The sequence below is a fragment of the Lactuca sativa genome, chromosome 4, assembly GCF_002870075.4.
Source record: "Lactuca sativa cultivar Salinas chromosome 4, Lsat_Salinas_v11, whole genome shotgun sequence".
Taxonomy (NCBI): Eukaryota; Viridiplantae; Streptophyta; class Magnoliopsida; order Asterales; family Asteraceae; genus Lactuca; species Lactuca sativa.
The window spans coordinates 19,016,341-19,077,288 of NC_056626.2; the positions used below are offsets into that span (position 1 = coordinate 19,016,341).

The window sequence follows — 60,948 nt, forward strand, 5'->3', positions numbered from 1 at the left end:
GAATAATGAGTAATCAATATGTGAATAAATAAAGGTGTCTCATTTATACTCAAAAGTTTGGGGCCATATGGGATTAGTATTATTCTTTTGTTTCACTTTGCATGTTTTGACTTCCCGAATAATAAGATTATTCAAACCATCCACAGTCGCTCATACTTTGGGAGTAAGTATGAAAGAAGATTGTCATGAATCTGATTGTAGATTGTCTAAAGTGTTTTAGACATATCAAAAGTTTGTTGCAGGGTTCATGAGTGCTCCTATAAGATTAGAGTATTGGATTAAACCCATGCTCATTTGGATCGCTTCATGGATTTTTATCACGAGTGATTGGTGAGACGATAATATCTTATATTCTTGAAACCGATACGTGTGAGTTGTATTCTGCAAGTTGGTTGCATAGTGATAATACGTAAACGCACCAGTAACTTGGTGTTATAAAACATATTGTTGTTTTTGATTTGATGAACAGGTACAAACGAGCATTTGAGTCAAAGTTTATCCGTTTCTTTTACCCAAAGTGGGATAAAAGCGATATATGTGGGCCCTTCGATGATTTAGTGATGACACCCTAAGCGCTTAGCCAAGCCGAGACTAAGTTGATGTGTTCAATTGTAGTCTATTTTCAGTCGTCAAAAATCGAAAATCGAGAAACAACACATGAACAGAGAGTATGATTAAAATCCATGTCTCAGTTCAAACAATATCTAGAAGGAGGAATATATGATCCCTTATCTAAAGTACACGTTTCTGATAAGATCAGAGTTTGACAGCAGCTTTTGAAAGCTACGATTGTTGATCAGGTTTCGAAGTCATATGCAGGATAGTTATTAGACTTATCCAAGTGCGAGACTGTTGTATTAGGTGTCTAAGACGATGACTATTTTGGTATGTACTTGACCCGATTATGAGCATGGTCCTTTTGGGTTGCCTTCACCATAGCAACTGATATGATGAATCAAGGAGAAAAAGATTAATTATGATTTATTAATATATTATATGAATAATATATTAAAAGAGAAATCATATTGGTTAATTAATATTAGTCAAGAATTAATAAGAATTAATTTTGTGGCTAAAAGGGATTAATTAAGTAAAGGGGACCGATATTACAATTATATGATAGTTGCAATTGGGCTATGGATTCCTAATAAAAAGGGGATTGGACGAAATCTATGGGAAGCCCATATGGATTTCGTCCAAGGGTTTTCTAGGGAACTCCATGGGTTGCTTAAGGCCTAAGCAAAGAATTAGGGTTTCACCTGAAACCCTAGCAGCCCACACAAGTATATAAAGACCCCTAAGGCTCCAAAAAACGTGGCTAAGTGATCTCTAAGGGTTCTTGGACGTTTTTGGTGTTCCTCCTCCTTCTCCTAAATCATCTTGTTACTCATGGTGTTTGTGACTCCATTAGAGGTGCAACATTTGAGGCAGTAGGCTTTCAAAAGTCATGATCAAGAGGAATTGAGATTGTTATTGCTACATAAAAATCAAGGTAAGATCCAAACCCTTTTATTATAATAATATCGATTACTATATGCTAGATCTAGGGTTTATGAGCTTTGGATGATTATTGCATGTTCATTAGACAAACTAAATCCAAAGCTTTAGGGTTTGCATGTATACCTTATGATTGATGTAGTGCTCAAAACCCATCAGGAAGAAACCCTAAGGCTCGTCCCATGAGTATATGATGGGTTGGAATATACCCTAGGACTAGGCCCAATTGTATTTTTGGTATGTGGTACTTTGGGGAACTCATTAAACTTTGTGGTTACAGTTTACGTTTATGGTTTCGGGTCATTCTGGTACGAAAGGGAATGGACTGGCGTGACGGCACAACATCCTCCCCTCATGATTTCCGTACTATTTGAATCTTTGTACTCTGATGTTTTTGATATTGGATCTTGTGTTTAACTTGGAGATATACGATGAATGAAATTAATGGTTTTAAAAACAAAAATTTATCACTGTTTTTGGATCGTTACATTAACCTATATACATCTCCTAGCCATCTCCACTGATCATTTTGATAAAAAAGATTTATTTGATGTTATACTTCATTACCTCTCTCATTTTCTCTATGCACTCTTAGCAACACCTTACTCTTTATCATTTTCATTTTCACCTAACTTTCGACTATCATTTTTGTATTTAACTTTTAAAAAATAAATACAAGATTAATTACTAAGTAATTATACAATTAACTTTCAAATACAAATTAAATTAAAATCAAGATTATTAAAAATTAAAATTTTATGTTAATTTAAATTTAAATTTTCAATTTTTACATAATCATAAAAATTAAAAACTACATCATAGTGGCATATCGTCAATAGTGGTTAGAGTTATTAAATGTGTTCTATCAAATTTATACGAAGATTCTTATACGTCTCCTTATTATGTATATTTTTATTTTATTTGCGACATATTGTGGCGCATTATAGTCATCCATATGAAGGTAGATTTTTATTCTCATCATAGTGGCATATTGTCCTTATTTTACATAAATTACATATCTTAAAAAAGTTGTAGAAAAAAACTAAATTTGAGTGAATACATAACAAAGTCTTAAAGTCTTACCAAATTTATAATAAAATTTAAAATCTATGTCAAAATACAAATTTTGAAAGACATTAACATTTTCAAAGTGTGATAACATGTAATCGTATGGATGAGTTCATTACCTTTTTAAAACATAAGATTGATTATTTGGCAAACATAAAAAAGAATGATAACTCTAATTTAAACAAGATAAACAATATTAGTGAGTTCCCAAGATACCGCATACCAAAACATATAACACATAATGGGCCCCGCCCAAGGAGTATAACGGGCCCCACCCTAACTCGTACAACGGGCCCCACCCAATGAGTATAACAAGCCCCGCCTTAACTCACATAACGGACCCCACCCACATATAATTCATACTACATAACAAGTAATAGCATTTAGAATAATCATAGGGCCTCGACCAGTAAGCATACAAGCACATTCACATACTAGTATCACACAAACAACGAGTATTCTAGCATAACAGATCATGGGTCGACATTGGTGCCTTCAACCCGCTACACATGGTGAGGAAACTCACCTCGGATTGTTGAATCAAACTGATAATCCCTGGCTGCTGGTCCGACGAATCCCCGAGCTATCAATATCATATAACACCCAAATGAACAATTGGTGTCAAATTTATATCCTTCAATCCATACTTAGGGTAAAAAGATCATTTTACCCCTTACCTAGCTTAGTCCAAAACTAAAGCTTAAACTTTCATTCTAAAAGGCCCAAAAACCAATTATCCATCCAAGGCCCACATATAGCCTAGTTTTCCAAATTGGGCCCAAATACCTACATGGGCCTTACCTTAAGGCCCAACAACTTTTCCTAGTCCAAACACTTGCATTTAGGTGACCCAACAAGGCCCCCATCAACTAGGCCTAAAGAATAGCCCAAACATGTGAAGTCCATCAGACTGAGTATGCGGGGTGTACTCATCTCGTACACGCATCGTACTTACTTGAAGGCTTGTACGCTAAGCGTACCTACTTGTATGCCCAATGTACTCACCTATTCAGCCAAAACTTGATTTCAACTCTTAATCCCTTAAGACATAGCCCCAAAACATATATCTGACTCCCTTGAGCTAGAATATCATGTAAAGTTGCTAACTTTACGTTCATTCATGGCTAAATGAAGCTCTTAAGCTTAAAAGGACTTAATAAGTGACTTAATGCATGCATGTGACCAAAACTCCCATAAAGCGTGCACTTTTATGCTAAAAGAACTCCTAAAAAGCTCAGATCTAAAAGCATGAGTCCTTAAAACGTCTTAGCTCTTCAATCAACCCAAAATGGGACCAAAGCATAACAAAAAAAACTATGAGGATATCTAAACATTTACAAGCCAAGATTTAAACTTGACACCTCAAAGAGGTTGCAACAAGTGAGGGGATTTTGGATCTATGACCTTCCTTCCAAGCAAAGCACCTTCAATCTTCAAAGCTTCCTTCACAATGAGTAAAACAATCACTAAAATCCTCTCAAGGCTCAAGAGCACCTCTAAGAAAGCTTTAAAGGACGATCTAGGGTTTTAATGGCAATGGAGGCTGGTAAAGAGGCCAGCCATGAGGACTTGAGGCCTTTATATATGACACAACACCCTAAATTAGGGTTTTAATATGTCTTACGTACGCCCGACATACATAAATGTATGCCCAGTGTACGTGTCCAGAGTCCCGTTCCCACCTCGCATCAGTACGCCAAGCGTACCATGTGGTAGGCCTCGCGTACTGCCCAAGGACCTAAAATGCAACTTTCATAATAACAAGGGAAATAAAGAAACATACCAAGATTTAAGTATTACACAATCCCATGACCTTTTAGGGTTTCCTTCGTATTTAAACCCCATTAGCTATATTTTAGGGTTAATTATCAGCCTCTATCACCCTCAAACCTCAGGAAAACCCTAACCCTAATCCCTTTGGGTGGTTCTTGGCCTTTTGGTGCATTTTGGTAGCTTGAAGAAAGAGAAAAAGGTGTTCTAGTTGTTGATCTAGCAAGGAAGCCTCATCATCATCATCTTGTGCTTATTCTGGACCTTTATAAGTGTCCAAGACCCAAACTTTATTGCTTAATGTTGCTAAATCTAAGTTTTTGTCCCATGTTCTTCATGTTTGAGCAATATTGAATGGAATAAATTCATAAAGTTGGAAACTTTATGGATTCTAAGGGTCCCTTGAGTATCATAAGATTTAGATCTAGAAGTTGGTTGAGTATTGGGTACATGCATGTGAGTTTTGGTCTTATCTCTTCACTTTTGACCTAAAATGGATTGAGGACATGTATAAAGCATGCATGTCCATAAAGTAATCATTTTTATGGACCTTTGGAGTCCCCTTAATCTTGTGGAAAAGTGGAAGTTGGAGACTTAATGGATTGAAGACTCAAATCTTTGGATTGTTGCTTCATACTGAAGTCATGGTGTGACACTGAGGGTGTCATGACGTGACCAAGGAAGAATCTCACAACTAGGTTGTTTTGTTATGCTCACGGTGTGACCGAGAAGGGTTCACGTTATGATTCCTGCTGAGTGGGTTGTCTGTGACCGAGTGGGCTGAGTTGGAACAAGTCGAGTTGGAATCAAGCTGAGTGAGTTCTTACGACATGACCAAGGGTTGGTCACAACGTGAGGCTCATTGGTTGACAGTGTTGGTTGTTCACTTTGACTTTGACCGTTGACTTTTGGCATGGGTTGACGTTTGGTAAAATTTCTATTTTTAGAAGGTAGACTCAAGGTTTACCTTGTGTGGGTTATTAGGAGGTGTTTATCACCCATTCGCTGGCTGGGGGAGAACTGTTAGATGTGTACGGCGTGGCATTGAGCTGAGTTTTTAGCCGACTTTGTAAGTCAGGCGAGTCTTCTCACTATACCATGTAGGAAGACTATGTGGTGGCTCGTGACAATTGTATGAAAGACCTGGATATGGGTCCTAGCAATTTGAATGAAAGACTAGGGTTTGAACCCTGACAGTTATATGTAGGATGCTAGTTGTCTTTGTAATACTTTCTTGGAACACTGGGAGGTGGCTCTTGGAATTTTTTTGTAAGACTTGAGTTTTGGCCCCCAACATGACAAGGAAAGACCATGATGTGACTCATAACATGATAGTGATTGTAAGACTATCACATAACATTCCTTATTCTATGTATGGTATGTTGTATTTTGGGGAACTCACTAGGTTTTGTGCTTATAGTTTTGTGGTTTAAACATTTTTTTATGTACTTCCAGTTCCAAATGGAAGAGGCTGACTTGACTGTACAACATCCCCTGATGACTTTTACCCATCGATTTTTATTGTGTTAATCTGATGTTTGAAAAATACAATTACTTTGATTGGTTTTGAAACAAGTGGTTATATGAAATTAATGATTTAAAATGAAAATTTTTATTGGTATTTCCGGGACGTTACATGAGGGTTGAGGGTTCCTTTTTTTCCATCTTTGTCGAGCTACATGTCACCTTCAACCTCACCTTTGTCAGGTTCTTTTTTCCCACTCCCTACAACCTAAAGGTTGAGGGTTCAGCGAGTGTATATTAGCCATTAAAGAGAAATGAATACTTAAAAAAATAGGATATATTAATTGTATATTAACCATTAAAGAGAAATAATAAAAAAACACAAATTGCCTGAGTATATTTTAAAATTTTCGAAAAGTTTTGTTGAAGATAATAGGAAAATCTCCAGAAAAGTCCTAAAATTTTAGTCCAATTTATGATAAAGTCCCAAACTAAATTTTGTTTACAGAAAAACACATAATACTGGTTAAACTTCGAAAAAACGCTTTTCGGCCGGTTTTGAAGATTTAGCCGGTATTCCGTCTTTTTTCGTTAGTTTGCTTAAAATTTTGGGACTTTTTCGGAAATTACCTTATAACCAAAATATTGGGACTTTTTTTTTTGAAAATTACCATGAAATTAATGGATATTATTATTAACAAATCATTAACGTAACAAATATTTTTATTATAAATAAGAAAATACAATTTTTGCTAATTTCTAAGAATAAATTGGTGGTCTAAGTACTCCTCTATTGCTTATTAACCACATCAAACTCTCTACGTTCCTCCTATGCATCGTTGTGGGTATGATGGTGAGATGTACTCACTGAGTGTTCTTCTAATGTTGGTGTTCCTCTTATGTTGTTTAACCTAATTACCACCCAAAATCCATACCTCACACAGTAACAACCATAGGCTAAAACACATTTATCAAATGTGAAAAGTGAATCGTGAATGTTAGTTTATATGGAAGAAAGTGTAGGGTGATTATCTATTTAAATTGTCATTCAAAGTTTATTTTTCACTATGTTTGTAATTTGATGGTTGTTACTAAATAATGTATGGAGGTTAGGTGGTATTTACGTTAAAGAACATAATGAAAGATCTATATATTCAAGAATTATTATTTAGTGATATTTTCTAATAACATGTGATCCTATAGCGTCACACTTAATAAAAAGTAGACACTTATTGATTGTGTATTAATAAATATTATCAACTCTCGTACAACGATATATAGGAGGAACATAAGGAGTTTGAAGTGATCAACAAACAATAGACAATGTCGACCATTCTATTCCTTAGAAATTAGAAACAATGTATTTCCTTTGTTTATAATAAAAAATATTTGTTATGTTTACAAATGATTTGTTAATAATAATATCCATTAATTTCATAATAATTTTCAGAAAAGTCATAATATTTTGGTTATTGGGTAATTTTCAAAAAAGTTCTAATATTTTGAGCAAACTAACGAAAAAGGACAGAATACTGGCTAAATCTACGAAACCGGCCCAAAAGGGTTTTTTCGAAGTTTTAGCCGGTAGTTTGTGCTTTTTCTATAAACAAAATTTAGTTTGAGACTTTTTCATAAATTGGACTAAAATTTTAGGACTTTTCTAGAGATTTTCCAAGATAATATTATACCTGATTGTAATTGTTTACATTTTTTTTGAACAACAAGCAATCAATATTATTAAAAAAGAAAAGACCAAAGCGAGGAGATTAGACAATTACAAAAACAAGTTCATAACAGGCAACATACATCAATCGGACCAAACATTTTTGCTACTATTCGATCTACTATTGATCCAACTAAAAGTGAAGACAATAATATCATGAGCCATAAGCATGATTGTTCGTCCCTCAATCTTAAAGATAATGAAATTTCTTGCATTCCAAAGGTTCCATAAGGATGTATGGACAAGAGATAACCTCGATTTGTTCATCAATTCTCTATCAGTACTTGAATTCACCATATCACACAAAACCGAACAAGACGTTGGCTTTGACAGAAGTATAGACGACCAATCTAGCTACCAACTCCATAATTTCACAGCAACCCCACAAGAGAAGAAATTGAGGTGGAGGGTTTGATTTTACATTTAGTTATGTTTGATTTTGTGCAGATGATATCAACCCAAATGAATAATATAATAAAATAAGAAAATAAATGCTGTACACAGTAATAATTGAGTAAATTAATTTCATCTACGCAATTATACCCAATATACAAATTTGGTCCACTACAATTACAAATTTCGTACGTTACAGAAAGAAATGCAACAGCTTTTATCATATATCATCCATAATCAAATATATAATATATATCTCCAAATCATTTAAGCTATACAAAAAGGCTTAGCGGCGTATCTTGTTGTCCGTTTGTCATCTCACTTGTTGTACGATGATAATTAAATCTTCTAAACGTTTGTATTATTATCACAAAAATCATTTTATTTTGTACACCAACTTATTAAAAAAATTAAGTGAATAACGTCAACCTTTTTTCAGAATAAAAATATACAGTATTATATAATTTATGTAGTCTGAATTCTGAATACATTAAAAGCGCGCATTAATTAAATAAACATAAAAAATGGAAATATAAACGGCGAGAGGAGTAAAGTATTATATAATCTATGTCAGTTCCGTTAAGTCGTAGTCGAATGCAGGAAAAGGACCAAAGATGTTCCTTTTGCTCTGTAGAAACGTCCCATCACTCTTTTGGTAAGCCAAAATCCTGTGCGGTTGTTCTCATAGTCCGGAGAACCAAAAGCCTGTCCAGCCGTTGGACCACAAACTTCTGAACGGTTCAGATAAATGCCTTGAAATCTTCACTGTTTGATGGAACACGATAGCCCACCCCCACATAGCCTTTCCGGCCATAAGATTCCTGCCTGCGGGGTATTTTGGCCTAACTCATGATGACGTCAAAAGTAGTTTTCTGTAGACCCCACTTCAACAACCATGCTTACGTGTAAATATCGTGGTACTAATATTAATTACTTTAGAAAAAGAAAAATAAAATGTAAACATTTTTTACAGGGTGTAAACAAGTGGATTCAAAGTTTAAAGGTGGTAAATGGGTTGGGTTATTTGAGATTTCAATTGATTCATCGAGTAAATTGTGGTATTGGTCAATTGATGGTCACAAAGGGTGTGTGACTAACCTTAAAAAAAAAAAATGAGTTTTTCGATTTATTATTGGTTTTATTTCGGTATATAAGTTAAAATGAAATAGAAGATAAGTTATTTTTGATAAATTACTAATTCCTAATTAATCAAAACTTCTTATAACTTATAGCTTTCCAACATCTTTAGCAAGTTTTTTTTTTTTTTTTTTTCATACACTAAAAAGAAATATCAACTTATAGTGATTTGATACTGAATAAACTAATCCAAACATTTTTTAAAAAATATTATTTTGACACGAAAAAACATCATAAATGGTCCCTGTGGTTTCCCAAAATTTGAACTTTAGTCCCCGTGGTTTAAAAACATCATAGATGGTCTCTGTGCTTTCAAAACTTTTGACGATTGGTCTTTATTGCTAACTCCGTTAACTTTCGTCCGTTAACTGAAATGCATTTTCGTCATTTCACTACCACAAGGATCATTTATAATGCTTTTTCTTATTTAAAAAAAAGATAAGTTATTTTTGATAAATTACTAATTCCTAATTAATCAAAACTCCTTATAACTTATAGTTTTCCAACATCTTTAAGAAGTTTTTTTTGTCGTTTTGTCATACATTAAAACGAGCTTATTTATCAACTTATAGTGATTTGATACTCAATAAACTAATCCAAACATTTTTTAAAAAATATCATTTTGACACAGATTTAAGCTAATAAATTATAAATTAAAAAGTGATAAGTGTTTTTAAATAAGCTTAGCCTAAATAAAGCTATAAGTATATCCTTTTAATTAATAATTTAGAGGGTCTTATTGGTCTATTAACAATTTTTAATCTAAAACTGTATTTTTTAATAATTAAAGGCTGTATTTTTTAGTTATTTACAAATACACAGGTTATATATTTTCTTAATGGTGGAAATTAGAAGGGTATATATTTTGACATGACTATTCTTTTTTTTTTTTAAAGAAAACATGCAGCAAATCTGTGAAAAAACCATCTTTTAAATTTATTTATTTTTGACAAAATAAAACCGATAGACATAAACAAGGATCCAGTATTTCATGATGTTTTATTTGCTTTTATATTCTCATGCAAATATTACGACAAAAGCACTCTTTATTGGAATCCTAAAGTCGTGGGATCCAAACATTTATTGAACAAGTAAATTGGTTTATGGTAAGTTGGTCTAAACTAAAGTTTCCTAATTCAATTATAAAAGTCGGTATCAATTTTCTTTTTTTTTTTTTTTTTTTTTTGAACCGGCAACTTAATTTATAAATAACAGAACAAAACTGGTCAGAGGCTGGATAGGATATATTGTTTTAATTACAAAGGAGGGGGTTTGCATTCCATAGTCTCCACTCTAAGTTATTACTACCTCCTCTATGTTTCATCCAAACAAAAGTTTGGGCCTTTACAATAGAAATTATTTTCACCGGTTCAGTTTCAATTTTATTGAAAATTCTATCGTTTCTGGCTCTCCATAAACTCGAGAAAACCTCAAATAAAATCGTAATTAGCGTTTTTCTCCTTTTGGGACAGTTCCCCCATTTGATAGCGAAATCAATGATGTTTTGGACTCCTTGGAAATCAGTCATGGGGATATTGCACCAATGAAGAATTGTAGATAATACTTCCTTTGCAACTGGGCATTCTACAAAAGTTTTGAATTATTTTACTTTTAATCAAAGTGCTTGTTTGAGTAATTGTGTTTCATTTCATATAATTTGATCTTGAATTGGTATTAGAGCTTGAGTCAAGAAGTTGTGAGATCAATTGTCTTACATAATCTATGTTCTCCATATGATTTGCAACAAACAATTGAATATCAAGAACTCTAAAAGTATGTTGCTATTTTTGAAAATAAGAAAGGGATATTATAAATTACATACCATAGTTTATTATAGCAAATAAACTAGTATTCCTTCTTGATTAGTCTTTAGAAAGCAAGCCCCAGAAGTCGCGTGCCTCTAATGACTCACACCTAAAACCCTAACAATTAGAAACTAAAGAGGAGAAAGGATAAAAGGGAAGGATTTTGGTTCTAAGACTCTTAGAGAGATAGTGAAAACAGAAATCTAAACCCTTAAGGGTATATATAGTTGTTACGAAGGTTGTATGTAAGGCATGTTCCTATTAGAAAACCTTTATCCCATTGCTTCCTCCCAAAGACATTCTAAGCTTCCATAGAGCCCAAGAATACATCTAGAAACCTCATCTAGAACCATCCCCCTCTTGGGATATTTTAGAATTAGTCAATGCCCAACTTTTAAACATTGTCACATTTAGTCCTTCTACTTTTAATTAATCCAATTAATCCCAGAATTAATTTCAATTAATTTTTGATTAATTCTTAATTAAACAATACTATTTCTAATTAATATATTATTCCCATAATATATTAATAAATCATTTATTTTGATTTATAAATAATTTTTTAATCATATAATAAATTAATAAACCAGTCTGTCTCTCCAAAAAGCATTCTGGTTAACTACTAGGTTTGAGGGCAACCCAAAATGACTTCGTTAATAATTCAAGATTATATTAATTTAGTTATTGACTTAGACACCTAATAGTAAACAATAAAACTGTAATGCCCGATTCCCAGTACGTATTCTTATTAAAAGTTTTTGCACATTTATATAGGGATTCGACGAGTTGGAGGCCCAACTCGTCGAGTAGATGTGAAGGATTTGACGCAAGTGGAAGAGTTTACTCGCCGAGTCGGAACCCCCGACTCGACGAGTAGACCTATCTGGATGAAACCCAACATTTTAGGGTTTGCATCCTATTTAAACACATTAACCAGCCTTTCATGCAACCCCCATCGTCCCCCTTCATCCAGAAAACCGTAACACGTGACCCTTGTGAGTCATTTTTGAGAGTATTTGTGTGATCTTGAAGCTAGAGGAGGAAGAAGAAATAGCTAGAAAGTTCAAGGAAGCAATAGATCCAGGGTTCAAGCTCCATTTCCAGTCCCTTTAAGGTATAAAGTTGCTTCCTTGACTTCTTTATTACTAGATCTCTCTATATTTGAGTTTAAGGCCATCTTTTAGCAATTTTGTGAATCTTTTTGAGTATGGAGTGTAATCTGAAGTTGTAACTTCAGATCCAGATCCCTTTCAGCCCCTTTAGCCATAAAGTTTACGAAATTATCATGCTTTAGCCCTTCCCTTTGGCCTAGACTTCATTTTAGACTTGGAAATAGTGTTCTTAACTCATAACACCTTGCATGCACGTAAAGTTTGCAACTTTACGTGCAATATCAACCCTAGGAGGTCAGATCTATGTTCTGGATGCATTAAGCCCGACTGAAATTGACTTAGTAGACTTGGACTTTGGGGGACTCGACGAATCGGGTTATGGTTCCCCTAACCTTTTCTGTTCTGATCGATTTGGTTGAATCTAGAAGAGGACTCAACAAGATGGACGTAAATATGGACTTGAAGATCAAAAGAGCTCGGTGAGTGCAAGGCAATGTCCCAACGTATATAAAGCATAACTCAGTGAGTCAAGGACTAAACGCTTCAACTTGTATGAAGAAGGACTCGACGAGTTCATGGACGAGATCGGTGAGTCAAGAGCAAAAAGGTCCTGATTCTATATTAAGGAGAACTCGACAAGTTTTAGAAAGACTCGACGAGTAGGATTGAAGTTCCAGGATTTTGGTGGATTATGGAACTCGATGAGTTGGTGGACCAAATTGGCGAGTTGAGTCAACCAGATGTTGACGTAGACCAAAAGTTGACTTTGACCAGGTTGTTGACCTTGACCTTGACTTTGACTTGAGTTGACCCTTGAAAGGGTTATGAGTATGAAATGGTAATTAAGGAAGGTTGTTATACGTAGGAGTTTGAGAGGAGTCAGTTCCAGTGCTGAGGGCAGTCCAATTACTGCACAACATTGATGTGAGTTACCTTCCAGTAGAAGTGGGTCTAAGGCCATAATGACGGCCCACTAGTAGGAGATCTTTGTTAGATGATTGTCTTTGTCATAATTATATGGTATGTTATGTTATGTATTGGTATGCTATGATGATATGTGATAATGGTAGGAAGGGTAGGATAGACCCTAGTACCAATCGGTAGGGCCGAAGCGGTATGCCAACACCCAAATAAGCTAGGCAGTATATGATTTATATGTTATACACTAGGATGCTATGTGGTAGAAGTAGGGGGTGAAAATAGTCCTCGATATCGGTCGAGGGGACCGAAGGGGTAGGTCATCACCCTAATATGCTAGGCCTGGTACCGATCGACATGACCGAAGGGGTAGGCCAGCACCCTGATATGCTAGGAATGTTAACGGTTGAAAGAGACCGAAGGGGTAGTTAGTACCTAGATGTGTTAGACAATATGTGTTATGTATGCTATGTGGTGTGATGGGGGAACTCACTAAGCTTTATGCTTACAGTTTTTAGTTTTGTTCTCAGGTACTTCTTCTTCGAAGGGGAAGGAGCCGACACGGTAGCAGCGCATTACACACACATGATTTCTGCATTATGAGATTCTTGGGATTGTACTCTAACATTATTATTATTTTATGACATGGTTTTAAGACACGTGAATATGGTTTTATGAAATGATATGAATCAATGATGTTTTTAAGTAAACTGTTTTATAAGTTACTTAATTAAAAACAAAATTTTTGGTCTTGAAAATTAGGATGTTACAAACACAATGTTTGATAACTTTCTATTTCATTTATGATATTTTATACTACCTCCGTCCCAAATTCATAGTCTACTTTTGACTTTTGAAGTCTTTTTTCTTCAACTTTGACCTTAAATATTTTTGTTTTTGGTAGATAATACTTGATGCAAAATATATGAATGGATTGTATTTTAAATGTTTTTTTATTGTTATAAGTTTTATCAAGTAAATATGTAACACAAATAAAAATATTTAAGGTCAAAGTTGAAGAAAAAAGACTTCAAAACTCAAAAGTGGACTATCAATTTGGGACGGAGGGAGTAGTTTTTTTAGAGGATATAAGTGTGGTACTTAAGTTTCAGAATCAACTTACTGGATTGGGGATTGGCTTGATGAAGATTGAGAAGAACATTTTGGATAAATTTTTTATGAAGATGTTATTGAAAAGTTTATTTCAATAAATATTTGAATAATTATTGTTTCAAGTATAAACAAATTCCTTTTTCTATGTATTATTTTGAATGAAATTATAAGTTTTGAATTTTGCAATGGAAAACGAATGAATATGATTGTTTTGCTTAAATTTTTGACATTTCAAGTTTGAAAGCCTGTTTTGCTTATATTTTTGAGCTTTCAAGTTTTAGGGCCAAATTTTTATTAAAGTGTACAGGGCCTACGAAATCTCACGGCCCGCCCTGGTAATAATGTCAAATCAACATACCGATGGTAAGAATTTCATGATACCCTACATCCTAATACTTCAACTGATTAATGCAAGGAACAAGCGATAATAATCAGAAAAGGAAATCAAATGATTACCCTTCCTGCCTTAATTGGTAACGACTCTAGAACGAGACGATCCTGCCCAAGCTAAAAGTCGTAACCTAAAACATAGAATAGTCAATGACTAAAACCTAATACTATGATATTGATTTTTATATTAGTTAAGAACGAGGTGAAAATCGTGAGATGAGAAATATTATAAATAGGCCCTCATGCGTACCCATATATTTATATAAGACCCATAACCATTCTCTATTAGTATATATCTTTTTGGCATGATATTTGAATAATGATATTAATTCAAATATAAACTCTTATTCTCATCTCTTATTAACTTGGTAACTAATTTAATTTATTAGATAAGCATATATTGTCCTGGGCGAAAGGGGACACCATTTTCTTTCTTTCTTCAATCGTTTCGATCAAAACAAGCTACTATTTTTGCTTAAGAAAGATGGCCATAAAACGAGATCTTTCATCAGCTCTCCTATCTTTTGATTAGGAAAGCGACACATACCAGGGGGTAGCGACTGTTTATTAAAAACACAATTCAAATTAGTTACATGTTAGTATTGCAATTTTACTAGCTTCCACTTAAATTCACCAAATCATCAATGGGCCTATGGATATCGCCTCTCAAAATATAGTAAAAGGAAAAACAATAAACATTAACTGCATGGATCTCACACACTTGTCGTGTTATACCTGAGCATTCCTTGTATGATTAATAGTTACAACCAATGTTGGAGAATGCTAAAGTATACCATAAAACATATTAAGATCTTATGCATCTTTGCTTTGAAGACACAAGATGTTATTATCTTAGAATTACTCATGACATGATCCGTGAAGTAATTTCTAAGTGTTAGTTACTTTAATACTCTATCTCTATCAAGTATATGTAAGTTCAATCACCTATGCCAAATAGGATATACAACCTTTTTCTACACAACTCCAATATATTTATTACCAAAATGATTCACGTGCTAAGCCTTCATTTGTTTCTTTAGACCACTATCATATCACCATCATCTTATTGAACACTAACCATCTTCTTACCATAAACTATTTTGAATTGATTAACACTCAACCAATTCGTACCTAACACTATATTGAGCATGTTGATAATCATTAATAGAAGTTTAACCATAAACACTTTACCACCAAGAACGATGGAGAATTTTTATACTCATCACAAATAGACATAAGTTTGTCATATGTTATTTCAATTGCTAAGGGAACATTTAACTAAAGTAAAGTCACAATAAATTCTTTATAAAATTCAAGCGACGAAAAGGAGTAGTTAGCTACTTAGTCAAAAAAATACACTTCTAGTGCATAATTAATAAGGAATGTACATATCATACCTCACCCGAGTGGTTAGATTTTGAGTTAAAATACACATCTGCATGTACATAGTTAATTATAATGTAGTTGTTACCATGTCGTTTTCTTTTCTGGCCTCTTCAACTATCATTCAGAATTCTCTTCCCTTTGCTCTAGGTGGGTCATCTCTTTTGTTACCTTTCTTCAAATAATTAGTACTTATGTGTCCCATTTCATTGCATCTAAAGCAATTTGTTCCTACACTACGATACTCTTTGACATAGTGCCCTACTTTCTTACATTTGAAGCAATATTTCTCTTTAAACTTTCCTTGGCGTTTCTTACATTTATCACTCTACTTAGCCTCTAACATGGATACGATACATTTTTCATTCATTACAAATGAATCTTCTTATAGGATATATATGATCCCTCCTATTTTTAACCTGAAACCCTATCTCTCTTCTTACATTTATCATTGTATAACATGACATATGTTCATCTTTTTAACCTTGAATTTTCTATCTTCTTTAATTTCTTATGATGCACAAAGCAGAAAATCAAATTGGAAAAGAGATCACAAACACATTCATGGGCATCGGTTAAAAGAGGCAATAAGATGAAGAAGACTTGAGATTCTTTACTGACTCTGATTATATAGAGGAGAATGACATAGAAGAGAAAATTAAGAAAAAGGCCACTCTTTGTTCTTATATTAAAAGTGTTGAGTTTTTATTCAAAATTTGTTTCAAAAACATAAAGATGGCAATGAAAGGCTTTGATTTTGAACAAAGTAAAACTAGTTTTATTCCCATAAAAAGATCATTTTGCAAGACTTAGAAATATTAAACATAACCTAAGGAAAAAGAAAGTGAAACAACCTTTGAAGACTTTGTTTCCTTTTGCCAATTAGGAAGTTGATAAATATGGCTTGAAGCTCCAATGAAGAAGCTCTCTGGAAGTATCTGTTGGATTAGTGTCTAAGTCCATAACTATTATTGGTATGTACTTGACCCGAGAGTAGCATGGTTCATTTGGGTTGCATATCACCAGGACAATTTGATAGGATAGACTTTTGAGAAGAGGTTATTTATGATTTGTTAATATATTATATGTTTTAATATATTAATATGAAATCATATTATTTAATTAGTATTGATCAAAAATTAATTTGGAATTAATTCTGTGATCAAAAAGAGACTAATTAAATATAAGGGGTTGATTGGTAAATCATTCATTCTTATGGTGTGGGCCAATGATCCATGTTTCCTTAGGTTGGGCTAAACCTGTGCCAACCCATGGATGATCCATGGAAGTTTAAACCTATGGATCCTAAAGCATATGGAAGGTCATGGCCATTAAGGTTTACATGGTGTAACCCTAATCTTGCCACACTATATAAGAAACCCCTTAGCATCCAAAAACGTGCACTAGTGGTCATTGGAATCCATGAGCCGTTTTTTGGACATAAGAAACCCTCTCAAAAGTTATCCTTTGTTCTAGGTGTGTTGTGATTCCATTTGAGGCATTCATACTATTGGTGCTAAGTTCTTAAAGACCAAATACAACAAGGTTTCCAACTACAACAAAATGTATGTCATCCAACTAGAACCTTGTAGTAAAGATACTCTATTGTATGCTGGTTAGGATGATGCTTTGGAAAAATTAAATTTTGCATGTATATTAGAGAAAACATAGATCCAAAGCATCTATGGTTTCATGTACATCATAGGAGTGTTAGAATGCTCAAAACCCTTCAGTATCCACCAATATTTAGCAACTCGATAAGATGCTTGTCTTCTTCTTGTAATAATAACACTCTTAAGTCTTTAAGAACAAAAAAAAAACTTTTGTTCTAAAGCAGAGTTCAAGTAAAGTAACAACATCTTCCTACTTTGATCTTAACACTTTAAGAGACAAAACTAGAGAGAGTATGGAGATGAGAAGCATTAAATTTTCGTGGTTTTTAACTTATGAAAGAAGAGTTACATGCAATCCTTTTAAACACCTTAATCCTAGTCCTTACCCATTGAGTCTTGATGCTTTAATACGCCATGCATCTAGCAACAAAAGGCTATAATTGTAAGAACATGGATTTATGATTATATAAATGCAAGCATATCTTTTTTCCCTTTATGGTCTCCTTGAATATTTTATAAAAAGAAGAAGCTAGTTTTTCTATAAAAACTCTTCTAATTTTTATAACTTATAAAACATATAAATCCATATAAGAAAAAAACCCCTTTTGGTCCTAAAATATATGCATGACATAACAAATCATACCTTATGATATATTTTGATACTTATCATTGAAAATTGATATTTCCATGAAATAAATAATTTCCAATTAACTACAAGAATTATATTTATTTATCAAGGATTAGATTTTTATAAATAATATATTTGCATCAAGTTTTTGTTAGTGTGAACCTTTAGGATCATATATTATAAAGAAATATCATTCTATAATAACTCTTGAACATATATATATCTTTCAAACTCCCACCTGCACAAGACTCATTATAGATTGATGCAGATAGTGGTGAATGTCTAGCAATATTTTACTGCCCCAAGTAATATATGACTTAGTGCCATTTTATCAACATCCAATTCACAAAAGCTCCAAACTTCAATTGATATATTAATGTACATTTATCAGTTATCCTTTTGTTACAGACATCCTGTTGGACAAGAGACTTCGATTGCATCAATCTCATTTGGAGTTCAACTTTGAGTAATGCGTTAGATGTCTAACTCTTAACATATAAGAGGAAAAAATTTCATCTTGACTACATAAGCCTCTTGCATAGTTCACACTATACCTAAAAATGGGTTTTATAACTTCCCCGTTAAGGATTAACATTTGACCATATCAAAGCATAACACTCCCTACACTTAAGTCTAATTATGTATCTAAGGTGTTAAGGATAAAAAGATAGTACCTTTTAATCAAATATCACTCATGATAGTGATCTATGAGGTGATCTTCATGCGGGTCTGTTCAATACTAGTTCTCTGAAAAGTTGTAAAATTCCAAATTTCAAAACAAGTTTTAGTCATTTAAAAATAAAAGTAGTTATTCAAATTAAAACTTCAAGATCTAGATAAAACCATTTGATTCAAAAAATTTATAAGAGTATCGTCAAAAGTTATAATGTGCAGAAACCTCCAATGGATGCGATGCAATGGAGTCGTGCCCCTCTTTTGATGTAGGAAAACTTGAAAACATTTAAACCACAATATGTAAGCACAAAGCTTGGTGAGTTCCCAAAATACCACATACAACATATATATAACATCACGTAGATGTATCAGTTTCGTAACAACATGGGGTTTGTATCAACCTTGAGTCCATATTGACTCTGAGCTCAGATTGGCTCCATCGAGTTTTTATCAACCCCGATTCCGTTGTGACTCTGAGCCCATATCAGCTCCATTGGGTTTGTATTAACCCTGAGTCTGTAATAACTCCAAGCGCAGATCAGATCCATGTATACAATGTACAAGCATACCAACAATAGTCACATAGACACATACATCCTACATACACCATTTAGTGGGTTGGAATTGGTACCTTCGACCTAAGAGTATAATGAGAAGACTCACCTCAACTACTCAACAAAAGCTCAACAACTACCTCAACAACAAAACGACAAACCCAAGCTTCCTAAAACCGAACCAAAATCTGTCCTTAGTCAAATACTCAATTTTACCTAAGTTTGACCAAAAGTCAAACTAGTCTAAAGTCAACTCAGATGAACCCCAAGTCATGGCAATTCCTTTGCCACGTCATGGTTATGTCCAAACAAATTAGACGCGATAAGTCCCACCACCATGTCGTGGCCTTCCTTGGCCACACCATGCTCTTTAGTCTAAAAGGATTTTCTTTAATAAGAGCTTAATCCATAAGGAACAGAGCTAAAAACATAAGATCTGATTCCTAATAACTTCATAGTGGATAAAGTTTCCAACTTTATCCATTAGGATGGTCCAAATAAACAAGATCTAGTCCTTAAGTCTCAAAGGGTCCAAAAATACATGTTTCTTAACTTAATCAATTAAGTCCAAGTATCCAACCTTCATATTTGAATCAATATGATGTTTGGATGGATAAATTTTCCAACTTTATCCATAATAATGTCTCAAGCTTTCAAGATCTAAACTTTAATACACCAAAATGACCTAAAGGACCAAGATAACGTGCATGGTTATAAGGGAAGGCAAAAGATCACATCTTTCCTAGTCCATGAGGTCCAAGAAGCATTCCAAACTGATCAAACGATGAAAGAGTCCAATCAAATCTAAGATCACCCACAAAATGGACCAAAAGTGTCAAAACCCCAAATGACAAGATCTAAAAAACTAGATAGAAAGTTTGGAACTTTATACTTACAATAATCCATAGATGTAATGTCATCGATGGATCCAAACTTGGAGCATCATTCCTTGAAAACAAAAGAACTTTCTTAATGTTTAAACTTCATCAAAATATCATAAAAAGCATCCAAAAGAGGAGAGAGGAGAGAGGAGAAGCTCAAATCTTGACAGTGGAGGCTAGGGTTTCTCCTAAGCGTTTCTAGAGGTGATGGAGGCTGATAAAATGGCCAAAAATTCAAAACCTTATACTTAAATACAATGAAAACCCTGAAAACCATGGGCTTGGGCTTGACAAATTGTCGTGCCGTGTGACGGTTTTCACCTACCCTCAACTTCAAACAACTATAACTTCTTCGTTTCAACTTTGTTTTCGGCGATCTTTATATCTACGGAAAAGTATTGACGAGCCCCAAACCCTTATGTAACTACTTTTGATTTAAAACATACCAAACTAAAATCATTAATTCATGCAATAAGGATGAAACATCACTTTTCCCATTTTACCCTTGGCTCTAATGCACAAATCAAGGGCTAACATCACATAACCATTGTTATTAACATCCAACAAAGTCTAAATGTTATTTCCTTAAGACCCAAGGCCTTCTCATTATCAAATTATGCTCCACAATCCCGATACAAGAAACATCCCAAACCTCGATGTTACACACGTACCTATGAAACTTGGTCACAACCACTTGACTACTTTCATTTGGTGAGCGTCAACCAATCAAATTCATATTAGTCTTACTTCGTAATCGCTCCCATAGTTGTAACCAACTATGGACTTTTAGAATAGTTAGATTATTCATAGATTAAACATGTTAATATAGAACACAACAAGTATTGATGTGATGATCATATCCTAATATATCAAAACAATATAATAGTTGTTGTCTTGATGTTTCAATATCCAAATACTAAATTCAAATCAAAATCTCATTTCTAGAATAATAAAGTCCTATAGATGAAGTATGACTCATCATACTTAGCTTAAAAGAAGGACTTTATTAAAGGGTCCGACTAAATTTAATTTGTGTGAATTCTGTGAATACTATCATCTCCATATTTGACTTTACTCTAATTATAGTTAAGTACCTTGGAGAATATGAATGGTTCTCTTATGTGACATAGAGATTCTTAGCTTGATTAAGTATATTCTCGAAATCACAAAGATTTTATATGATCCTTGAATGACAGAAATTAACATAGTTTTTCAATGAACTCATTCATCCAATCACATTTGATTTCAACTTCTAAAGTAGTAGTGTATTCTTAGTTAGTAGATTGTGTTATTATATTTTGCTTGTACCTCATTCCAACAAAACTTACACTTTATTCCATAATGAAGACATAATCCAATTATAATTCATAATTATGTTTATCTGGTTTGAGGTTTGCATATTATGTAGCTCTTTACATAAAGATCTTATTCTAAATTGATTATCTCATATATATTCTCATAGTTCTTCTTAAGTACTCTTAGAATGCTCTCATAATCATCCAATGACTTACCCATGTACTCAATTGGTATCTCATGATATGTTAATAACATAATCATATACCTAGTCTTATGCATAATATGACATAAATGATAGATTCATTTGCCAAGAAAATAGAATATAAATCATTTCATCTAGCTCAAACCTATGTGCTAGGTCCTTTTGAGACAAACTCAAAATGGTGTCATTTGACAATGCCAAGAATCCTCCAAAGGAATCTTGTATCTTTCCCTCTTTCAAGATATTTTTAATTCATGCAAAAGAATTTAAAACTTTTAACATTCATCTCTATATATCTTTATAGATTTTACATTCCAAGAATGTATCTTGTCATTCCTAAGTCTTTCGTTTTAGAAACACTTTTCGAGTCAAGGTGAAAAGACCTTTCATAGTCGGAATGTAATTTCCAATGATTAAGTATGTCTCATTCATACAAGATTAGGAATATCACTATCCTCCTACTAAGCACACATGTTATCTTCATTTTTGATATAAAAGCACACATTGTGTTTTTATATTAAAATGATGATTCCAACTTTAAGATGTTTTCTTTATATCCACAAGTGGATCTTAAGCCTTACACATTTTATTAGGATTCAGTGGATTAAGAAAACATGCAGGCTAAGCTATATAGATATATTCTAGTAGATGTCTATTAAGGAAAACAATTTTTCTTGAAATCTATTTTCCATATTTCATATTAAGAATATGTGGTTATGATAAATAATATCATTTTTGATCTAATCATAGCTACTTGTGAAAAGGTTTGACCATAGTCAATGTCATGAGTATGATAAGGACCATAGTAAATAACACAAGTATGAGAAAATCCTTTTATGATAAGTATTGTTGAAGTTTTTAGATCTCCATGTATGTATTCTTTCTAGAAGAATCTCTTACTCCTTCTGGACTTTCTATACAAAGGAAGATCAATCATGCCTATACTTGATTAATAGACATTGATTACATCTCAATGTTTATGACTCTAAGTCATTTATAGCATTTTGGTGGTTGATGGATTTTCCAAAAACCATGAAGAACTCATCAATGAGAGATTCCAAATTTCTCAAGTCAAATATGATTTCTACCATTAATACGAACAATTGTGTTTGCGAATAGCTATTATTCAAGTTCAACAATTCCTTGTTGAAACTAGTTCCAATAATTGTTACATCAGGCTATGGTTCCTGAGCTACTTCAAGTTCCATGTGCCTCCCACTTGCCTTGTCATTAGAATCTTGCTTTCTGCTAACTCAACCTTTAGAGGAATAAGAGAACTTATTCTTGGTGTGTTTGTATAATCTAAATTCACTTTTAGAATATTCTCTCTCTCTCTCTCTCTCTATATATATATATATATATATATATATATATATATATATATATATATATATATATATATGTAATTAGTTGTTGTTTGTATTCTAGATATAATTAATAGTGACTAAATTAAACCCAAAAATGTTAAAGGAGGAAATTTCTATCGATTAAAAAGTACACTACATCAAGTAAAGTTTAATTCATCCTTTATTATCTCTAAGGATTTAGATGGTTCTATTGGTTTCTATCTTGTGCTTAATCTTGGACATTCATTAGAAAGGAAGTCATACAATAAAGTGTATAGTTCCTTAAAAATTATTTTCTCTACATTTTAGTAAAAATATCATTAGGAATCTTATATATATATATATATATATATATATATATATATATATATATATATATATATATATATATATATATATATATATATATATATATGTCAAATAAAATACATTATTTTCCTTCAAATATCCCTTTCTTGAAGTTGGAATATGTGTATTTCATTTATATAATAAATATAACAATTTCATAGATAAGTTTGACATAAAACAAGTTTAATTCAAAAGTGCTTGTATGTAGAGCTTGTTATTTATAAAATATTGATATTTACTTTATATAATTCTATTAAAAGATCTAGTCTCATAAATAACAGTTAATCATTTCAAAATATGAATATTATCGTTATGAAAAAACGGTCAAGTAAACAATCAAACATTTAAATAAAATAACTGAGACATATATATTTAGATATTCCCAATTTAAAACATACATTGTTCCCAAAAAAACATTGTTTTATATTATAAGTAATTTATGTTCTAAGCATAAATAATAAAATGACTCTAGAGTGTAGTTCCAACTTGCTTGTGCTCAGTTGGTTACTCTTCTGTAAATATCTGCAAGCGATTTACAAATATTATATTTAACATTTAAGCACCAAGTACTTGTGTGTTATATGAAAAGTATAAGTGTATCTAGTAGATACCTGAAGTACTATTCTCTTCCAGACTTTCTTTTCAGATAAAATGAGCTTTTCCACTTCTAGTTTCTAGTTTCTCCTCAAAAGAAACAAGATCCATCTATGTGGGCCTTCCTGGATTTTTTGGGGCTTAAAGGTGCTCAGTCCATAAAACATAGGCCTCATATATCAAGACTTCCTAGAAGTCAAGAATACATATTCCTAGTCTGATGTTAGAAGCATCGTGAGCATCATAGTGATGCATTTACTAGGTATCATGTTCAGGTCCATTGCTCAAAGCAAGTTGTTTAGGACTAAGTCCTTTAAGTGTATACAATTTCACATCTCTCACGAGATTGTCTATCAAGACATAAACCAATTCACTGAAGTTTTATCTATTGAATGTTATTGTTTTATCAAGTCAGTAAAGAAAATGATAATTCATAGCTATAAGAGTGGATTATTTATATCTACAAAATTTTAACAAAATTCATTTAGTATTTTCAATATTTAATCAATAATACTTAATACCCTTTTGGTTTCCAAAAACATTAATTATAAAAGTCTAGGACCCAATTTGTAAAAAAAATAAATGGTTAGGTGACCTTTATCTCATTCATTTGAATCAAATCTGGTAGAAAACGATTATCAATTATATTCTACTATATAATTCATAGGTTAATGAGATCGCTAATAACAAATTTAATTAAACATGTTTGATTCCATATATACCTCAGATCTCTCTTACTTAGGTGACCTTTATCACAAAATATTACGATCAAATCATCCAATTTCAAAAGCGTGTGTAATCAGCCTATAACTTGGTTATGAAAATTGCAAAAACACCCTGACCATCAAAAGATAACACTAAGCGGTTAGGTTATTTATCCTACTAATGCATACAAGAGACGTACGAGTGTTCTTCAAAATGAATTGCATAGATTATAGGTTTGTAATGAGTCTTTGATGTTTCTTATAATTCTTGTTTAAAAAAACATATTATGTCATAGTTATTTCATGCATCCTAGAAATCATGGTATACTTTAAAAAATCTTATTTTATGTAAAATCACATTTTAATAATGTTATTTTAAACAATCCGGTTTCATAAAATTAGCGCGATCAAATTTTAATAGCTAGTATTAAGTTCAACGTTTGAGCGCTTTAGAACATTTGTAAAGCTTTTAATAAAACCTCCTTTTATAAATAAGGTTTGGAGTTTAATAAGTTTACAAATCTCTATTTTAAATTTATATAATTTTAATCCCGAAATATTACCGGTTACTAGTTTTAACGATAAAATTTCCTTTATTTTAAAACTATTTTTACTATCTTATGTTAAAAGGTAAATTTCATTAAAATCAAACTCCTTTGTGATGTTTCTTTATGTTCAAATATTATTTTGCATTTGAAAAACTAATTTATCAACCATAACACAAGGATAACAATTTAAATATAAAACAAAACAAACAAATTAAAAACCCATGTACACAAACCACCAAACTATTGACATTTTGTGAGCTACCATAAAATATCAAGTCCAATCCTAAAGGGACAAAAAATCTTCTAGTAATGTTGTTGTAGAAGTTCACAGTTAAGAAAACACTCATTGGTTGCAAGCAATTAAGAAACTTCTTGAAAGTAATAATTCAGCAACATGCAACACTTTTAGGAAGTGTTGCAGAAAGTGTCAGAAAAGCTTGAACAACCTTTAAGGGAGTTTCCATTTGTGACAAATTTAGTGACAATTTTAGGAAATGTTATTATTTTCCCTGCACACTTACATATTGCAAAAGTTGTCTTTTGATCTTCAAAAAATGCCCCATCTTCATCTCTTGTTACAATGTGTACAAACAAATTGTTTTCTAAAAACTGATGTACTACTCACAAAAATAAACAAAGAAAACTAATCTATTTAATTATTACATACCATATGAATAAATAAATATTACAATAATTTTTTCAACAAATCAACACAAACAACAACACAAATGTCATTGGCTAATTTAAGGAAATCATAGACATTTATATACTCAAAATTATATAAAACAACTCTTTGTTTTTTTAAGACAACTTTTATGACTAAAAATATGCATGTAAACTTCTAGACATAAAATAAAAATTATAAACATTTTAAAAGTTGTCATAGAAAATATATATGAATTTTTGTTGCAAAGAGTTCATCAACTTAACATATAATCTCTAATCTTGCAAAAATGGTTATGCTACCAATTGTTGGGTTTTTATTCAAAATTTGTTTCAAAAACATAAAGATGGCAATGTATGACTTTGATTTTGAACAAAAAAAATAGTTTTATTCCCAACAAAAGCTTATTTTGCAAGACCTAGAAACATTAAACATAACCAAGGAAGAAGAAAGTGAACAACCTTTGAAGACTTTGGTTCCTTTTGACAATTAGGAAGTTTATGAAGATGACTTTATGCTCCAAGAAAGAAGCTCTATGGAAGTATCCACCAATATTTAGCCAACTTGATAAGCATTATCTTATTAAAAAACTCATTTTATACCATACGTACAACAATTCAATGCACACTTTACGCATTGTATACTTATACATTCATACAACCACTAACCAAATAGCATCAAAACTTCAAGGCTACTAATAAATATTGTTTTATCTATCAAATACAACACAATTACCCAATAACATACAATATAGTTTGTTTTTTAAAAAAAAAACTATTAGAATAAATCCTAAACAAACAAAATTTACACTTGATAAATATTGATTAAAACACAAAATGAGTTAAGATCTTATCATGTTTTCCGGATTGTTGAAGAAGTCGTCCATGATTGCTCTAAGGAAATAGTAGAGAGAGAGAGAGAGAGTTTCTCCAAGAAAGAGAGTGAAAAATAAAGAAAAAAAAACGTTTTTATAGTGAACAACACTGTCATAGATAGACAACTCAAAATCGCAGATGGACTTTTCTATCTGCAAACGTACAAGTGCCTAAAACATAATGTTCGCAGATGGATAGGACAAAATCGCATTGGACTTTTCCGTCTGCGATTTTAGTGGCTAATTTTGTAATTTTGATTTTTTTTTTGCTATTTTGTACAAAGCAATTAGTATATTCAGGTAAATTTGTAATTTTCTCTAAATAATATATTTACGGGTTAACTAATCAAGATCAATAAGCTATATGCACACCATATGCACACAGGAAAGAACCAAAAAAATAGAGAAGAGTATATGTGATCCTTGTATGCAATGCGTGCCAAAATAAGAACATGAGAGGTTTTGGACACACAGAGATCGATAATCAGAGAAAAATGGAAATGAGAAAGTCACAGAACGGGAAAGAAGGGCAGCATCGTAGTTCTTGCTGTTATCGGCGTTTGCTGATGCAACCACCCACCACCGATAAGCGACGGTGTTAATCACTCCTTCTACCTGTGGCGTGAATTTTCATTGAACAATTAAATTACCTCCGATTTTTGCATGGTAGATAGATTCCTGAAGGTATTTTTCTTATAAACTTCCCAATCGATTTATCTGAGCTCTAATTTTTTCCGAATGCTTTCCCTCTTCAATCTGCCATAACTTATTCAATCTGTTTTTTTTTTTTTTTTGTGTGTGTGTTTTGTAGAGATCTGAGCAGATTTGGATTTATGCAAATAACTTGAGTTTGGTTGGCCTTTTTTTTTGTTAAATCGGGTATAAGATTTGGGTTAATTTTCTCAAAAGTTTAGCGTGGATGGTTTTGTTGATTGTGCTTTGAGCGACGAACCATAAGTTTTCCTGTTGAGGGATTATTTGATCATCTTTTATTCTGATTGTCATTGTCAGTTTTTTCACCAGATTTATTCCCTACTAGGTATGAGACCCATGTATTACATGAGTTTATTTAAAATAAAAATTAAATATAAAATTTTAAACATTTAAGAAGTTTGAATCTATAAGAAAAATGAAAAAAAAATATTCAATTATAAAAATTCAAGTGTTTTTTTTTCTCTTTTAAATTTATAGAAATAATCTAGATAAATAATTAAAAGAAATTAATAAAACTTTAACTTGGTAATTTTGAAATTAGAAGGAAAGTTAATAAATGAAATTGATATGCAATTATTATTACATTTAATATTATGTGAAATTTAATAAAATGGAAAAACAATAAAATGACATGTGGAATAAAAATTAACTTAAAATTCTCACAAAATTACATGTGACAAAATGAATGAGAATGTGACAAGTGTCAATTCATATAAGAAACAACCCATTTTGGTCAAAAAATATGCATCACATAACAAATCATACCTTATGATATATTTTGATACTTAAAATTGAAAATTGGCATTTCCATGAAATAAATAATTTCTAATTAACTACAAAACTTATATTTATTTATCAAGGATTAAGTTCTTATAAATAATATGTTTGCATCAAGTTGTTGTTAGTGTGACCCTTTAGGATTATATATTATCTACCAATATTATTCTATAATGACTCTTGGACATATATATCTATCAAAGAGTTATACACATTAAGAATGGAATTGGTAAGTTGTTTATATTTATCTAGGGATGACAAAATTGTACCATAAAAAACCAATCAACATGTTACCAACCGAATCAAGAAACTTGGTAGCCAATATGTTTGGATGATAGTACCATACAAATTGATCAATTTGGTACGGTAATGATACAAACGTTTGAATACCATGATAATACCGTACCAACCAATTCAATTATATATATATATATATATATATATATATATATATATATATATATATATATATATATATATATATATATATATATATATATATATATATATGAAATCATATATTGCGACTCTTAATTGGATTTAGTGTTTACAGTTTGAATAACATTATATTAATCATTTGGTCGTATTGGTCAGTAGTTATTACCATGTTAAATCACAATATTAAAATGTTACTTAAGCGTTAGTTCAATAGAATTATTTTGTAAACCAAAACAACTACGTAACTAATTTCTATATACTAAACATCAAGATCCCGATGTTTTTACTTATTTTTAAATCTTACAATAGAAAATTAAAAGAAATTGGTATATATCATTACCAATTTGTAACAACGAAACTTGTTGGTAGCAAAATAAATTGGTATCAAGTATATTTGGTATGGTACCGATAACAATTTTTTTGACCAATTATAGTTTGTACGGTATACGGTTTAGAGAAAAATAAATTGGTACCGTATCAATTCCACCCCTACATTTATCTTAAACTTAGGAGAGAGAGAGAGAGAGAGAGAGAGAGAGAGAGAGAGAGAGAGAGAGAGAGAGAGATGTTTTTTATTTTTTTTCGTTTTTTAACAAAGATTACAAAATATATAAAATAGTCTAAAATAAAATAAAAATAGAAAAGTTAATATATTTTTTGGAGAGTTAATTCGTACACAATAATTTTTCTCCATATATATAACTTATGATTTAAATGTTGTATTGTATAATTTTATAAATTATAAATTATTATGTATGAAGAAAAGTTATGTACAAATCACCTCTTTTTTTTTTTTTTTCTTTTTTCTTCCCATTTTTTCTCAATACAATAAGGACAAACTACACAAACGAAACTATAAAGAACAAAACCAAACAAATCAAACTATAAACCAAACACATTACGATTTTTTAACATTGTCCTTAACACGTTAAATCTGATAAACCAAAGTGACCAATCACATAATTATGTCAAAATTCAGTTCAGACAAAAGACAGTTGCAAATTATTGATATTTGAAAGACTAAAGTATAACCTACAAAATTTTCAAATTATATCTAAAATATATACATTATTTTTCTTAATAATAACTCGCTGACAAAGTGGATTATCAATCATCTAGTGCATGTTTGGTATGTGGATTATTAATCGTTTAGTGCATGTTTGGCATACTGTAATCATATATATAAGGAAAGGAACGGTGTATCAAGAAGAAATGAAAGATTACGTGTTTCGTTTGATAGTTGTATTCAAAGATTCCCATTCCATCAAGCGGACGTTTTCATTCTTGGCAACCCCTCATTCGTGTTTCATTCCTTTCCCTCGATAAATCAAAATTTTAAAGTTTTCCCTCGGCAAAGTTGTCATCAACCCATGAAGATGTATTTGACGCAAATACATCTTAATTTCATCCATATCCTAACTAAATCAACATCATAAATAAGATGTCGATAACATTATACGTGACACTTGTTTTTATGATTTTTGATATTTATTTATTACAATACAAATTATAGTTTTTAGTTGAATAATATTATAAAGAGTCATAAATTATATGCATTTTATGTTTGGAATATTACAGTTATTATTAATTAATTTCATTTCAACTCAACATATCTATTTATTACCTATAAAATAACATGTGTTAATGATTTATTTAATAACCAAACAAAAGTGATGCGGGCCCTAGTGTGGAGGATCGGGCCCTTGCGTTCCTAGAGGCCCACGATCGTGTGACTAAAGGGGCTTCACGAAAATGACCATAACTTTGGCTACGAATCTCCGTTTCGGGCCTACGACCAGTCAAATCGAAGCTTGGAGCAAGGAGCACGTCTAGATAAGTACCCGAAGGGGACTTACCCATTTTTGAGTCTAGAAATCGCTTTCTAAATGGAGTTATGAGCAATTTTGTTATTTTTCCTTTATTTTTGGGTTTTGTTTTTGGGTTTGTATTTGGCCCATGGACTTTTAGGGTTTCATTTTAATTTCTGCTTCTTATTTAACTGTTTTTGATGTAATTTGGATGGTCAATCATCAATTTTATGAACTTTCGATTTTCTCCCAAATTCTGTATGTTAACCCAGATTTTGAAGCCAATCCCACGGTATTTGTAGAATCAACGTGGTTTTGAAGAGATTGTCCTGGCTATTCTTTTAGAATCAACAGGTTCATTCTTGGTTATCTTTGTGTTGTTTTTTTGGCGCTGCATTAAAAAGCTTATCCGATAATTATTTGGAATTTCTATCTTTATTTTATCATTATTGAGAAATAACCATATCGACGTTTGGTAGTTCAAATCCTGTAAAAACCATCTTAGAATAATGTGCTTTGGGTAGCTAATAGCACTAACTATAAGAAAAGAATATGTTTTTATCAGGAGCCTGAGAAATTAAATATCTCTAAAGGCTGATGACCATCAGCAAAAAATATCATTATCGTTGTTATAAAATTTTATTTTTAAATAAGAAAGTATATGATACATAATAAAAAAAAAATGAACTCTATCCAATTGTCTACTTTGCTTCCCCTCAACACCCCATGTTTTTATCAATAAGATGTCAATATTTTATATTGTATTTTATATGGTTAATGTGATAAAATAACAGTTAATAATACACAGTATGTTCTTTAGGCCATTTATTTTTTAATCGTATTCGACGTCAAAACTTATTTCAGGTTCTTGTTTTTTCGAAAGAGTCTTTTTTAAGTTCTTATTACATCATAAAATTACATTAAAATAAGATAATTAATATATATATATATATATATATATATATATATATATATATATATATATATATATATATATATATATATATATATATATATATATATATATATATATATATATATGTATATACACTGAGAACACCTAAAAGGTTGAGAACACGAGAACAAACATATTCATTTGTGATTCCATGTATTCATTTGTGGAGAAATGAAAATTTTTACACACAATCAACATGAATATGTTTTTTTATCTTCAATTGAAATTAAATGCGTAAAAATTTATCATTCATTCACAAATGAATATACTTTGTTCTCGCGTTCTCAACCTTTTTAGTGTTCTAATTTGATTCTACTCCTATATATATATATATATGTATATATATATATATATATATATATATATATATATATATATATATATATATATATATATATATAGACTTATGTTATTTTGTTTTTACTAAGTATTGTGTGTCAGAATGCACAGATCTGGACCAACGGATGAAATTAATCAATAGACATGATTTGAGAGTGTATGATATTACAATGGGGTAACATGTACCATATAATCAAACAATTTTTAGCAAAAGGGTATTTTGGACAATTAACTACATTTATAAAAGGAAATTTTCGGATTTTTAGGGATGATTAATTCTCCTAATTTAAAAAAATATGAATTTTTTAATTAATTCAATTTCAATTTTTACCGATTTTATTCTGTCAGAATATTTTTTGTTAGAATGATACTCTTTCAAAATTTTATTCTAATTGAATATTATTGAAGAAAAACAAAATTCTTGAACCAAATGTTGAAAATTAACAAACATTCTGATATATTCTTATACATCCAAACTTCAATACAAATTTATACATATTTTTACAGACTAAAAGTCTTATACATTTTAATATAGTTATAAATATTCTAAAAGAATATCAACAAAAATGAATAACATTCTTAAAAATTAACAACATTCTACTAGAATACTCTCGTTCTCCATGTTTTCTTCATTTTCCACATCAATGGCAACCCCTTCAAAACCTAAATCCAAAAATAAACATAATCAACTTTAAAATAGTATAACTTTCAGTATATTCTAACAGAATAAAATTATAATTCTAACAGAATGTGTTAGACATTAAAGACTTTTAATTTATTCTAATAGAATGTACTTGAGTCACTTGATAAAAAGTGATTGGGTTCCTGATTTTTACTTTGAGCCAAATGATTGCATACATACCCATCATTTAACCTTGCAGTGATCGTATTTGCAATTCCAAGTGGGAGATAAAGCAAGGAGTGCAAATTAACAACATAAATCAAGTTATTAAAATTTAGCAGATTTGTTGAAATTATATACAATTAAAAAGAATTTACCATGCACATGCTGGTTTTCAATCCATTGGGTTCATCACACAAGTGAGCCAATATCATCCTTCCCTGCCAACAAAAATACAAATAAAAATTCTTATTTTTATTCAGAAATCAGAAGTTGATTAAAAGAAAAATGAGTTCCATCATACTATACTTATAAATGAAACATTTTTTCTATCACCACAATCATTTGAAACTTCCATTTCATTTCATATTTCTTTATAATAATGATTCCATAATATCTACTTAAACCTACATAACTTTTTACTAGTTTAGTAATAATCACCACAAGGAATCCAAAAGCTAGTCCAGTTCCCATCACCACCATATGTGGGTAGTTGTCGATTAAATTCGATGGAGACATACAATCCCTGAAAACATTAAATTAATAATAATAATAATAATAATAATAATAATAATAATAATAATAATAATAATAATAATAACCCAAACCCGAGACTTTAAAGAAAAAAGAAAGTAAGATATAAAGAGGAGGTGAATAATTACTACAAATAGCACAAAGAATGGGACAAGCTGACATAAAAAATAAAAATAAAAATAAAAAAGCAATAAGCCTCTTAATAAAAATTAACAAAAATAATAGAATGCACGAAAGCAAATGATTACCATATCCAAGGCATTTATCATGCTTCCTTTTCTAGACTCCACAACCTTATAAACATTCTAAACACTGTAAAACATAGAGCAAGTAATATCAAAATTAGGGTATTTTCCTGTGTTAATTTTTATATATTGATATTACTTTGGACTTTACATATCAAAATAAACTATTTTTCTATGATGAAATGAAGAGATTTAATTACTTGAATGTGACAGTGGGTATAACAACAAAACAATCATAAACAGCAAAACAGCTCCATAGGTAGGGATTCCTATATAATACAATAAAATGATCAAACTAAAAAGGCAGCAAAATTTATACTTTATGATGTTGCTTTCGAGATCAAAATTTATTTTACCATTTATATATGGAACCCAACTTAAAGCCGATTCCAGAATCTCTCATAGATCGAAGAACACATCCATGGCTATCGCCAAAGTCATACGTGAAGAACAGGCCGGTCGATTTCATGAATTTGGGGTTTCTGATGAAGACGATTTTAGATTCTCGTTGGATTTAAGTGAAGGAGTTTCAGCAAAAGAGATCGATTCGCGAGGTTGGACTGTTTTTCCTCTTTTCAATCACGATCTTCTCATCAAGGATGAAGTTAAATCAAAGGATAATGAGATTCATGCTTCTGATTCTATCACCAGTTCATTACGGAAGTTGTTAATCGATGAACCAGAAGAATCTTCTTCGTGTTCATCAACAGAAGCCGACGAATTGGAAGTGGGTACTGTATGAGATGAAGAGGGAGCGTAAAACCCTAATATGGTGGGGGTGAGGTTTTAAAACTGATATCCTAATTTAAAAGGGGATATTATTTGATTTTATCAATTTACCATAATTAATTATAGTATAGATTACTATTATACCCTTATATTTATTTTTAATGATTTATTTTTTCCTAAATTCCTATTGGTGTATTCATGCATACAATAGTTGCTGAAAACATTTGAACCTAGCTCTCTCTCTCTCTCTCTCTCTCTCTATATATATATATATATATATATATATATATATATATATATATATATATATATATATATTAAAAATGGACAACTGTTAGGAATAGCAAACCATTTGTCTTTTTTTTTTCTTTCAGAAATGGACCTTTGTTTATACATGTCTCATATGTTCGCTTGATTTTTGTTATGGGTTGTATTTGACGTTTTCTAAATAGTTTTTGTCCACGTGTTTGTCGTATGTTTTCTTCGCCGTTTTCATAGCCAATTGTGGTTGGATTGTTGTACTTCTTTTCTATTTTTTTTAAATTTAACGTTGTTACTTTTTGTCTCTCTGTTTCGATCTATCTTTGTTTTTCTTTTGTTTCTTCCGTTCCTTTCTGTAACCACAAGTAAAATCTTCCAATTGTCTTCTATCTTTTTAGTTATTGGCTTCTTCCACTTCTTTTTTTTTTGTTTCTTGTGTTATGTATGATCAACGTAAGCGAGGGTATGTTGATGTTGGGTCGTCATCTGCTGGGGCTGAGGTTGGTTCTTCTTCAGGTGTCCCTGTTGCACCTGTTTTTTGTTGTACTTGGCGGTCCTCACGAATGCGGTCTTCTGGTGTTCTTCCCGACTATTTTGATTTTGGTGACTGTGATTGTGTGTGCGAATGTTGTGACACCTATTTTTGGTTTGCTGAAAGGAGCCTCAAACTATCTACAACTCATCATCCCATATATAGTCGTTGTTCCAAATCTGGTGATGTTATCCTTCCCTATCCTTCTAGGTTTCCAGCTGAATATGTTTCACTTTTTCATAATGATCGTTTTTAGGGATATTAAAGCTTATAATAGCATGTTCTCTATGACTTCCTTTGGAGATAATGTGGATGACGAAATAAATGACAGTCATGACCCTTACGTTTTTAAGGTTTCATGGCAGATTAGTCATAAAATCGGTTCGCTCTTTCCTGATGGTATCATGGGGCCTAGGTTTCTTCAGTTGTATCTGCTTGACACCGATAATGAGGTTAGCAACAGGTTTAGAGCCTTTCAAAATCCTAGAAAAATTAATTTGGATGAGAGTATATTTAGGTTTCTTGTAACCTTTTCAAGGACAACAATGAATACGTACGTACGTTTAAGACTGCCAAACAGCTTGCTGATGAGATGAACATACCATCATATTCAGTTCGTTTGTTTAATGATGTTCCTGACCATAGGCATGATTTACCTTCACATGGATCCTTGGGTTGCATTGTAACTGGTGATGATACTATTAGTACATGTTATGATATTGTAGTTCACTCCAATTCTAGTCGTCCCCAACGTATTAGTAAGCTTCATCCTACATATATGCCCATACAGTATCCTATTTTGTTTCCATATGGTGAGCCAAGTTGGTCTCCATGTTTGAAATTGGGTAATCGGACTAGTGCGTAAGCAAGTAATCTTACTATTAATATGTATTATGCATATCATATTTATTGTCGTCGACACATATGGTCCACCATTTTGAATTCGTCTCGGCTCTTTCAGCAGTATTTAGTAGATACATATACTTGTATTGAGGAGGGACGTCTGGAACTTATTGCGACACATCAAGACAACCTTCGTTCCGAATATATTGGGGGTCTACATGATTCTCTTTCAAAGGGTGATAGGTAATCTCGGTCTGTCGGGAAACGCATTTTCCTACCAACATCTTTCACAGGCGGTCCTTGTTATATCAGTATATGTATAGTCACTATCAGGATGCCCTCACCATTTGTAGAGTATATAACAATCCACAATATTTCATTATGTTTACGTGCAATGTTAAATGGATAGAAATTACACGTTACATGGATGCGCATGGTCAGATAGACTCGCACAGTAGAGCAGATATCATTGCGAGAGTCTTTAGGCTAAAGGTTCAATCATTCATAAAATTTCAAAAGGGAGACAAGCCTTTTGGAGAAATTGATGCATGTATGTTGCTTTTTCGTTATCAGATGATTTGTTATTGTTGTTTTTAATTATTTCTACCCTTTTTCTATATTCCAGGTTTTTCATTTGTGTTTGTGGTTAGTGTTTTTGAATATCTGTTGGCATTAGATCTGTTATGCATCATTAGTTTTTTTGGGTATGTTGATAATAGTTAACCTGTGTTATGTCCTTTCCGTCTAATATGTTCTTAATATTAACATTTCTCCTATTTCCAGCTTCATTTCTGGATTTTTTTTTAAAAATTTGTTCCCATTAAAATTGTTATGCATCAGCAGTTTTGGCTATGTTCCCCTTCAATATGATGTTTTCTTGATTTTCTAAAATCATACACAATAATATCAGATTTAATTCACGTAACCTGATACATGTATGGAAAAAATAGCATGTTTTGTGTGCTTTCTGTCTAAGATGTCCTTAATTTATGCTTTTATTTTTTATTATATTATGATAATATATGGAAAAAATAACCTGCTTCGTTTTCTTTCTGACTAATATGTCTTTAATTTCTGCTTTTGTTTTTAATGTTTTCTTTTTTTCTTTCTTTTATTGTTTCCTTTTTTACTTTATCTTTTTTTTATTGTCTTTACTCTTATCCATTTACCTTATTGTCCCCTTTTTCTCATTATATGCTTACATTTTTCTTCTCTTTCTTATATAACATATTTATTTCTTCCTGCAGATTTGTACACAATAGAATTCCCAGAAAGAGGTCTCCCCCATTGTACAACATTGATTTGGGTAAAAAGTACCTACAAGATCAAGAACACGGAAGATGTGGATACATATATTAATGCTGAACTTCTAGATCCATTGATGGAACGTCGACTGTACGCAATTATAACATGCATGATTCATGGTCCGTGCGGTCCACTAAATGAAAAAGCTCTTTGCATGAAAGATGGAAAATGTAACAAACATTTCCCGAAGCCATTCCTTGATTCTACCCTCTTCGATACCGAGGGTTATATGCGCTACAAACGCGGATCGTCTGCCCGTCACATAACACCACGTGGAGTCGTCATAGACAATAGATACGTTGTCCGCTATAACAAAAGACTTTGTTCCCGATTTGAAGCTCACATTATTGTTGAATACTGTGGTTGGAACATGATGATCAAATACATGTTCAAGTATATTTCAAAAGGGGAAGATCGTGTGAGGTATGTGATTCAAAAGAGTGAACAGACTGATAAGGCTGGACTGAGTGATGATATGAATGGACGAGTGACTGCTACACAAGAAGATGGTCACTGTATTAATGAGATTCAAAAAATTTTAGATGGCAAGTATATTGTTCCTCATGAGGTAGCGTGGCGAATTTTTGACTTTCACATACATCACCGATATCCACCAGTCCAGATTCTAGCGGTCCATGAAGAGAACACACAACAGATTGTGTTCAAAGAGAACATCACAATAGAAGAAGTCTCCATAATCCATTCGATACTAAAAAAAACTCTTCTTGTATGGTTCTGGAGCAATGCAAGAGACCCAACAGGCCACGAACCGACATACATTGATTATCCAAAATACTACAAGTAGGATGTCTCTTCCAAATCGTGGGATCGAAGAGCGGACGATTCATGTCACACCCCAAAACCAAGAATGGCAGAAACGTTCTGGGGCGGAGGACGTCATGTATAATATCAACAACAATGTAAAGTAGTAAACAAGCAACAACATCATCCATTGCATTAATAAAATAATTATTATACAATTGTATTCTGTCAAATTTTGATAAACACTAAAGCATAAATCAAAACGGAAGATAAGTCTTGAAAAGCTCCATCTTCCTTTCTCCTTGCATCGGTACCTGTCTATGATGACCTGAGGATACAAGTAATTTTGAAAGCGAGCATTAGCTTTGAAGCTGGTGAGATCATAAGTATTTAGTGTCTTAATTTGTATGTAAGAATTTGTAAGTCTATGTATTGTAAGAATTTGTAAGTCTATGTATTGTAAGAATTTGTAAGTGTATATGAAATGTAAGTGTTTGAAAAACCCTAGAATCCCTATGATTCCTTCTAGTATGTGAAGGTGTCTTCTACCAACACCTAATTTTTCTGTGTGTGTGTCTCTTGTAAGAGTATGTATTTTTCCAAAGTATAACTATCATTATCCAAAAATATAGTTTGTACATTTATGTTTAAGTGAGGTTATCACTAAAATATGTAATGGAAAAATTAACGTAGTACTAAAACGTAGCTCTAAAAGGACTACTACCGTACTAACTACCTTAAACCGGATTTTAGGCTAAGGCATTATGTGATAAATTGCACCATACTATCGACTGTAACAACGACATACGAATGGTCGTAATAACGGAATGACGTTTGGCACCCGCAGACCTGCAGGTCCGACTGTAGCTAGCAGCAAGGTGTAGGATTGTCAATCCAGCATAGATCTATACGCAAACTCAACGCTCTCCCTCCAAGAGAATTCTGGCTACAACTCGGGACATGACATTTAAGGCATGCACCGATACAGTGGATCACAATAATTAACGTATTCTCGTATATGTAATATAACGAACTGTTCTAGCTGTAATGTACGTGCTCTCTACCTAGCAAGTATAGTAATGTAAGCGTTCTAGTATAGTTGTATATGTTCTCGTCCTAGTATAGTTGTATATGTAATGTACAGTAATGTTCTAGAAAGTATTGACTCATGACTGAACTGACTCATTGTATGATATCGCGTTCTAGTAATGGTTCTAGTATCTTCCTGAACTACCCATATGGTAGCTTACTAGTAATCTAAGTGGTACGTATGGACATGGATGTATACCCTTGCTAACCAAGGGCATGGGATGAACTGGAAGGACCTTTTATGACTATATATGTACACATGATATATAACTAATATTTAAACGACTTTCGGACGAATACCCAATATCCCACCAGACCACATCTCAAGGCGCGAAAAGGAAATAGGGTAGATAGCCTTCCTAAGTCTTTTAAACATTTCTTATATAACTATACATATAGAGGCATGCAATTTATAATATAAAAGCATAAATAAGTTTTGTAAGACATTTGAAATATAAGTATTATTTTTAAGAAAAGATCGACTTGATTTCAATCTATAAAACAATTTGAAGGCATAAGTATGATAAAACAGTTTTGAGTATAAAGAAACATTTGTTTGAAACACAGTTGTAAATAAGTTTGAAAGGAAATGTACAGAGTAAGATGCACAATGTAATAAGTAGTTTAAAACATATAAAATGTTTATAAAAATCATTTGAAGGAAACCTTTTAGGTAAAACGGCTAATGAGTAGCCAAATCTTTTGAATGCTGTATATTAATCACATGTGATTGATGTAATAACTAGCGTAATTCTACTTATTAATCGCATGTGATTGATATAATACTAGCATGATTCTACTTGTACCCCCCCATAAAACATTTAAAATAGTTTAAAACATTAGTGAAGGGGTATGAACTCACCTGCAGTAAGTGACTGGAATTGAACGGGCTGTTATCGTACGGAAGGATCGGACAAGTGCTTGGTGTCAAGTGAAGACTTAGACACACACAATGATCCTAATTACATATGAAGACATATGTATATAAATAATTAGAGATTTAATCACTAATTATACAAGTATAAACATTTAACGCGAGGACAACACTTTTGGTCAAGTGTTAGGAGGCTAATGGGTTGCAACAAAGGAGTGCAATGCCCCTAATGGAAGTTTAAGGTCAAATGACCATACTCATTGGAGTTTACGGCCCAGGGGAGTAAACTCCTGTCCGTAAACTCTCAACCAATGCTCTAAATGGTGCTTAGAATTACTACAACTCTAGTGGGGAATTGTTTCTAGGCTTAAACAAGTTTTTGGGCACCATATTGACTTTTTTGGGGAGTTTATGGCCCAAAGACCCTATTCCCTTGGAGTTTATGGACGTACACTCCCTTGGGAGGGTTCTTATGGTCCTTTCAAGTCTCAAACATTTCTAGGAACAAGTCTAGGCTTTAGTACTTGGCTTTAGGAGGGTTTATGGCACTAAATGGTACCATTTTCTGGAGTTTACGGCCATGGAACCTTTTGGGTCGTAAACTCCCTCACAAATGGGGTTTTTAGAATTTTAACTAGTCCAAAACTCATCTAGGTACTTGCCCTAATAGTCTCTTACCCTAAATGACCCCTTTAAAGGAGTTTACGGCCCAAGAAATACTCTTGGCCGTAAACTCTTCCACATTTGTGTTTCCATGAGTTTTCTAGGTTCTAATCATTTAGGAGTACTTGCCAAAATAAAGTCTAAGCCTTAGGGAAAGTTTGAAGGCATTTTGGAACCTAAAACATGGAGTTTACGGCCTAAGGAGCTTCTTGGCCGTAAACTCCCTTCTAGAAATGATTTCTAATGGTTTTGATGGCATAAGGCATGAGTATAAGGCTTCTAGGTTTGTTTAAGGCTAAAGGGAACATTAGGCACTCATTTGTGCCTTCACTTGGAGTTTACGGCCCAAGAGATGGTTCTTGGCCGTAAAATCCCTTTAACTAAATGGTTTTGATTGAATTTCTAGCCTCTATTGCTCATAAATAAAGTCCTAAACTAGTTGCCTAACAAGGAAATGGGACTAGATGACCTTTAGGCTTGATTTTGGAGTTTACTCCCCAAGAACGTTCTTGGGCGGTAAACTCCCGGATCTTGCATTTTAGACATGTAAACAATGTTATTTAGCATATAAAAAGTATTAAAACATATCTAGGAAAGTAGACTCACAATCTGGGATAAAAACCCGAAGATCCGTGAGAGAGAAATTGGCTTTTCTCTAATTGGAATTCAACTAATGAACCAATTTGGTTCATAATTCTATTTATAGTCCTGAGATTTTTGGCAGAAAATATTTCTATTCTCGGAATGGATTCTAATGATCTAGAGTAATGGAATTACAGTGTTGCACAAAATCCTAGTGCATCCACTCTCCTAATAACTCCTTAGGTGTAAAACCCTGAAACTGCCAAACTTATACCATAAGTCTGAATTTTTATTGTAACTGCTCTACTTCTATTGGATTGAAATGGTTTGATTAGAATGGAAATTTCGGGTTGTCACAATTCATCAAAGATGGTTGGTCGGCTTGTGTTCGTTTATCCATCTTCTGGTGAACTATTCTACCTCCGAATGCTGCTCTGTCGTTAACGCAACGTCATCACAACTTTGTTCCCTTTTCTATCATTTGCTGCTATTTTGTGAAGTTAGTAATCCAAGGCTTTTGTGGGAAGAAGCCTATGGAAAAATGTCAGATGACTACCTATACAACTTAAAATCAACATTGCCAGACAAGAACTTCTGTGTGACGGATGATGTAGTTCGTCAATAGTTACTACACGAATTGGAACACACCCTTCGTTCCTTTGTGCCTTCCAGGTTGCTTGCCGATTTCGATTTACCAATGCCATCGTCTACTATACTTTCTATCGTACATAATCGTCTGATCCTAGAAGAGATGAGCTATGACAACAAGGTGTTATTTGATCAACATGCTCAACTGCTTCCACAGCTAAATAGCCATTAGATGTCAATCTATCAAAATGTTGTTGGTTCCATTCAGGCAAAAAATAGATTCTCATGTTCGTTTATGGTCATGGAGGTACCAGAAAGAAATTTTTATGGACAACCATTCTTTCATATTTTAGATCAATCGGAAAAGTTTTCCTGGCAGTTGCCACATCTAGAATCGCATCATTGCTTTTGCCCTTCGGAACTACGACACATTCACGATTTAAGATACCAATCGATTAACCAACAAGAGATCATGTGATACAAAAAAGAGGACATTACTAGGCGATCTTATGCAACACACATCAGTCATCATATGGGATGAAGCGCCGATGAGCGACAGGAGATGCTTTGAATATCTTGATAGATATCTGTGGGATGTACTCGACTGTAACGAACATGCATTTGGTCAGATTTCCGTTCTTCTCGGTGGCGATTTTTGACACACATCCTATTCTACCAAAGACCACACGTTCACAAATCGTTGACATTACATTCCCAATTTCATATTTATGGAACTTTTTCCAAATTCAGATGTTGACTCAGAACGTGAGACTACTTTCTAACACATATAATGGAACACATTCACTTTCATCGACCTTCTTTGCTGATTGGCTACTTCAAATTGGGGACGAGTTGGTTGTACATCCTGACACAGACGATCCACAAGACACCTCATGGATTCAGATCCAGGATTCATTGTTGATACCACCAGGGTCTGCTTCTCTAAAAAATCTCATAGAGTTTGTATATGGAACCAACATACTTAACAATCCCATTACAGCTGATTTATTAGTCCGAGCAATCGTTTGTCCGAAAAACAAAATGGCTGACATCATAAATAGAATCATCCTCAAAACGATCGGTACGTGTGGCAAGATATACAACAGTACAGATGGAATGGAACCGAATGGAAAACACACATCAGATCTATAGTGTCTCTATCCTATAGAGTACCTAAATCAATTAACCTTCACGGGAATACCACCTCATGCACTTAACCTAAAAGTAAACATACCCATAATGCTTTTAAGGAACATCAACCAATGAGAGGGTTTATGTAATGGCACCCGACTTTTTGTCTCACAGTTGTTACCAACTGTTGCTGAAGCAACTATAATAACATACACATGTATTGTACGATGGGTTTACATCCCTCGCATAAAATTCATACACAGGCCATCAAATTTACCGATCACCTTTTCACGAAAACAATTTCCAATTAAGTTATGTTACACCATGACCATCAATAAAAGTCAAGGGCAATCACTCAAAAAAATTGTGTTTATCTGTCTCAACCATTTTTCCCATGGACAGTAGTTATATGTAGCATTGTCTAGGGCTACTTCTCGAACTTCGTTAAAGATTTTCCTAGAAACGAACGAGACTATGTTATACAACCAAACAAAGAATTTTGTATATAGAGATCTACTACGCAAATTCACTCCAAACGAGGTCCATCGTATCACCACCACATACCTTTTTCGCATACATATCGATGCTATCTCTGTTGCTATAATTGTGACTGTTAACAAACATTCATATTTATTACATATATGTTCCTATGTATACATACCACTGAACATCATGCTTTCTGTGTCCTTATTATGTTCATTTATAATAGAAAGTCACTTACATAGTTGTGCTCTTATCATAAATAAACAAAAAGTCATGAGTAGCATATCTGAGTTAAAATGTGATGGCGTTGGAGCTCCTATACAGGTTAGAATCATTCGCAAATGGAAACATGAAGTTCATCGATATGAAACCCGGTACCTGGCTGTTGACAGATTTGTAAGCTGATGAAAACCAACAATTATTTCCTATATATAAGACTTACAAGTCACTTATGCTTTTCACTATATTTTTTTGTGACAGGGAGATGCCATACAATTCCTTGGACAATGAACCAATCAAGCTTACATAGAATCAGTGCTTAATGTTTCCGATTGTTACACCATATATCCGAATACAATTGCACTGAATTAGATAGACACAAAAAGTGTTAGAAAACGATTTCTACATTGATGTCTGCCTCATCTCTATTATCAAACCATTTCCAAACACAATGACCACACTTACCACTTGGTTTTGTTTTGTTTCTAAAGCGCAACTGATAGAACTTGGAGAGAACCCACCTTATTTTCCAGGTACCAACATAATGTGTTCAATCTGTTTCGGTCACATCACTCAACTATTTATACATCGTCCTATTTAGACTTTATTGGAGTGCTATCCAAGATCAGATATTGTACAAAACATGATGGATAGCCTTTTATCCTTCTCATTCTCACATATAACAAGTATTTCTTACAATGGACAACATCCATTCCTAACATGTCAGTCTTACATATACTAACAACATTATGTGCAAAACTTACAGTGGAAACGATATCACAATAAATCTATGGAAGGAATGCATTATCGTCCCAACAAAATTCAATCGTGATCTGCTCACTCCACCTTTTGCAATCACAGTAGTAGCGTTCACAAATCTTAAACCTTTTGTTTTTGCTGGTAAGACACATTCACTACATAAAACATAAACACAATATCATATATGCTAACTATTGTACTTCAACTCCTGATTCCAGGAATGCAATACCATGGATCACCACATGACATTCATGTATATGTAAATCAACAGATCCCGGAGACAACATCTCTTATGAACCTGTAAAACCTGCATCTCACATAAAAGTTGTAAACTCCCTTTACTTGAAAATAAATCTTACACCAATTTCAATGTCACTATAGTTTTAGCGGCCCACTGCATCCATTGTCAACACCTTTAGGGATACCAACAACCTTGAAGGACATCAAACTGAAAACACGATTGGAACTACTGGTAAAACTACATTGTAATCGTCTCCAATAGAAAACAAATGATAACGTCTATTTATGCATATATTTATGACATTTTATTATTATTTTATACTCTATTTTTATGCTATTTAGAACTAAAAGATACTTAATACGCTTTGAAATGTTAAATTATAGTTAAAATGGGAGTTGGAATGCAAAAGGAGGAGAAAGGAGCTAAGAAGAAGCAAAAAGGGTGTTGCTGGACAGCTTGACCCCTCGTCAATATTTTAACCATATCTTATGACTCATAACTCCGATTGACAAGATTCAAAATGTTCTGAAAACTAGACACAATTTTGGAAGACTCTCTTGTTTTGAAAAAATGTTGATTCCAAACGAAATCGTCGAGTTGGGTCATCCAACTAGACGAGTTGATTAGAAGCTTCACGATTCTTGACGCTGACTTGGGGAATACAGGATTTTAATGAAGAAATCACCGAGTTGGTGTCCAAAATCACCAATTTGATGCTAAAAACTATAAATAAAGCCGAAAATTAGACCTAATGAGAGATCTAACACCCTAGATTGATTCATGCGGTTATAAACCCCCAAGAAACCGTTTTGAGGGTCTAGAAGGCGACCGGAAGACCGTTAAGCTGATATGAAGCGAAAATCTGAAGGATTGGAGAGTAGATTCATGTTGGTAATAATGTAGTTTGTTGATGTGAACATGTTTAGCATCCTATCATGATTCTATATGCAATTACTTTCTGACTTGGGTGTTATAAGCCTTTGCTTTGTGTTTATGATTAGATGAAACCTTGATTTATGGATTAATTGTTATTTAGACTGTTTTATTCGTATTTAATTTATCCCGTTGAGCTTGTTAAAAGATCCTTATGTGTTAATGATAATTATTTTCTATTAATAATCAAGTTCATTGAGTTGTATGAACATCTTCTTAATTGCTTGAATCATATAGTTTTATGAAAACAAGATTGTAGGCCTAGTATTACTAAACATGAACCTAGGGTTAAATAGAAAAGAAATAAGTTAATGTGTGGGCATGTGTGATGACCAATCATACATGAGTTAATTAAATTAGCAAATTTGATTAACTATTATTACAAGTCTTGCTTGATACGAACTAAACACTAGGAAACCTGTTAGTTTAATCAACTGATCACTGCTTGAATTGACTTGTTTGCTAAATGATTAGTAATAGTGAACGCGAACCTAATCATTTTAGAAATCGGTGAACATGAATAAATAAATTTATGTGTGCAATTATCTATGATTTTAAGATGTAATTTGTCTAAACCAAAGTACCTAAAGAGATTTGTCTTCGGTCAGTTTATCAAGATTTATTGTTTAATCAATTGTTTGAGATGTGATTCCATAAAATCCTTCTTTACTGCTTTCGTGTGTTTTGTGTAACCTATAATAAAAAATTCTAAATTAATCCACTACCGTTCCCCTTGTGTTCGACACCCTTGCTTATCAAAGCTATACTATACTCGATTGGGTTCACTGCCTGTAAGGTGTGATTTAGATGCGATAAACTATGAATTATAAATAAAAAACTAGTTATTTAAATATACACTTCAACAAACCAATCACATAGACCATATACTAAATCAGTTTACAATTACGTGCCCTCAGGACAAAACCTTTATGGTCAAAGCATCCATCATAGACTTTGTGTTTCGAGACAATTGGTACCATATAACGTGTCCAAATTACAGAGGTCCAATCTTTAAAAGAGGCTCATAGTGGTATTGCAGCGCACATGCAACCATTGAAAAACCATCGCTAGCGTGCGTACCTTCCTCCATTGATACAAAACATTAATATGTTACAGAATACGCTACCAACCCACATCTTCATGCAGCCATAGATTCAGTGTCACAATAACCAACTCAACCAGCACAATATCAGCAATCATATCTCACATGTCGTCTTGGAAAGTACTAAGCTCTACTTTTGAGAACGCTCTATCTGAGAACACATCTATCAATAGAAAGATCATGCCACCAGTTCTCACCTAACACAAATGAGAAGTTAAAAAATGTCCATCTGGTTGCTAAGAACATCCACCGCGGAAAACATACGCTTCATAATAGTCGACATTGAAGCGTCAAAAACCGTCCTATAAACAACAATACCAGTAAATCCATCACAGGTTCCACTAACAAGGTCTACATCATAATACAACCCACCAGACTCAAGCATAACAACAGGACATGTTGCACGCAATCTATCGTTCAACACAAACGATATGTATAAACACACCGATATGAACACCAAGTAAACCGAATTGGTTTTTACCACATGTTTTTTTTAATGTCTTACAGATGACCTGACACATTCAGGAGATGGAAAGTGTATCTGAAAAAAATAAATCGCCAAACACAAAGTCATTCTGTCATGCTTAGTTCCTTCCATTTTTTTGTTCCCTACAACACCCAACAAAAATAATGGCATTTTGGTGTCTGAACGACACATCAGTATGTACTAACATTTTTACTTTGGAACTATGTATGAACTCCACTGCTCTTCTACGTTTTTTATGGAAATGCAACACGTACAAGAAGCAATCCCCACCTAAATCTAACACTACAAAGAAAAAAATAACAGCAGTTAGATATTCGAAATATTTTTACTTATACAACTTAATTCTCCATACAAAATAAAATGTAACAATCCGTAGATTCTCTCCCTAAGAATGGACACACTTCTTGATAGATTCAAGTACAAGTAGATGCTACCTAAAAGATCCAGTAGAGTTGATTGTACATTAATTGTATACCTAAGACACGTAATTTACAAGTCCATTACACCAACTTAAATAGATTACTAAAAGCTTTTTCATTACACTCTAGAATTGATTGTACATTAATTGTATACACTATTTTACTTGGGGTATTTTCCAACACATGTCTTACATTTTAACAACAAAAAAATTATGTGGTTACCCACAAACAAACCCAATGAACTCCAAATCATAAGTTAAAATTCTTGATGGTTCAACTGATGGACCCATTTAATATCAACATGGCCTACTTGTCGATAACGCCCAAATTCTAAAGTTTCAAACCTAAGACACGTAATTTACAAGTCCATTACACCAATTTAAATAGATTATTAAATTTTTTTTCATTACACTCTAGAATTGATTGTACATTAATTGTATACACTATTTTACTTGGAGTGTTTTTAACACATATATCTCACATTTTAACAACAAAAAATGATGGGCTTTGAGCATTACAACCTTCCTATGGTATATATGCAACCCTAATTGCTTTGGATCTAGATTTTTCTCAAGTTATACATGTATAATGATTTTCCAAAGCAAAACCCTAATCTAGCATACATATTTTTGAAATCAATAACTAAACCATAGTTAGAAGAATACATTTTCTTTGTTGATTGTTTGATCTTTACCTTCAAGAGCTTAGTGCCTCAATTGTTACACCTCTAATGGAGTCACAAACACTAACTAGCAATGGATGAACAAGAGAGAGAGGATGGAGACTACAAAAATCAGATAGGGTTCTCTATGAATCCATAGGGGCTGATTTCAACTAGCGAAGGAGACATTATATAGTTGTGTTGCTAGGGGTTTTTTAATGAAACCCTAATTCTATGCTTAGGACTTAAGCAATCTATGGAACCCTTCTAGAAGGCCCCTTGGGCGAATTCTCTTATGGGCTTCCCATAGAATTCGTCCACCCCTTCTATTAGGAGTTCACATCCCAACTTGCAACTAACAGTAAATTGCAATATCAGTCCCCATATATTTAATCAGTCTCTTTTGATCACCAAATTAGTTTCTGATCAATACTAATTAAATAATATGATTTCTCAATTAATATATTATTCTTATAATATATTAATAAATCATTAATTAACCTCTTTCTCTAAAACTCATCCTATCATATTGTTATGGTGAAGGCAACCGAAAAGGACTATGCTACTATCGGGTCAAGTAGATACCAATTATAGTTATGGGCTTAGACACCTAATTCAACAGTCTCCCACTTGGATAAGTCTAATAACCATAACTGCAAGTACGACTTCAAAATCCGATCAGCAATCGTAGCTCTCAAAAGCCGATGTCGAACTCTGACCTAGTCAATGATGCGTCCTTTAAATAAGGGATCATATAATCCTCCGTTCTGCAAGATATCATAGAGACAATGACATGGAACATAATTATTCTCAATGTCCAACAGTTTGTTTCCCAACTTCTGATTTGTTTGACATAGAACTTAATTGAACACATCAATTCAGTCATGACCGGGCCTGACACATAAATCAACACAAAATCAACGAGGGGCCCAAGATATCGCTTTTACCCTCTTAGGATAAAAGGAACACATAAACTTTGACTTATATGCTTGTACTATTTAATCGTTAAATCATGCACAACAATACATTTTATAACACCACATTACTGATGTGTTTACACATTATCAATGCACAATCAACTCGTAAACAACAACTCATATATCTTAGTTTAAAGATTGTACGATATTATTGTTTCACAATCACTCGTGACAAATTCCATGAAGTGATTCACATGAGCGTGGGTTTAATCCAATACTCAAATCCTATTGCAAGAGCACTTATGAACGTTGCAATAAACCTTTGCTATGTCTAAACACTTAGACAATCTACAAGCCAATTCATGACAGTCTAACCTTATAACTTACTCCCAAAGTATGATTGACTGTGGATAATTTGAACAATAGTAAACAATTGACACAAGATAGTAAAGTTTACTGATAAATAATTCACCATTAATTAATCATCAAATGTAAATTACATTTATCTATTACAAGTTTCTAAACATCTATCTAATCACTGAAACTAATATCGTCCTTTAGACCAATGCTCCTCGCATGCTATAAGTGCTTAACCCTGCTCAGACCCTTTGTGAGGGGATCTGTTGGGTTTTCCTCTGACAATACCCTATTGACTATGAGGAGTCCCTCTTCTACCTGATGTCTGATGAAGTGGTATTTTCTATCGATAGGTATGGATCTACCATGATCCCTTGGTTCCTTGGTTAAGGCAACCGCTCCTTCGTTATCACAGATAATTTCCATAAGCTCCTTTATGGATGGTACAACTCCGAGGTCTCCAATGAAGTTCTTCAACCATATTGCTTCCTTCGATGCTTCACTCGTTGCTATGTACTCTGATTCGCACGTTGAATCAGCCACGGTCTCCTGCTTGGAACTTTTCCAAGTAACCGCTCCTCCATTTAGGGTAAACACCCAACCCGACTGAGAGCGGAAGATATCTCTTTCGGTCTGAAAGTTGGCGTCACTATACCCTGTCACTATCAAGTCATCACTCCCACCAAGTGTAAGGACCCAGTCCTTAGTCCTTCACATCTACCTAAGAATGTCCTTCGCTGCATTCTAGTGAGCTCTACCCGGGGTCCCTTGATATCGGCCAACCATGCTCAATGCAAAAGACACATCAGGGTGAGTAAATGTCATAGCGTACATGATCGAGCCAATGGTGGAAGCATATGGGAATTGATTCATTTTCGCTATCTCGACATCTGTACTCGGACTCTGACTCTTACTTAGCTTGGTATTGCTTTGGATTGGCAGTTACCCTTTCTTGGAATTCTCCATGCTAAAGCATTTCAGCACCTTGTCCAAGTAATTACTTTGACTAAGTCCTATTAGTCTCTTACTTTTGTTTCTCAATATCTTTATCTCTAGAATATAAGCAGCTTCTCCTAGATCCTTCATAGCAAAACACTTCCCAAGCTAGGACTTACCCTCCTCTAAGGTCGAGATGTTGTTTCTTATGAGAAGTATGTCATCAACATACAAAACTAGAAAGCTAACTATACTCTCACTAGCCTTGACATACACACATGACTCATCCTTGCTTCTTGAAAATCCAGACTCTTTGATTTTCTCATCGAAACAAAGATTCCATCTGTGAGGTGATTGTTTCAATCCATAAATGGATTTCTCAAGCTTTCACACTCTATTGGGGTATTTGGCATCCACAAAACCTTCTGGCTGACACATGTAAACATCTTCAGCCAGCTTCCCGTTATGGAAATCGGTTTTGACATCCATCTACCGAATTTCATAATCATGAAACACAACGATGGCCAACATAACCCTAATAGAGGTGATCTTGGCCACTGGTGAGAAGGTCTCATCATAGTCAACCCCTAGGGTTTGAGTAAAGCCCTTCGTAACCAATCGTGGCTTGAATGTATGCACTTTCCCATCCATGTCGGTCTTCTTCTTTAAGATCCACTTGCACCCGACTATCTTACGAACCGACACATTGTCAACCAAGTTCCAAAATTTATTGTCATAGATGGAGTGAATCTCACTGTCCATTGCCTCTTTCCATTTTGTAGACTTTGGGCACGCCATGGGTTCCTTGTAGTTGTTAGGTTCATCCAAATTTATCAGAGTACTATCACTGATAAACGTATCACCTTCAGCAGTTATATGGAAACCATACAAATCAAGTGGAACACTAACTCTACTGGAACGTATTAGAGGTAAGGACTCGCCAACTAGTTCAATAGGAATCTCTTTATCAAGTTGAGCGCTAGTGTTAGAGGTTCCTTCATCGCTTGACTCTTGAGCTCTTCAAGATCAATTTGCCTTCCATTGTCCTCATGGAATATGAGTTCTCTTTTGCGTAAAAGATATCTCCTTGCTACGAAGACCAAGTTGTCACTAGGTCTGTAGAAAAGATATCCAAAAGATTTTTGTGGGTAGCCAATGAAAATACACCGCTCACTGTGAGGTTCAAGCTTGTCGTGAGTATTTCATCTTACGAAATCCTCGCAACCCCAAACCTTGATATGTGCCAACGAGGGAACCTTCCATGTCCAGATCTCGTGAGGTGTTTTGGCAACCTTCTTAGTTGGGACTAGATTAAGGATATGGGCGGCAGTCTCGAAGGAATACCCCCAAAATATAGATAGGTAACAAAGCTCGACTCATCATGGAGCGAACCATGTCCAACAAGTTTTGAGTGCGCCTCTCAGGCACACCATTGAGCTGTAGTGTCCTAGGCGGCGTCAATTGTGAAAAGATTCCACATTCCTTAAGATAGTCATGGAACTCGATAATAAGATACTCACCCCCCTATCCGATCTAAGCATCTTTATCTTCCTGCCCAATTGATTCTACACTTCTAGCTTAAACTCTTTATACTTTCCAAAGGTTTCCGACTTGTGCTTGATTAAGTAGATATACCCATATCTGCTATAATAGTCGGTGAACGTAAAGTAGAAGCGGTTAGCATTCCTTATGGTGGATCTGAAGTGCCCACACACATCTGTGTGTATGAGATCCAACAATACCTCACCCCTTTCAAAAGTACCAGTGAAAGGTGATTTAGTCATCTTTCCAAGTAAACAAGATTCGCACGTGTCATCTGACTTTAGGTCAAATGACTCCAAGACTCCAAACATTTGGAGTTGGGCTATGCGCTTCTTGTTGACATGTCCAATACGACAATGCCACAAGCATGCCTTGTCTAAACCATCAGACGAATCGATATGCAACACATTATTCCCTAAGTTGTCTACAACCATCACCGTTTTATATACACCATTACAAGGAAATGCTTCAAAACATAAAGCACCATTATAAAAAGCATTAATAGAACCAATTTCATTATTAAATTAAAATATTAAACCTTGTTTATACAAACCATGAAAAGAGATAATATTCCATGTCATTTTTGACGAGTAGGAACAATTATTCAATTCTAAACATAACTCACTACTAAGCACTAAAGAATAAATCCCAATCATGGTGACAGGAGACGGTTTCCTATTTCCCATTATCAGGTTTATCTTCCCATGCTGCACATCCCTACTTCTTCTTAGCCCCTTGAAATCAGAACAAATGTGAAAACCACATCCTGCATCAAGGACCCAAGAACTAGCATGTGACGAGTTATTAGATTGAATAGTATAAATACCTGCGAAGGAGGGCTTTATCTTCCCATCCTTGATGTCTTGCAAGTATTTCATGCAACTTCATTTCTAATGCCCTTTCTCGTGACAGTAGAAGCACGTTGCTTCTTTAGGATCAGATGAGGGAGTGGCAGAACCGGCTTTACCTTTGGATCCATTTGAGGAGGATCCATCATGGGACTTTCCCTTGTGGCTCTTAGAGGGAGCTCACCTTGCTACAAAGACCACGTAGTCACTAGGTCTGTAGAAAAGATGTCCACAAGATTTTTGTGGGTAGCCGATGAAAATACACCGCTCACTGTGAGGTTCAAGCTTGTCGTGAGTATCTCATATTACGAAATCCTCGCAACCCCAAACCTTGATATGTGCCAACGAGGGAACCTTCCATGTCCAGATCTCGTGAGGTGTTGTGGTAACCTTCTTAGTTGGGACTAGATTAAGGATATAGGCGGCAGTCTCGAAGGAATACCCCCAAAATATAGATATGTAACAAAGCTCGACTCATCATGGAACGAACCATGTCCAACAAGTTTCGAGTGCGCCTCTCAGGCACACCATTGAATTGCGGTTTCCTAGGCGGCGTTAATTGTGAAAAGATTCCACATTCCTTAAGATAGTCATGGAACTCGATACTAAGATACTCACCACCCCTATCAGATCTAAGCATCTTTATCTTCCTGCCCAATTGATTCTTCATTTCTTGGTTGAACTCTTTGTACTTTTCAGAGGTTTCCGACTTGTGCTTGATTAAGTAGATATACCCATATCTGCTATAATAGTCGGTGAACGTAACTTAGAAGCGCTTAGCATTCCTTATTGTTGATCTAAAGTGCCCACAAACATCTATTTGTATGAGATCCAACAATACATCACCCCTTTCACAAGTACTGGTGAAAGGTGATTTAGTTATCTTTCCAAGTAAACAAGATTCACACATGTCATCTGACTTTAGGTCAAATGACTCCAAGACTCCAAACTTTTGGAGTTGGGCTATGCGCTTCTTGTTGACATGTCCAATACGACAATGCCACAAGCATGCCTTGTCTAAAACATCAGACGAATCAATATGCAACACATTATTCCCTAAGTTGTCTACAAACATCACCGTTTTATGTACACCATTACAAGGAAATGCTTCAAAATATAAAGCACCATTATACAAAGCATTAATAGAACCAATTTCATTATTAAATTAAAATAATAAACCTTGTTTGTACAAACCATGAAAATAGATAATATTCCTTGTCATTTCTAACGATTAGGAACAATCATTCAATTCTAAACGTAACCCACTACTAAGCACTAAAGAATAAATCCCGATCTTGGTGACAGGCGACGGTTTCCTATTTCCCATTATCAGGTTTATCTTCCCATGCTTCACATCCCTACTTCTTCTCAGCCCCTTGAAATCAGAACAAATGTGAAAACCGCATCCTGTATCATGGACCCAAGAACTAGCATGTAACGAGTTATTAGATTGAATAGTATAAATACCTGCGAAGGTGAGCTTTATCTTCCCATCCTTGATGTCTTACAAGTATTTCATGCAACTTCATTTCCAATGCCCTTTCTCGTGACAGTAGAAGCACATTGCTTCTTTAGGATCAAACGAGGGAGTGGCAGAATCGACTTTACCTTTGGATCCATTTGAGGAGGATCCATCATGGGACTTTCCCTTGTGGCTCTTAGAGGGAGCTCACCTTGCTACGAAGACCATGTTGTCACTAGGTCTGTAGAAAAGATATCCATAAGATTTTTGTGGGTAGCCGATGAGAATACACCGCTCGCTGTGAGGTTCAAGCTTTTCGTGAGTATCTCATCTTACGAAATCCTCCCAACCCCAAACCTTGATATGCGCCAACGAGGGAACCTTCCATGTCCAGATCTCGTGAGGTGTTTTGGCAATCTTCTTAGTTGGGACTAGATTAAGGATATGGGCGGCAGTCTTGAAGGAATACCCCCAAAATATAGATAGGTAACAAAGCTCGAATCATCATGGAACGAACCATGTCTAACAAGTTTCGAGTGCGCCTCTCAGGCACACCATTAGGCTACGGTGTCCTAGGCGGCGTTAATTTTGAAAAGATTCCACATTCCTTAAGATAGTCATGGAACTCGATACTAAGATACTCATCACCCCTATCGGATCTAAGCATGTTTATCTTCCTGCCCAATTGATTCTCCACTTCTTGCTTAAACTCTTTTTGTACTTTTCAAAGGTTTTTGACTTGTGCTTGATTAAGTAGATATACCCATATCTGCTATAATAGTCGGTGAATGTAACGTAGAAGCGGTTAGCATTCCTTATGGTGGATCTGAAGTGCCCACACACATCTATCTGTATGAGATCCAACAATACCTCAACCCTTTCACAAGTACCGGTGAAAGGTGATTTAGTCATCTTTCCAAGTAAACAAGATTCGCACGTGTCATCTGACTTTAGGTCAAATGACTCCAAGACTCCAAACTTTTGGAGTTGGGCTATGCGCTTCTTGTTGACATGTCCAATACGACAATGCCACAAGCATGCCTTGTCTAAACCATCAGACGAATCGATATGCAACACATTATTCCCTAAGTTGTCTACAACCATCACCGTTTTATGTACACCATTACAAGGAAATGCTTCAAAATATAAAGCACCATTATACAAAGCATTAATAGAACCAATTTCATTATTAAATTAAAATAATAAACCTTGTTTGTACAAACCATGAAAATAGATAATATTCCTTGTCATTTCTAACGAGTAGGAACAATCATTCACTTCTAAACCTAACCCACTACTAAGCACTAAAGAATAAATCCCGATCTTGGTGACAGGCGACAGTTTCCTATTTCCCATTATCAGGTTTATCTTCCCATGCTTCACCTCCCTACTTCTTCTTAGCCCCTTGAAATCAGAACAAATGTGAAAACCACATCCTGTATCATGGACCCAAGAACTAGCATGTGACGAATTATTAGATTGAATAGTATAAATACCTGCGAAGGTGAGCTTTATCTTCCCATCCTTGATGTCTTGCAAGTATTTCATGCAACTTCATTTCCAATGCCATTTCTCATGATAGTAGAAGCACGTTGCTTCTTTAGGATCAGACGAGGGAGTGGCAGAATCGACTTTACCTTTGGATCCATTTGAGGAGGATCCATCATGGTACTTTCCCTTGTGGCTCTTAGAGGGAGCTCACCTTGCTACGAAGACCATGTTGTCACTAGGTCTGTAGAAAAGATATCCATAAGATTTTTGTGGGTAGCCGATGAGAATACACCGCTCGCTGTGAGGTTCAAGCTTTTCGTGAGTATCTCATCTTACGAAATCCTCGCAACCCCAAACCTTGATATGTGACAACGAGGGAACCTTCCCTGTCCAGATCTCGTGAGTTGTTTTGGCAACCTTCTTAGTTAGGACTAGATTAAGGATATGGGAGGCAGTCTCGAAGGAATACCCCCAAAATATAGATAGGTAACAAAGCTCGAATCATCATGGAACGAACCATGTCCAACAAGTTTCGAATGCGCCTCTCAGGCACACCATTGAGCTGCGGTGTCCTAGGCGGCATCTATTGTGAAAAGATTCCACATTCCTTAAGATAGTCATGGAACTCGATACTAAGATACTCACCACCCCTATCGGATCTAATCATCTTTATCTTCCTGCCCAATTGATTCTCCACTTCTTGCTTAAACTCTTTTTGTACTTTTCAAAGGTTTCCGACTTGTGCTTGATTAAGTAGATATACCCATATCTGCTATAATAGTCGGTGAACGTAACGTAGAAGCGATTAGCATTCCTTACGGTGGATCTGAAGTGCCCACACACATATATCTGTATGAGATCCAACAATACCTCACCCCTTTCACAAGTATCGGTGAAAGGTGATTTAGTCGTCTTTCTAAGTAAAAAAGATTCGCACGTGTCATCTGACTTTAGGTCAAATGACTCCAAGACTCCAAACTTTTGGAGTTGGGCTATGCGCTTCTTGTTGACATGTCCAATACGACAATGCCACAAGCATGCCTTGTCTAAACCATCAGACGAATCGATATGCAACACATTATTCCCTAAGTTGTCTACAACCATCACCGTTTTATGTACACCATTACAAGGAAATGCTTCAAAATATAAAGCACCATTATACAAAGCATTAATAGAACCAATTTCATTATTAAATTAAAATAATAAACCTTGTTTGTACAAACCATGAAAATAGATAATATTCCTTGTCATTTCTAACGAGTAGGAACAATCATTCACTTCTAAACCTAACCCACTACTAAGCACTAAAGAATAAATCCCGATCTTGGTGACAGGCGACAGTTTCCTATTTCCCATTATCAGGTTTATCTTCCCATGCTTCACCTCCCTACTTCTTCTTAGCCCCTTGAAATCAGAACAAATGTGAAAACCACATCCTGTATCATGGACCCAAGAACTAGCATGTGACAAGTTATTAGATTTAATAGTATAAATATCTGCGAAGGAGGGCTTTATATTCCCGTCCTTGATGTCTTGCAAGTATTTCATGCAACTTCATTTCCAATTCCCTTTCTCATGATTGTAGAAGCATGCTGCTTCTTTAGGATTAGATGAGGGAGTGGCAGAACTGGCTTTACCTTTGGATCCATTTGAGGAGGATCCATCATGGGACTTTACCTTGTGGCTCTTAGAGGAAGCTTTCCTCTTCTTCCCTTTTCCATGTCCTATAGCGAGGACAGGGGCGGCAGTAGTAGGGGTCGACTCGCCAGCTTTGCCTTTCAGTCCACTTTCAGCAGTTCTTAACAGACCTTGAAGTTTGCTCAAGGTGACTTCCTCCTTATTCATATGATAAGTCATCTTGAATTAATCATAACAAGGAGGTAAAGAGTGGAGAATGATATCAATCACCAACTCTTCGTAAAAGTTGAAATTCAACTTGAGCAGACGATCCACGTACCTTTGCATCCTTTGCAAGTGGCTCATGATGGACTCTTCATCTTTCATCTTGGTCGTTATCAACGAGGCGACAATATCGTACCTTTCTTGACGCGCACTTTGATGGTACTTTCCATGAAATCTTGGCACATCTTGTAAGGCCAGTAGTCCTCATAGAATCGCTGGAGCTTAAGAGTCATAGTAGCTACCATTATACGCGACACCTTTGTCACATCTTTTTTGTGAGCCTATACTCAGCTATCTCTTCAGCAGAAGCTTTGGTTTCATCTATCTCTTTGAGATTTTCGTTGATGACGTATTCTTTCTCCTCCTATCGAAGGGCCATGTGGACATTGCAGATCCAATCATTGAAATTAGACCCATCGAAGGTGACCCTCCCACAAATGTTCATAAGAGAAAAGGAGCTTGAGGAGTTGGAGTTCGAGCCAGAAGCGTTGTTTGAGCCAAACTTCTGAAAAAGAAAAGGAACAAAGTTTAGATGAGATAAGCAATCCTTAATATAACAACCAAATGAAATATTAAGGCTAGGACCCAACACTGTAATTCACAATTCGGAAGAGGGATGCCGTAATCCAATTGCAAATTATATGGAGATTGGTAAATCACGATTTACCAATTCCACCACGAAACCGAAATGAACAATTAGGTTTTAATTGAAATGAAATTCCTTAATTCTTTTGAGTTCATTGAACTTTTCAATGTCATGTTTAATCTCAATTATGACCTTCAAGTTTGTGACTGGGATACCGAGGATCACAAACAAGGTGTGAATAACCATGCAAATTAGCTTGGCACTCTCGATGTCATTTACCACCTAATCGATGTGTTGCTTAACCACACACACTCCATTGAACTATGGTAATTTTCAAGCTACCCTTTGCCACCGTTGTTAGTCCAAGTTAGTGTGTCGGTTATCCACACACGCTCCACTACGACTTTGCAAGGTGCACAGTGTATTTTCATGGAATTGAATCATTTTCACATTTTTCCTAAAGTAACTAAGATTGGGAATGTATAAAAACATTTAGGTACTTTATAATATTCATTATACTTATTGATGAGGAATTAATGTCCGATCCTACCCGTTCGGGTAACGACCCTCCACCAATCAAGGAAGCGTTGGGTGAGAGTGGACACCCATTCAACCGCCATTTTATAGGCATTTTCCTTATACCCCCCTTATAGATCGGCTTTGTGAATGAGGCATACTAACGGTAAGACTGAATCATCTTATACATATATATAAGTATTAAACTTTTAATATTACAATTGTATAAGGGTTGTATTTTAAACTTTTAAAACACTAGGGTTTTAGAATTTAATAATTCAAAATTAGAACTTTTAATCAAATTTTAAATTCCAAAACTTGTGGGCAAGAATTGAAACTTTTCAAAACTTCTAGATCAAATTTTAAATAATTAAACTAATCTTATAATTTTAGACATTATCTTAAAATTTGATCATTATCTTCCAATTAGATGAGGATAATCATTACCATAATAGAAAATTCGAATTTTAACAGTTAAAATAGTTTAAGGTAATGATCCTTATCTAATTCAGGCTTGAAATCTGAAAGATCTGCCATCCGAGGAACCAACTCGTCAAGTCAGGGCATGGACTCGTCGAGTAGGTCCAACTCGTCAAGTCCATCTTAGGACTCGTCGAGTTCTGTAGTCAGAAGCCAAAAATCGATTTTTGTTCCAGCTTTGAAAAACACAATAGCATCAAATATAATAGAAAGACACCCTAAGTTCTGATACCACTGATGGTTTTTGAGCATTACCACATTACTATGGTGCAAATGCAACCCTAATTGCTTTGGATCTAGTTTTTTCTCAAGTTAAACATGCATAATAAATTTCCAAAGCAAAACCCTAATCTAGCATACATATGTAACAACGTAAATTTCTAAACAAAATTTCATTTTTCAACAACCAAATTCATATAAAAATATTCTCCAATATTTCCAATATTAGTTTTTGAAACATAGCATATCCTAATATCATAAAATCAAACTCTCTCTCTCTCTCTCTCGTGTGTACGAATCACGCCGACGCCTTCCCACGGCCCTCGCTAGTACCTGAAACACATAACACAACAACTGTAAGGATAATTGCTTAGTGAGTTCCCCAAAGTACCGCATATAACACATACACCACTCGAGGCTAATATACGACCCTTTGGTCGATGTGTCTCAGTGGGACCCTCTAGTCCCGTAGCTCGTTGGACCCTCTAGTCCGGTCATAGCCCGTTGGACCCTCCGGTCCGGTCGGTATCATTATACAGCATACATATATCACATAGGACATAATCTCATACATAACACATAAGACCCTCTGGTCATCACATAATACCACTCTAGGTAACGTATAGTGAGAAGACTCACCTCAGGTGTCTCGGTAAGTCTCTGACTCGGTAGAAATGTGATCTAGCCTCCACCTAATCACATAGAGTAAATACTCTCATAAATACAACTATACTCAACCCTTCTTAACACCCTCAGAAGGGTAAAAGACCATTTTACCCCTCTCTTGGCTTAAAGGCCTCACTGTTGACCAACCCTAAAAGTCAACAAAAGTCAACGATCAAACTTTGACCCGACTCGTCGAGTGCACTTGGGCGACTCGGCGAGTTTACACGTGTCCACTGACTCTCTTAGTCCCTCTCTTGGCACGTCGAGTAGTTCCCCTGACTCGACGAGTCACACCTGACATGAATCGCGGGGCAACCCCGACTCAACTCGCCGAGTCTCAAGAACAACTCGGCGAGTTCCGCCTTGAACTCCAGTCCCCCTAACTCTCCCTGAATCACTGAGTTATTTCCCCAACTCGGCAATTCTACTCACTGAGTGATTACGGGAAACCCTCATCCTACTCGCCGAGTCTGATCTTCGGACTCCACGAGTTCATGCCATGCACAAACTCCATAGACCTCCTGAGGTCAGATCTGTTCCTTAAATTCATAGATCTGGCCTTCCCAAGCATGATAATCACGTAAAGTTCAAACCTTGACACTCATATAACATCTAAATGGTCTAACTTGGTGATTTAGCCCCAAAAATGACATCCCAAGCCCATGGCTCCCAAAATGACTCAAAATGCTCCAAGGGTTAAGGTCTCTGAACCTCTTTGGGTCCAGATCCAAAGAATAGACTCGAGAAGGGACCAATTGCTCCACTTATCCACCCTCTAAAGGGGTTAGAAAACTCTAACACTAAGAATCAACACCAAAACTGAAGAAGGTCCGAACAAATACCTCAATATGATCTCTATGAACTTTGAAGTCACCAAAATCGCACCTCCTTCAGCCTCCTCTTGCCTTGGTCACCTCCTTTTTGCAAATACACCAACAAAAGGATCAAGAATGGCCTCTCCTTCCTCACAAACGCTCTAGATCCCTTAGGGTTTCTCTCTGGGGTTTGGTAG

The 60,948-nt window shown here is 34.1% G+C and overlaps 1 protein-coding gene across 1 annotated transcript; it reads left to right on the forward strand.

Annotated features, from left to right (window-relative positions):
- The first annotated feature begins 42,194 nt into the window (after positions 1–42,194).
- On the forward strand, positions 42,195–42,731 carry LOC111880586 (uncharacterized). The gene has a single exon (XM_023877020.1). The coding sequence runs from the start codon at positions 42,195–42,197 to the stop codon at positions 42,729–42,731; it is 537 nt and encodes a 178-aa protein (XP_023732788.1).
- Positions 42,732–60,948: the final 18,217 nt, after the last annotated feature.

Bases quoted from the DNA above. Each gene is read 5' to 3' on its own strand.
- LOC111880586 (XM_023877020.1), top strand. From the start codon at position 42,195: ATGCATTTGGTCAGATTTCCGTTCTTCTCGGTGGCGATTTTTGACACA.